At 45.8% G+C, this 72089-nt stretch overlaps 1 long non-coding RNA gene across 1 annotated transcript; it reads left to right on the forward strand.

The window, feature by feature from the left end:
• The first annotated feature begins 2982 nt into the window (after positions 1-2982).
• LOC142590336 (uncharacterized) lies at positions 2983-45457 on the forward strand. Its single transcript, XR_012830077.1, has 4 exons — positions 2983-3171; positions 26569-26689; positions 36378-36495; positions 45215-45457. It is a non-coding gene; the product is annotated as an uncharacterized LOC142590336 (long non-coding RNA).
• Positions 45458-72089: the final 26632 nt, after the last annotated feature.

The raw sequence follows: 72089 nt of genomic DNA on the forward strand, positions 1-72089 counted from the left end.
TTCGTCTTCGTCGATGAAAAGGTCTATGCGACGGAATAAAACAACCCTACAAACTATATGAAGTATTTTTGAAACCAGAAGTAAGAACGACCTTCGGATGTTCAAAAACGTCCGAATTAGATTTAATAACGACAATTCAACGTGTTAGACGTGACTGCTACGAATAAGTTTTCAGGGCTCACGGGAAATTCACGTTTTTAGTTGAATGCCAATACACGACATAATAAATTAAACTCCCCAAAAGCGTCAATTAAATTTCTTCGTAGTAGATTATCTTACTTTCACGGCGTAAGCATGTTCAATTAAGACGCTATCGTAGCAGGTGAGGCTTCCAATAGTATTGGTCAGGTGTTATGGGAAAAGAAGGACCTACATAAACACCTGTATCCTTACACAGTGTTTACCCCTGCGGTTGATAAACCTGAGATTCAGACTACAGTTTCATCAATGCATGAAATATGTGCAGCAAAGATGACGTCAAAGTGAAGCCTCGAAACGCTGTAACCAAAGTTAAATGTTCCCCTCGCAGATATCTGTAACCGTATTCTTTTCCTTGGCATCTATCCGTAAAAAATGAAACTAGCTCGCGCAACAGTTATCCACAAGGAAGGGCCAGTAAATGAACAAAACAATTTTACACGTATGGCTTTTCTGCCTGTCTTTTCCAGGATAGTGCGGCACGTATTAAATATTTGAATGACTTGCTTTCTAACTGCCAATAAAGTTATAGCTCGGGGTCAATACGGTTTCAGAAAAAAGAACCTTCCGAACATGGAGTACTCTGAATAAAGGAAAAAATACAATATAACCTCGAAAGCAAAATGTTCATGATGAGCACACAGGTTCATCTCAGCTTTTGATGGTGGGCAAGATAACATCTTTATCGCTAAATTCTCTTTTCGTGGAATACATGGTGATGGGTCATCGTTAAAAAATAAGCCGTGTTAGTTCTCGGTAACACTTCACAAGCATAGATGGTGCGACTCTAAACAAATATATCATGAAGTGCCGTGAGGGTTGATTTTAGCAGCTGTTTTATTTTTTGTATGCGTAAACAATATTGTGAATAAAACTACTTATTCTAAGGCCATGTCATATGGAGATGAAACGTGTTTTTCTTTAGTGCAGGACGGCATCTTCTTCTTGAATGAAATGACTCCTTATTGAGTAATTTATGCTCATGAGTGAATAGCAATAAGCTCCCCCTAAATAGAAAGAAAGCACAGTGTCTAATTTTTTAAACAAATGGGGCTAAATCACCTACAGGGCTTGATTGAAATTTTAGCTATTCAGCAGTCGTCATCGCAAAAGTTCGTAGAGGTCATAGCTTAAATATATATATATATATATATATATATATATATATATATATATATATATATATATATATATATATATATATATATATATATATATATATATATATATATATATATATATATATCACCGCACAGAGGCAATCTGAATGTGGAATATTTTGGGGCCATAGATATTTGAGATAGGTTGCCATATCTTCTCCCACAGAATTTGAATTTACTTCGGGCTAATACAGTACTGATCGACGTACTGTTCCTTCGTGTTGTCGACAGCAGACACAGCAGATGAACTGTCTAAACACTGTGATATCCAAGGCGTAGTGTTCTGTCATTTTCCTGTTTTTTTTCTGTAATATCACTCATCAATAAAACACAACTTGTTGAAAACTATATCTGCACCATTTCTTTACATTGTTTGGTTCGGTTTGCTTGCTCAGGCGGCACTGTTCCGGTGTTTGCGACAAGTGAGAAGTATCTTATCCTTATCTCAGCATCGTTGCAATTGACGCACGCGACGCACTTTGTTTCAAGTTCCAATGGGTGGTTATTTCGAAATTTTCCGTCATTTATTGCCGTCGTCTTGTAAAAAAAATGTCCATCACGAGATATGCAGAGTACTACAGTGTGTGTGGCACCCTAATCTTCCGCATTCACGTATTTGTTGCCCAACTGCGTTCAAAGGACGTTCAGAAGCTCTCCTGACCTGCTGAATGAAAGAATTGAATTAGCATGCATAAGGTGTGCAGCAAATATACCTGTCACCGTTTCACAATTGGAATCTTGTAAGGATTTCCGAACTCCCTCATGAGAGATTCATACCCTGACGTTGCATTAGCGGTGAATAACAGAGCATCAAAATTGCGAATCACGGAACTAACTCTACCGCCGCGGTCACTAGGCTGCTATGGTGTTGCGCTGCTGAGCATGAGGTCGCGGGATGAAATCCCGGCTGCGGCTTCCACATTTTGAAGGGGCAAAATGCAAAAACGCCCGTGGCCCACACGTTGAAGACGCGTTAAAGATCCCCAGGTTTTTTTTTCAGAATTATATCCGAGTCCCTCAATACGGAGTGCCTTATAATCAAATCGTGGTTTTAGCACGCAAAAAACCAGAATTCAATTCGAACTAACTCCTTACTGGGCGAATCTGTGCCCACAAGAACACGTTACACTCAAAGTACAACGATAGCAGGCAGCACAGTCAGCGCTCGTCGAACTCTGATAAGCGGATCAAGCACGTCGGCTTTTATACATGACTCATTCAAGGTTCGAGCGTCAACGCTGGTGCCCGCATGCCTTCCAGAAAGTACCACACAATTCGAATGTACTACGCATTCGGTTATATTACACAAATTTTGGTGACAGCAGCCAATGGACACAAAAATCGCAAGCATTCGAGAAACATGCAGGCGTGTCCTGCGCCGAGTGCTACTGTGTAACATTTGGTAGCTATTGAAACGTGTTCACCAGAGAAAGATGAAGTACACGTGTCAATATTTTGCGTGCACCGTCATCGACATAGGCATACAGGCTAAAAATTCTTTTATTTCTTGCGAATGGTTGACGTCAATCACTTCAGTGACATTCCAGCTCAGAAGCTTATGCTATATGTGCGGCTGGTTTCTTTGAAAAGGGCAGCGCAAAAGAATGTTGGGAACAGCAAGCCGTTCTTTCGGCGTTTATCACCGACCATGACTGCGTCGCTCGCACTAAACTTTGGTCAAGGCTTTAAAAAGTATATAAACACCACCTAATCCAACCTTCCGAGCTCACTACGGTTTCTGCAAGCGCAACGAACACTAATACGGTACGCGCGCTAGAAGGCCTGACTGGTAATTGTTTTTCAAGTCACAGAGGTGCGTATTTTCCAGAGATGTATTATATATACATTACGGTAATTCACTCATAGTTCTTGCTTCACTTTTGCCAATGGGTCTGAAGCCATTGAGTTTCGTGTATTTGGTGCGCTATAACGTTTTGTGGTGCGATGTAATCACATTATTTTCCACGCAATCACTCGTGAATGGGTCAATTGCTCTAAGCTTATTCATGCCGTGCTCCGACATGGAATATCAGTTTTTCGAAGTTTGCAGTCGCCTAGAGATAAAGTCTTATTATTATTCGCCACGCTTTTCCGTTGTGGTTGGTGACAAAATAGCCAACTTCACAATTTCTTGCGTATCATGTGTCAGGCAGTCATTGCTAGGCACATTCTTTAACGAGTGCACTCATAAGAAAGCTGTGACTGTGATCCTCAGTTGCTTTCAGTGGATGTGCTCGAACTTACTGGAGACAAGAAAGAATAATACATATGAACGATAGCGACTGTTTAAGTACTAAATTGCGGCGATATGCCTTTATAATATTTTGGGGGAACTTTGCCGTTAGCAAAAAACTAATCGCAAAATTGTTTTGAAAAAGGAAAGCCGCGGTTTGAGTACAGATCTCCGCTCAACATTTTATTCCGGATGTTACTCAACCCAATTTTCTTCTATTGCACATTATCCTATCGTGAACTGGGTTCATTGTGACCTGCTGGTTGCACACATTGACTGCTTCGAGAGGTTCACAATAAGTAAGGAGCTTTTCTTTAAGTGCTAGGCTATTTCTAACTAAGTGACCAGAGGCCTAAAGCCTACCGTTCGACTTTGCCAGTTAAGGTGATCATTTATTTGATAAAATATACCTCTGATTTCAACTAGGTTATGAATTGCAGACCGCACGTTGACGGTATATGAACCAACCTCAATACTTTGTGGTATTAAGTGAATAGTAGTGCAGTAAAGTATAACATCGCGTGTGACCCTCTAATGAAAGGGTATTAGTCTTTACTTCTGGTGAAGAATCAGTGCACTTAGAGTGCTCATAGACATAAAAACCCACTTGATCACGGGCGATGCTTTTGCACCGTCACTGTGAAAAGCCTCCTCTAGCGCAGGAATATTATTACGGGGAGGAAAAGACGTCGATTTAAAGGTTATATACAGAAGGACGCTTTTTGCTGCCTGCTGCTGCACTACTTCTTTGTTTGCCTCAAGACAATGATTTATGCATACTAAAGACATAGATAGCACAACTGCGGGCGCAGTGCGCGTTTCGAAAAGCCCATCACCAGAGTGAATAGCGCTAACCAGGGGCGCTATAGATAACGTACAGCTATTCCAAGCTATTCGAATTCTGCAATCAGCCCTCCGCTATTGGCCAAAACATTTTTGGACCAACCCCACTTCACCTCTGCCACGCGACGTTACAAAACCGTGAAAACTAACTGCGTCAATGTGGCTCGTACGCGGTAAAGATGCATTAATATGCCGAACAAAACTGAATTTTTTCTAAATAGCCGCAGGTTTCCCCGTTCCGAAAGAAATAAAAGATGGCTGACCCCGATCGCCCAGGCACTGGCTACTCGCAAATGCCGGAGACTATGGGCACTTTCGGCACGTTTACGACCTTGCTCTGCCAACTCTTCCTTGCTGGGGATCAGATTTAGCGGCATTGTTCAGCTTCCGTTGCACGCCGCCGTTTTCTTTTTTTTTTTTTTGACCAGCCACCGCAACCAAATTAAGGGAAACCGGAACAATCGCACGCGCCGGCACCACTCTCTTCAACTGGTTATCTATTTTCTGTGCGCTGGCTCGGCCCCATTAAGACTCTCTCCACGTGAACGTGCTCCTCGCCTCCTGGTAGTCAATTACAAAAAGAACAACTCAATGTAGGCAATGGTATGCGTTTTGAAAGCAAAGTGACCGCCTCTAAGCTAAGAGAACGTCTGACTGGGCTGTGAATGCAACGCTGCGAGTCACCGCCCTATGCTGGCGTTGGTGGTCACGCAATTGGGACGTCAGGAGATTGGAATGAAACATATTGGACTAGTTTTACGTTATAGGGCCCCAGATTCGGCTATGAACGGCAAATTTGGCTTTTTGATTGTGGGTTCGTTCCTGAGCGCGAATGACGCGTAACCGCGCAGTGCAACATCTCACCTAAAATCACTTAGTTGAGCTATTGTTGAATATTTGAAAACAACAAACAGGATATTCAGTAGTCGTTTTATTATTTTACAAAACGAAAGGAAAAGACGCTGCCGGCCGCGACATTGCTATCTGAGGTTTTGCGCACACAAGCAGCGGCCGGTAAAAATAAAAAGGAGTGGGAGACAATGACAGGGGTAGAACTGAGGATGGCGAGCAAGTACAAGGAAGAGCTATGCGCACTGTACCATGGGCGAGGGACCGTTGCAAACATCTGCAACAACACACTTCATACACAAAGCTACAGGCGCAGTTCTGAATTGTACTACGTACGAGCGACTGACCGCAACATCGGCAATAACACTCTGCATATACAAAGATGCGCGCGTGCACTGTTCGCTCGCGAACTACGCAGCCGCACTGCGACTACGCGCTTTCATCGCTCGCACCGCCTACGACACAACAGCACGTAAATAACAGCTGGAACGCATTACTGGCAAGTTTCCCTTCTAGTCAGTACCTAATTCCTTTGCCACGTTTCTTGGCGGCCGACGCGAGTCGCAAGGCGAAACGTGGTAGAAGAGGAGGAACTTGGCGCTACTTGGCAAAAGCCGATCTAGGGACTTGACCAGGAATAAGACCGAGCGTCGCCTCTTTCTCTCTCTCTATCTTCGTTGCTGACAGCGCCTCGTAGCATGACCCCCGGCAGCGACCCCCGGCAGTCTTGGTGCTTGGTGGGTCCAAGTGATGTGGCTTTATTCTTCTGACGTGGACGATGCTAGGGGCAGATCACGGCATGGTGACATCGAGAGGTTCGATTTCATATCTGTTGTTGGTTACTTTGCGCAAGACACGATACGTGCAAGAATATGGTGAAATCGACTTCTCACAAACACCAACACTTCGTGATGGTGTCCAGAGGAGGACCATGTCACCAGGGTTGAAATAGGCATCGCGGTGGCGGGCGTCATAGACAAGTCGTTGCTTTTGGTGCGAAGCGTTGAGACGCCAGCGGGCAATTTCATGCGCATTTCCAGCTCTCGAGGTGACACCACGTGTATATTCTGACGTCGAGGGAAGAGTAGTGGGAAGGCGCGTGTCGAAAGGAAGTACGGGGTCTCGACCGTATGAAAGGAAAAATGGAGAGACCTGCGGAGTCATGTGGGGACATGTTGTAGGCAAATGTTACAAAAGGGCGGGCGGCGTCCCAGTCTTTATGGTCAGCGAACACGTACCCCACGAAACAAAGAAGCAGCTATTTGATGTTTAAAAGAAGTCTTGAACGGGTAATAAGAAAGTATAATAGCTGTCTTAGTCAAGACATTTCGTAGCTGTGGAAGTATGGAAGTACGTCAGTAAGCCCTGCTAACGTTACGCTAAAAGTTGGCTAATAGCTTGACAAGAGCAACTAAACACCTTTATCAGGCGTTCCCTCAAATTTTATGGCCGCTATTACAGTAAAACTAGTTTTTCCCAAAGTTACAATGTATTTTAAACAAGGCACGAATATCAGAAAAAAGAAGTTTATATTATCGGATAGAGTGATTCACATGTATTTTTCCCAGATATGAACTATGCGAATAGTGTAGTGCCGCCTGGTTGGTCAATTAGTGCATTTTACTTAGACCAATCTATTGAATGCCGCCTATCAGAATTATTTTGCAAGTAAAAGAAGATCTGTATTGTATGCTGATATTAGGCCGATGTGCACCCCTTGACTGAAACAAGAATGATATCTTTGTATGAAACACGTCATTGCTGACAAAACTTCACCCTGCTCGGTCTCCACCGAGCTGGAACTGTTTCTAGCGGGGAAACATTTCATTTTTCGTCAGGGATGCTGTGGTTCAGGCAAAAATTACGTCCTGGTTTCAGCTACAGGCAGCAGGATAGCATGACACCAGTATACGAAGCAACGCATTGCTACAATGAATTCTTAAGAAATAAAGGGCAGTTCTACACCAAGAAAAATACTACTGCGCACCACTCTATCCAGTAATACAATTCTCTTTCCTGATATGTATGCCTCATTGAAGAGTAAATTGTAACTTACTTTGTGGGTACCCGTTGTAATGTATCGCCATATGCTCGCATAGCATCCCGCAGAAAGAATGGCCACTTCTACGGCACACCAGCCATTAGTGAATTCTTTGCATGTTACCGGAACTTAAACATAACTCATATTATGCCGTTATATTTTTTATACATTGCAAGTACAGTTTTTCATGCAATTCATAAACCATGATTACAACCGAAAATGCAGAAATCCATCTACTTGACACTATGTGACATAGTCAAACCTTGCTACCTAATAAATTAGAAAAGATGCAGAAAGTGCAATTACCAATTGAAAAATAGCATCAAAGGTGATCATGCATGAATCTTGAAGATGATGGCCGCCGCTGCTAGAGCAAGCCAGCCTTTGTAGGAGAGCACTGGCTGCCCACAAAAGCTTCCTGTCACAGGCCACGCATGAATTTTATTGTGTCTCAACACGGCAGTTCTTGCACACACAGGCTAGCAACTTCTGCACAGAAGAGGGAAAGAAGGTGAGGTAGGAAATGATAATGTGCAAATTGGAACAACAATACGTGTCAAGCAAGCAGCTTGCCTCATATTACAAATAAATTAAGTATTCCTTTCTCTTAAATTACGAGGCTCATAAGGTATGTATATGATGATGTTTAAAATTAGTAGTATATTTTCTGGCATATAGTCATTAAATTGCAAGGAAAAGTCAGAGTCAACCTTCCAAATAATATATGGTGTTTTGCGGCTAAAAAGGCTAAAACCAAAATCAAGTTTGGCATTTTCCGCTGTCTAGCTGTTGCCCCTTTTTCTTTTCAAATTTATACATGACAGTGCTGTGTAAGCAGGTAGCATACAAAGAAAAACTGGTGATAAAGTAGTATCCCAAAGCAACACTTTTGGGGCTGGATCAGTCCCTTTTGTTGATACATATTCATGTGAGCCTAATTGGCTTGGGTAATATCGCACTCCAATGAGGCATCATTTGGATGATACGTTATACAAAATTTAAAGTATATCATGATGCGATAAAAACGATTACATGGCACCACGGTTTTGGAAGTGTTAACGGGCTGCTTGTGCAAGAAAGTCAAAAGTGATTTGTAGTGGTAGCAAATACATCAGTGCATCTATAGCCTGTAGTCATTCTGAGCATCTACAATGACTCGCAGTTGAAAAGCCACTGCACACAAAAAGATGTATTAATGTAATGGTACCTGATGAATAATTACCCACCTTGTGAAAAGTCAAATGTCGCACCCTAATAGGCCAGGGCAAATATATTGCTGGATTCTGATAACACCTCCAATTATATTATTGAAATTGATGACGAAAACAGCACAGGCACAATTATAGTTATGACGAAATTTTAAAGCCACATATGCAAACTGCTGGTACCCTCAGCATCATGCCTGTTCTACACGCACATGTCACAGCACAATCTCTATCTCAGCCACAGGCTCCTCCACACATGATTCTGCAATCTCGTCCCCATAAGCTTACAAAAGAGTCTGCACAAGCTACCTGATGTGATTCATTAGGCAGGCGCCACTCGAGTGCTGACGTTGGTAGAGCCAAATTGAAGTTTGTTCTAGTAATGACGCCTCGGCCTATGTTTTATCAATTGTAACGTCAAGGCGTACCTTTTGCAACACACACAAAGAAATCTGAAATTTAGCTGCTTCGTGATGCTGTACAGTTAATTCCTGTAAACGCCATACGTGGGTCCGTGCCGTAGATATTGCAATACCGGGCCCGCCCGCGGCGGAGGTGAAGCAGGTGTTAAGCGCTCGCCATACGTGGGTCCGTGCCGAAGATATTGCAATACCGGGCCCGCCCGCGGCGGAGGTGAAGCAGGTGTTAAGCGCTCGCCATACGTGGGTCCGTGCCGAAGATATTGCAATACCGGGCCCGCCCGCGGCGGAGGTGAAGCAGGTGTTAAGCGCTCGCCATACGTGGGTCCGTGCCGAAGATATTGCAATACCGGGCCCGCCCGCGGCGGAGGTGAAGCAGGTGTTAAGCGCTCGCCATACGTGGGTCCGTACCGAAGAAATTGCAATACCGGGCCCGCCCGCGGCGGAGGTGAAGCAGGTGTTAAGCGCTCGCCATACGTGGGTCCGTAGCGAAGATATTGCAATACCGGGCCCGTCCGCGGCGGAGGTGAAGCAGGTGTTAAGCGCTCGCCATACGTGGGTCCGTACCGAAGATATTGCAATACCGGGCCCGCCCGCGGCGGAGGTGAAGCAGGTGTTAAGCGCTCGCCATACGTGGGTCCGTGCCGAAGATATTGCAATACCGGGCCCGCCCGCGGCGGAGGTGAAGCAGGTGTTAAGCGCTCGCCATACGTGGGTCCGTGCCGAAGATATTGCAATACCGGGCCCGCCCGCGGCGGAGGTGAAGCAGGTGTTAAGCGCTCGCCATACGTGGGTCCGTGCCGAAGATATTGCAATACCGGGCCCGCCCGCGGCGGAGGTGAAGCAGGTGTTAAGCGCTCGCCATACGTGGGTCCGTGCCGAAGATATTGCAATACCGGGCCCGCCCGCGGCGGAGGTGAAGCAGGTGTTAAGCGCTCGCCATACGTGGGTCCGTGCCGAAGATATTGCAATACCGGGCCCGCCCGCGGCGGAGGTGAAGCAGGTGTTAAGCGCTCGCCATACGTGGGTCCGTACCGAAGATATTGCAATACCGGGCCCGCCCGCGGCGGAGGTGAAGCAGGTGTTAAGCGCTCGCCATACGTGGGTCCGTACCGAAGATATTGCAATACCGGGCCCGTCCGCGGCGGAGGTGAAGCAGGTGTTAAGCGCTCGCCATACGTGGGTCCGTACCGAAGTTATTGCAATACCGGGCCCGCCCGCGGCGGAGGTGAAGCAGGTGTTAAGCGCTCGCCATACGTGGGTCCGTACCGAAGATATTGCAATACCGGGCCCGCCCGCGGCGGAGGTGAAGCAGGTGTTAAGCGCTCGCCATACGTGGGTCCGTGCCGAAGATATTGCAATACCGGGCCCGCCCGCGGCGGAGGTGAAGCAGGTGTTAAGCGCTCGCCATACGTGGGTCCGTGCCGAAGATATTGCAATACCGGGCCCGCCCGCGGCGGAGGTGAAGCAGGTGTTAAGCGCTCGCCATACGTGGGTCCGTACCGAAGATATTGCAATACCGGGCCCGTCCGCGGCGGAGGTGAAGCAGGTGTTAAGCGCTCGCCATACGTGGGTCCGTACCGAAGATATTGCAATACCGGGCCCGTCCGCGGCGGAGGTGAAGCAGGTGTTAAGCGCTCGCCATACGTGGGTCCGTACCGAAGATATTGCAATACCGGGCCCGTCCGCAGCGGAGGTGAAGCAGGTGTTAAGCGCTCGCCATACGTGGGTCCGTACCGAAGATGTTGCAATACCGGGCCCGCCCGCGCTGAAGGTGAACCAGGTGTTAAGCGCTCGCCATACGTGGGTCCGTGCCGAAGTTATTGCAATACCGGGCCCGTCCACGGCGGAGGTGAAGCAGGCGTTAAGCACTCCCCATAGGTGGGCCCATCGCAAAGATTCCGAAGGACGCGCTATATGTTCCCGAGTCCACAGGCGTATGTGCCATTGATCTTGGACCCTTTCTACACTGTCACCAGGATCGGCCCACATGATGATTTTTTCTGTTAATGGACGCCGAAAACACTACGGAAGTTAGTCATACACTGTGTTCGCTGTAAAATGCAGCAACATGTGGACTGCCGAGTACAATGATTTGTCGGCGCTTTAGGAATGTGGGTGAGGGGTGGAGGCGTGGGCGGATAGGGGGGGGGTAAATCGCTTAATTTCGGGGGGGGGGCGCCCCCCGCCCCCCTGGGTACGTGCCTGCCAGACAGTAACAGCTGCAGGGCACCGATTATTTGTCGCAGCATGGTTTTGATGACAGAGTCCGATGGTGACATCTGAGTGCACTGAAAGGCCCTTGTGTGCGGCAGCAAGCATGGCCATACATTCGATTCCGGGCTTGCGCGGCTGGCTTGAAGCAATAGTTTGGAGAGATCTATTGATGCCGATTGAACTACCTTCTACTCGACTTGGGGAAATGGAGCCAGGGAGCTCTCATTTAGACCTACAGCTCGTCCGCGCCAACGGCGCGTACCTCTCCCACTTGTGGCGTATCACGGCCTCTGGTCGACCTAGGTCGGTATGCATGGTAAGAAGTGCAGTGGGAAAATTTGTTCTATATTGAAGGCGTTGCATTGACACATAGCTTCTCAAAGCACTAGCTAATATTGAAAAGGAAGGAATACACTGGCGCGCTTTCGTCTAATGTGAAGAGAGAGCGCACGCGCTAAGCGTCTTGAAATGATACGGTGCACGAGGGAAGGAATGATGAGGACGGTATGCTCAAGCGGCAAAATTGCATCTGTGGCCTAGTAGATAGAGCTTCGTCCTGTTAGGCCGGGGAATTAGGGTTCAAGTCCCGGGATCGCGCACGCACATCTCTGAAGCGAGCCTTTTTCTTTTTTTGACTACTTCCACAGTTCTTGATGTAGAAAGCCGACTAGGAGTCTCACCAAATAGACCTAGTTGAAGGTGTTGCGCCACATTAAAAAAAAAGTCGGCTAGGCTTTATCAAGGACGCAGCCTCAGTGTCCCGCGTAAAAGGGTTTGTGAGTGCTACGGCACTAGGGTAGCGGTCACAAAATACTCGTCAAATTTATTCGTAAATACAAAGGATAATGCAGATCCCTCGTACTGGGGTAATCGAAGTTATGTGAAGGCATTTTGCAGGTTATAGCATCGACCCTGGGGCGGCGCGTCTCGGCCGGCTCATTGACTCTCGATGAATTCTAGCAGACGCTCAGTGTGGAGCTCGGACATGCTGAGGTGCAGAAAGAAAGTGGGCTTTCCTATCTGCTCGATGATTTCGAGCACATTCCCATTTCCTGTGCGCCCAGTAGCACCACAGTAGTACGCCATCCTCGACATGCTCGAGTAACCCTCTGATGAACGCAATGTCCTAGTTGGCACACTTCTAATGAAGATGCGGTTTTCCAAGAGTTTCTTTGTGAGCTTTAGGAGCCCGTTAGCGTGCGTCTTGTGTTAAATTTGCTTTCGAATCGGTGTTCCTACAGAGGCAACCACCATCTGGTGTTATGCAGCTGACATGCCCGGACCTTCTTATGCAAACCACCTTGCTCGACGCAGGCGATGCGCGAGAATATGATGCGACAGTCGGATGACGGAGCTCGAACAACGCCGATGCCGCGACCGTGCCGGAAACGCGCAAACATGAGCATATACCTAGCGGCTCACGCTGGTAGGCGCGACCAGCCCGTGGCATAGGAGGCTAGATAGATACACTCAAAGTTTCCGACATTCGCAAAAAATGCTTCCATGTTTAAATGAAACCTTCCATGTTTAAATTATACCACGTGTCTAAAGCTACGCCGGATGTACGCGCGAACAACCTAGTTTGTCGCCATAAAGGTACGGCGGAATGGCGGATACATGAGGAAAACGCTTTTTCACAAACGCATTCCACCAAACTTAGCACTACCTTCGGAATGCAGCTGTTAAAATACGTACAGAACAGCTTATCATAGAAGCTTTTCTTCCCGTCATCACATGTCCGAGCTAGGAGCCTGCACAAAAAATGAGGAGTAGTACGCACCGTAGCGCATTTCGACGGCAATCTCTGCTAGCGCGATGGCGGCCACGCTATGCTATCGGCAGGGGTGTTTCAAGCGGTTGTAGACGTTAAACACATTGTAGAATAAGAGGCTAGAGTACACCGTACGTGAACTGCGCGTGGATCGGACGCCGACACGCCAAAGTAAACAAACGTAGACTCTAACAAGCAAAGACACCAACAATTTTGAGGTGTTTGCTAATGTGACAACTGGTAAAGCAACGTGGCGTTGACGTAACGCGTCTCGTATCCTTGCATCTCGCACCACAAAGCAGTGGGAAGGCGTGTCCGCCGGGCATTGATCCGACGGGCACGGGTAATCGCTGAAGACGTCTAAGGAGCCCCGGATTGGGGCCTCCTCCCTATTTCCTCTTACATATAAATAAACATGTTTTCCTCATATTGCGCGCCAGGCAGATGCCCAGCTAGGGTTTGATTCCCTGTGGAAACGCACATTTTTCTGTTTTTTTCTTTCTTTCTTTACTTATTGCAACAGCATCCCTGCTATGGCGGGAACATTATCGCCACTTAGATGCAAAAATGGGCACTGACAGCAAGGAATGCGCCCTGACGGCCGCTGGACGGCCAGGTCTAATGCGCCGTCGGTTCCTAACGTATAAGGAGGTTTATTGTGCTTTGACGTAATAGTTCGGGTGAAAGCCGCAAGGTAGAGAAAAGTAATTATTAAAGGCAAAATGACACATTCACCCAAACGTAGCTAAGCGCTACAAAGGATTACCATACGGGTTCCTCGAAAAAAAAGCTTCGCAGTAGAAGAAAAATTCGTCGTGTTCCGGGGCTCGAACCCGGGACCTCCGCGTTTCCGGGTCAGTCGCTCTACCATCTGAGCTAACCAGGCTTTTTTTTCTTTATTACGTGGAAAAGAAAACTGAAGGTGTGTTACAAAGTGGACACAACTACAGGCTTAAAACTCAGGCAAACACAAACATGCATCCAACAAGTGCGTCCAGTCTGGCGGAGGTTCCTGCGCAGCGTACACACTTCTTACATGAGCAGCACTTTCGCGAAAGGAGGACTTTGTAGATCGTGGGCTTCCGGCATGGCGATCACACAGGCTACTAATCCATAGGCTATATAAACCAAGTACTGTGAACATGCCATAGGGAGGACCACCCGTAACCTTAAACGGTAGAAACCTAATTGTATATGGAGTCATGTCAACGTCCTTTTTAAGCGTCCGTTGGAGAACGTCCCAAAAAATACAGCGTCCCTACAGTCTATGAAGCAGTGATCGATGGTTTCGGCACATGGACAGAGCCGACAGTTTGTTGACCACGGCACAAAGGAACCCCTCGAATTCAACAAAGTTTTAACAGGGAGTGTTTCCGAACGTAATTTAAAGAAAAATGTTTTTACTCCAGGAGCTACACACATTTTTCGGACGCGTTTAAGTACTTCCTGATAAGGTCGGCGCAAATAAGGTGCACGATACAATGGATCTGGGAAAATAGAGTCCACCAGTGCCGCAGAAATTGCTTTTCGACTCGCAGTGAACACGTACTCCCAGGCTGAATCTAACTTTCAAGAAAAGAAATGTGTCAACAGCCTCCTTGAGAAAGCCCCAGGGAGCCTGTGGGACATCTTTGGCATTTGATGACACTGCTATATTAGGAACATAATGAACTAAACGGAGTTGCAACATTTCACGCAAAAATGGATGGTCATTGTCTCGAAAGCAAAACAGGCGTGAAACAATTTTCCTGATGAAGAGGTGGACTAATCCTAGCCCACCACGTTCAAGGGGGAGGAACAGATTGTCGCGCCACATCGATGCACAACTCGAACTCCGAATAGTTGCAAATACGCGACGCACTGCCTGAAGGCGAAGTCGTGAGCAGTGCAGTACTTTCAGCACATACATAAGACGGGAACCTAAGAAAACGTTACACACTTCACTACGACAGAACATTGACAAATTCCGCCCTCGCCATGCATTCACTTTACGTTGAATTTTGACAATTTCTCCCGACCAATGAGCGTTGCTATTTCTATACTGTGAGAGAGGCACACCTAAATAACGCAGGTCTTCTTTCCATTGAATGCCTGCGTAATGCGATGGCATTGTGGCCCATAATCCAAACCAAAAACCTGAACTTTTTTCAAAGTGAACGCTTGCAGCAGAAGCCGCGCAAAATTCTTCTGTAATTGCAAGAGCTGTCCTTACATTCTTTTTATCTGCACAAAAAAAGGCCACGTCGTCTGCATACGCAAGAACCCGAACCTCATTAGTCAGTAATTTAAACCCTTGGAAATTTTGTTCTTTAAGAATGCTCATACAAAGTGGTTCTAAATACAAGCGGAACAGAAGCGGTGACAAAGGGCATCCTTGTCGTACTGATGATGCAAGCCTAATCGAATCGGAGACAGAGACATTCACTATCAGCCTCGTTGAACCATTAGCATAACATATCCTGACACCTCTAAGGAGCAGGGATCCGATATTTATATGCTCTAGTACAGTAAACAGGAATGAGTGATTCACCCTGTCGAACGCCTCAGCCAGATCTAGCTGTACCATTGCCACCTGTCCAATCCCCTCAGCCACACACTATAGCACCGGTCTCGCAACGTGAATGTTCGTACGAATGGAGCGGCCCCTGATGTCACATGTTTGATGATCACCGACCACAGATCTTATTACAACTTGCAAACGGTTAGCTAATACCTTAGCAAAAATTCTATAATCAACATAGCATAAGGAGATAGGTCGATATCCGTCAACTTTTTGCAATTTTGTCGCATCATCGCTTTTGGCTATAAGGACGGTGTGTCCTTCGTACATTGTGGCGGTTAGGTACCCTACTTCCAAGGCCTCACGGTACACCTGAAGTAGTAATGGCGATAAGAGGGAACAAAAACACAGATAAAATTCGGCAGTAGGGCCATCCGGGCCGGGCGTCATGCCCTTCACTAACGAATCGATGCATGCAGTTACCTCACTAATATCAATGTTTTCATTTGTATAATCGTAATCATCCTGATTTAACTGGGGCAGCAACGATACAATTCTTTTGGCAGCATCTGTATCCAATGGCTTATGGTCTCGAAATAGTTTTTGATAATGCTCGAAAAACGCTTTAGTTATTAGAGTAGGCTCATTAACAATGATTCCACCATACTCTATATTTAGTATTTGTTTCGACAGCGCGTGTCGGCGCTAATCACCAAGGGCCCTACTGCAAGGCTGTTCTTCCAGGAAACGCTGCTCTCGCGCACGCACTCGTGCACATGTGTATTTTTCTGGGTTCAAAGTTTGTAACTGTGCCTTGAACTTATAAATATCATCAATATATTGACCCGGATGTAGGCATTCAAGCTCATGCAATTCACTCAGAAGTCTATACAATGCTTAGTGATTATTCTTTTTTTTTCAAAGGCCAATATTGATGATTCTTCGATAGCTGTCATTTTAACTTCCTGTTTGAATAATTCCCACACAGCAAAGAGTGGCAAGTCCTTCCGGCTTGACACATGAGCTATAAGCTCAGTAACACGATTTAAGAAACACTCACGCGAAATTAATTGGTTATTAAACTTGCACAGCTCCCAGCACATACGCCGACTTTGATACCGACGGCTGCCAAACGATTCTGAGACTAGGCAATGGTCACTAAAGAATATAGGGTGAACAGCGTAACCATAAATAAGAGGTAGAGCGCTAAGAGAAACGTAAATTCGATCAAGCCTTGCATGTGAGGTACCCTGGAAATGCGTATATCGACATCCCGCCTTTTCATTTTCCCTAATATATACAAGCTGATAATCACATAATAGGCGTTGCAACGCATCACTGCTTGGATCATGTCTCAGCTTCACTGGCGTACGATCTTGCGCGTTCCATACACAAATAAACTCACTAAAGAGTGCCAACGCATGATCAGTACAGAAATTATGTTCTAGAGATAAGAAGAAACACTCGCGTTCACGTAACTTGTTCGGAGCGTAAACACACACAAATCTAAAGTTCATACCACTGATATCAATCTCGCAAGAGATTAGGTGCCCTTCCGCATCTGTAAACAAATGTAGCAAATCACCTGGTAAATGTTTTATAACAAATAAGATACAGCGTGCGGAAACGCCTACTGCATGGCTGACACAAACATTATAGTCAAAAAGGAATGGAGATAGAGCTACTTCTGTGTTTTCGTCCGATTCAATCTTTGTTTCTTGGATAGCAGCAATATCTACTTTTCTATTGCGTAACAAATGAAGACGCTGTACTTGCCGTCGCTTACTTCGTAAGCCACGGACATTTAAAGTACCAAAATGGAAGGGAAGAGCGCCAACCATGATTACCGATGTAGGTGTAGCGTCTAAACGCTTCTCCAGAGGTGCACCACTCCCTTCTTGATGAGGTGATGCATTATGAACCTTTTGGTGCACGCTAACACAAGGAACATCTGCAGGAGTAGGTGTTCCCTGGAGCGGTTTGTCAACTTTGACACTTTGGGAACGCGAGCCTCCTTTCCCGAGGGGGATGGATTGTCAGATGGCGCTGGACGCTTCTTAGCGGCCTCACACATCGGTCCAGATTCCACTGACGGTGGGCGATCTTGAACTGGTGGCGATTCTGCCCATGACACAGTTGGTTCGTCGTCAGGCGCCTTAGTCTCATCCTCGCTCGCAGGCTTCTGGCTGAGGCTAATGTCAGCCGATGACGGCTTAGTCTGTTCTTGTCGGTGAGTCTCAGGAAGTGTTTCTCCAGTTGCATCCACAACCTCGCTCACGTCCATTAGATGATCAGTGATAGTATCATCCTCAGCTGGTCTATTTCCACGAAGCTTGTCAGCGTAGTTTCCGACGCATGCATCTGCAGGGTGACCGTAGCGGTGACAGTTACTGCAGCGTGGAATTCTACATTGTCGCCGGATATGCCCAACTCTGTCGCACCGGAGGCAAAGTGGTGGTCGGCCAGGTGCCAAGATAAGCCACTGGTGGCCGTATATGCTCAAAAGATGTGGCAGATTGCTGGCAGAAACTCCATCTTTCAATGGGAACGCTACGTCTCGATTAGTCATTCGCCAGCCCTCCATGCCGTCACACCGCCCCATTTCTCTCGTGATGGACTGCACTGTGCCATATGGCTCTAGTGCTTCCACAATCCATCTCTGTTCGAGGTGTGGGGGAAGCCAAAGATGCTTCATCTTGATATTCTTGCACTCTGGGTCTATGACGAGGCACTTGAGGCCCTTCACCTACAACTCGCCTTTATAGACAAGTTGCTGTTGAGTTGCGTCACTTGAGTGAGTGAGTGAATAAACTTTTATTCGGTCCAGCAAAACGCGATGAAACGCTCACCCGGCTAATCCCACGACGGGACTGCCAGATCTAGTCTGCCGGCCCGATCGCGGGCGCGCTGGACGGCCAGGATTTGCTCCTCAAAGACGGGACTTCGCAGGAGCGCGTCCCACTCTTCCTTGGTGAATTTCGCGCCCAGCGACCCGCACTCCCAGAGCATATCAGGCAAAGTAGCAACCTCAGCACAGGCCACGCAAGAACAATTCGGATAAATCTCGGGATATATGCTATTAAGGGACGCCGGATTTGGGCAGGAGTTCGTTTGCAGGAGTTTGAGTGTGACCGCCTGCGGCCTGCTTAGCTTGGAGTGAGGCGGCGGGAAAACCCCTCTCTCTCTCTCTCTCTCTCTCTCTCTCTCTCTCTCTATATATATATATATATATATATATATATATATATATATATATATATATATATATATATATATAAAAGAATTTAGTGATTTCGTTGTGCATTATAGGAGCGTCTCTGTGTCCGGGGGAGAGTCGCCCGATCCGAGAGCAGCACGGTCGGTAAAGCCACGCGCCGCCTCGTCGGCGGACTCGTTGAGGTTCAGAGGAATCCCCCCAATCGCTCCGACGTGTGCAGGGAACCAAAGGATCGAGTGTATGGAGGTGTTGCCATGTTTGGCGCTTTTCAGGATTTGACCTACCTGCCGGGCTACCCGGCCTTTCTGGAATGCCCTGACGGCGGTTTTCGAATCGCTATACACCCTGTCTCTCCGACCATCTTGCACGGCGAGTGCATTGGCGACTTGCTCGGCCACTTCTGGGTTCGTCGTCCGGACGGAAGCACAGTTGATGACTTTGCCCCGCGTGTCCGCGACGGAAACCGCAAAAACCTTGCTGTCTCGCTATGCAGCTGCATCCACGAAGTTTGCTTCGACCTTGTCCTCGTGTATTAGCTTCACTATGTTCAATACTCTTGCCTTGCGACGACCTGCGTTGTGAACGGGATGATCGTTGCGGGGCAGAAGAGGTACCATGATCTTCTCCCTTATTTCTCTGGAAATTTGGGTGTTTTCAGCCAAGTTCTTGGTGGGTGCGAGTCCGATCTCTTCGAGGATACGCCTGCCGGCCGGCGTGGTGGACAGCCGCGTTACCTGGGCCCGTTCCTGAGCCTCGGCTATCTCCTCCATGGTGTTGTGCATGCCGAGCCGAAGGAGGTCCTCGGTATGCGTTCTGACGGGCAGCCTGAGGGCTCTCTTGACAAGTTTTCTAATGAGGGCATTAAGCTTTTCCCGCTCGGCTCTGAGCCGAGCGTCGCTTTGGCGTAGTGAGTTTTTGCACTTTATGGCCTCGGGTGGCCGATAGGCGAAGTGAGCGCAGCTTGAAATCTTATTGACTAATAGCGGAGGCCTCATAACAAAAAAGCGTAGATTCAAAAATAATTGTTTTTCATTTGCTCGGTCTAATCATGCACAATTTCTGTGTAGTGTAGCATAATGTGGGGAGCTTTGCCGTCTTTTCTGCGTGACGGAGAGGCGAAGTTGGGCTGGCCCGAAAGGATGACGAGTGAGGTACCACTTTCCTTCAGTACAATTACTCTCTGCGGAAAAGGGAGCCATCCTGGCACCCTAGTGGCACGATAACGTCGGAGGTTCCTAGTACTACTTGAGTTTGCAGACGTGGACCATTTACAGGCCGCAGCGATAATGATCTGAAGAGGATTCCAACTGCTCGGTGAGGTAGCTGATGGGGGACGTTTGCTTAAGTACGCAATATGCACCGTCATATTAAGAAAGCAGCTTGATGGAGAGGCCAAGATTAGCCGACGAGACTCGCAGCTAGGACCCACAGAAGCCAGTGAAGCGATATAAACAAAGTAAATGTAGCTCTTAGGAATCGTTGAGTAGCCTCCTTGAGAACATCGTTCCATTACCGATATGACAAGAAAAATTAGCAACGCGACTTCACTCTTTCACAGCGGAGCCTAACAAGTGCTTCTCGCGTTTCTGCTGCGTTATTTGGCAGCTTTATTTCAACACATTTCAGCGGCTTACTTGCAAGCTAAGAGTAAAAGAGCTAAAATAATATTGTATATAGCTGCCTACGCCTTTTCGCGTAAAACAACGCATAAATAATGGCAACAGATGCTCACTTAGTAGACATTGATTTACTCTATTCTGGCAATATAACTAGTTGTGGACGCCTTTCTCACGAAAGAATGCAACATTGAGGCAAAAACAAAACAGCTGCAACAAAGCCAACCAGGGCAGTCAAACGGGCTTGTCGTCTTAAAGGGCCTAGATGAGCAACTTCGATTTTGAGACATTATCTACCACTTGTCGACAACGTGCTTAGCAGTGTCGTGGACTTTTGGGATTCGTTCGAAAAAAGCAAACGGTTCATCGTACTTTTCTGTGTGCTGCGGTATAACTCACACTTCCGAGCAGGAGGAATATCTGGCATGGAGAGTGACCATTAATGCTGAACAGTTTCGAGAACGTTAAACGGACCCTCCGACAAGGTCATTACTGTGCCTGTTCGCAGCTACCATAACCATCATTTATTTCGTCTTCTCCAGTACTGCCATCGCCTTCCTAACTTTTTGTAAGCCTTAGCTCTCTCAAGGCTGATTGTCACTATTTTTATTTTTATGCAGAAGTAATTTTCTGGCTGCCCTCCCACCTACGGAAGCATGCGTTTAGCTAGTTTGACGAAAGCTGCGAGATTTTTCTTGTATCAGAATTTCAAAGTCGTACGAAAAATGCTCCAAGAACAGCAATCATAAAGAGCCGCTTAAGGAGCGCGGAATTTGTTGTTACTCTGTGTGTGCCGCAATATAACTGTTCAGGGAGATATACGGCGAGTGCAGGGAACTATTATAGCCAGGATGCTAGGTAGGTTAGCCAATTCATATCTCCATAGTGTCAAAGAAATTGTTCTTTTTAGTGATCTTTTCCGGCACAATCAAACACAACAGCAGTTATAGAAGCAAGATACTGTGCGTCAAGAGGGTGAATACCTTGATATGTGGCTAGACCTTTACAAGATTAATTATGAGTAATAGAAAGTGAGAGCCAGAGATGCAAACACGGGCAGAGCTGGCGACCTGTATGCTTTGCCAAAGCTAGCCTCTGAAGTTCAGAATTTGTCTAAAAACCTGCATTAGCTTATAGATGCATTGGACCGTTAGAAGTTAATTTTGCAGAAGTTAGACCGGGTCATAGCGATATCCATACCCTAGTATTATGATTCTGTCCCGTGTCCCCCAGTGTTTAAGAACACTTCTGTTGGAGTCTCGTGCCGTTTTCAAGAAACTGAGGAGTTACTGGAGTGCAACATTACAGCCTTCTAGCTTTAGTGTAGCAAGATGTGGCTCTTCAATATCACATGAACGGTGAAATGTGACGCTAGGAAGATAAGTTACGCATCAACAGTGTTAAAATAATGGGCATTGTGAAAGGGGAACGTGCTAAGACAGCTAAAATGGCGTGAAATTATTTACGCTTGGGTGACAGATCCCATGTTTATTGGACAATATTTCGTTACAATCGGTAAAATATCATATTTATCATATTTTTATATAAAAAGCTACATTCTAGGAAAGTATATTATCGATTCGGGGCAATCAGATTGTTTCAAAACTAAAAAATTGATTATGCCACAACTGAAGGCTGCCGTTTACAGTTCAAGCCAACAACCAACCGGTCGTGGAAAGGAAGATGGCCGGTCAAAAAATGGCTGGAACCTAGTAGAAGGGCGCGCAGAAATAGTGAAAAAGTCAAGGCACAAGGCTCAAAAGAAATGTTGACAAAGTTGCGTAGTTATGTGCCGCTGGGACGACATGCCTTGGAATATTAAACCATGCAATGCACGGATTTCGTAGTGGTGCCGCTAGATGGAGCGGGGTGCGGAGAGGTATCCGTACAGGAAAAACATTGATTTACAGCGGAGGAAAATAACTAGGAAGCTTACCAGCCAGTATGCGGCCTGTAGGGTGGGCAACACAGCAACAAAGAACGTCAAGCGGAAAGTCAGAGAGGCTGAAATAATCTCATGGGTGGCAGCAATGCAAAAGAAACCTGCCCTGGTATAACTACTTAAGAGGAAAAAACGAAATCACGAAATAAACAATTTACCATAACTCAAAGGGAAGCTCATTACTTTTCGAAGCGAGATCAGGATCCCTTAAACAGGCACCTATAAAGCGAGATCTTAAAAGGAAGAAGAAGCATGTGCTGGCTTCGGTAAAGGTAAGGAAACCATTGAGCATCTTTTATAAGAATGTGAAGACATCTGCCCAGTGGTCGATTTAGGCACCACTGGCCTCCTTGAAGCCCTTGGGTTTAGCGAGAGCAGGGGAAAAGTAAAGATGTCCGCAATAGGGATTAGCAAGAGGCCATTGGAAGATTGGTTGAAGAAAAGTGGGGAAAGGACAAAAAAACGGAGACGTACAGAAGCAAAGTTCGCAATAGGGGATCAGAAAATTTGGTTGTGGGACTTCATAGTGATTTTTTTTCTTTTTTTTAAACCTAGGTAGGACGTTAAGCAGTATAATAGCAAGAGCCTAGTGGTGCAACCCACCGCCCCGTTCTAAAGGGGACGCTCATAACATCCATCCGTCCATCCATCCGTGAAACCCGAGATGCTCTTTTGCATACACGTTTTGGTATTAACAATGCGATGTCGCTACTTTGCTTCAGTACTCATTGCATTAATGTCGACATACATCGTAAGACTGTTACCGCGAAAACATTATATATATATATATTATATAAATATATACATATATACATATATATATCGTAACGTGTGCAGAAATTCAAACGATGGCATTTCACTACTAATTTGAGTCCAGCGCTTCAAGAAGACGAAATATCTTTATTCAAAGGCAGTTTTGCGGAAGTGCCACACACCAAAGCACTTTGGGTGCAAAATTTCAATTACTTCTCTCCTCTTTTATCCGATTAACGAATTTAGTGGCCGACAAGTCACTTTCACAATAACGCTGCTAAGTGAACTGCCCCTAATCAATATGTAACTATGACTGTTCCCGCTAGTTATGCATCAACGGGGACTATGTACCTGTATGTTCAGAAGAACTGGTGGTCGTGACAGGCTGTGAAAACATCAGAGATTGGCACCGCAAGGAATAATGCTGACCGAGGGCCTGCACGTGGTCACCGTCAAGACGCATACTACTCAGATGGTTAACGCAAACTTCTACTACCAGAAAATGAAAGAACAATAATACGTACACTCGTGAATGGTCTCATATGACGACGCACGCTGGGTAGATGCTTAAGTAGGACATTGAGTATTCATTCATCACCATCCAGATAAAGTAATACAGTGTATAAATAATCAGCAGCACTAACGTTGGACTCGCGCTTTCAATTAAAAAAATTCAAGGTCATTCCGCCGTGCGAAAGTGAGTGACCATGCCAGCAGCAAACATTGCCGTAAGGAAATTAGTGGTTATAATGGTAAAGATTTTATTGTAGCCCTTATTGCCACTTAGTAGCGAAGGTCACCATGGCATTGTGGTCGCTATGATATACACTGATCGTCATATTCTCAACGCCGGCACATGCTTTGATAATGTCAAATCGAAGCACGCACGTCGATGGATAGTCAGTTGGGCCAGATTGGTGCGGCATCGCAAGCGATGTCTGCCGCAGGAAAAGCGCAAACACTCTTTTTTCGGTCCAAACACATCCACATTGAAATCACCAACATCGACCACAGGGGTAGCATAATCGCAACTAACCCACGCAAAGTGAGTAGCCATGAACCATACAGGCCGATGAGCCATTGCATTTTTTGCTTGCTTACGCGGGTATGAGCCATTGATGATGTAAGTTTTCGACATGGTGTACTGTATGTTGTATGCGTGTTTAGAAAGAATGTAAGCACTGTTGGCTTCACTTTGCTGAGTGCTTGCACCATCTGCCTTGCGGGGCTTTGAACCATTGCACTTTTTGTTTGCTTACGGGGGTATGAGTGTTAAGGGGGCACGAGCCATTGATCATGATAGTTTTTGTGTGCGAACACGAAAATTGTATGCTACCCTGGCTATATACAATTCCGCTGTAAAATGCTGCGTTAGTGGTAAAAAATATTTCACCCGGAAAGCGAGAACAGCACTTTTCTTCCTTCACTCAGAACATTGTCTGCTATCGGGAAGCAGAAGCCTGAACACACTTAATTCCGATGCGATCAGGTGTTAAAGGATGAGAGCGCCTACGAAGAGGCGCGGTAAATGGTCTGTACATTCGTCGTGCAGATATAAAACTCCTTTAATGGATAGCATTATGAGCCCGATTACTCAAAAATCAGGCGTTGTCGGCGGCGGCGTGACTGAAAGATGGTATCGAAAATTACCGACAGCGCGAAGAGTAAGAACACGTCAAAAATACTCGCATTGACGTCAAATTTGTCAGGCAGCTTACTGTAAACAAATTGAATTATAGACCTCAGAAAGAAAATTAGCTAAAGTTCGGCCTGGGGAGGGATCGAACCCGGACCTCCGGGGTGCTTGAGTAGCACGCTTCCCCATGGCCCCATGGTTATGGTTGACTAAAGTTTTGCCTAGTGCATACATCATTCACGTCACTGCCTCCATCACTCCCTCCCAAGTGTCACTTGCTCTTCGGATTTCATCGGCGCCGTGTCTACTGCAATGCACTCTTGACGCTACATCATCAGTATATAAAATGATGTGTGCCTAGTGCGTGCGTCATTGCGCACGTAACGTCGTTGGCTCACGCGTGCCATTTACTCTTCGAGTTTCATCGGCGCTTAGTCTCCTGCGATACACTCCAAAGCGTGTACCTCAGCGGCAACCGTGAAACGTGGTCGCCCACGGAAGCACGCTTCAGAAGACGAAGCAAGGGAACACGAAAGAAGGCGACATAGTCAAGATAGATCTACCTATGTATATATCGATACTGATTGATTGATTGAAAACTTTATTATGCCACCGAACTGGGGCGCCCGCCTCTTAACCTACACGCCGGTAGGGGGTGGGGGGACGAAGCAGTTCCCGCGCGTTGAGGACGGTGAGTCTTCACGGCCAGCGGCCAGGTGGATTGCTCGACGCTGGTCGTCTTCAGCCTCGCTCTGGAGCAAGGCCTGCCAGGCTTCTCTACGGTCATTGTTTTTATTGGCCCCTGGGGAGCCAGCACACTCCCATATTAAATGGTTTAGCGTACCTTTCTCCTTAGAAATATTGCAGAGGGCATCGTTATATTTATAGTCGTGATAAAATTCATCGCTCTGCCGCAGAATGGTCCAGATGTTTCCAGCCTGTGGCCAACGCATGCGCGAACAAAGACACCGATTCTACAGATATAACTTCAATGCATGTCGAAAACATCAATTGAAAACATTTCACGGTAGCTAATATAACGCTTTTCCATTACCACACGTAAGCAATCTTAAGTGTCCTTGCTGAATTTTTGGGGAAACCTTGTCGACCTGATATTATTTGCGCTCACCGTACGCACACACACACAAGAACATCTCTTCTTAATACACATCTACATTTCCAGTAGCATCACTGTGACACAGTGCTTCAGGAAAACAAAAAGCGTAAAGCTACTGCATTTAAACAATCAAAGCTTAACATCCTTAATACGCCTTAATATTATTTCTCATGGTTTTCATTTTCAGCAAGGCTTACCCTTGTTTCAAAGACGCATATACAAAATTTTGTACCACGGAGCAAAGTAAACACCTGCGAATGTAAAGCGCGACTGCTCGGTGACCCATACAGCTCCGCTTATACGCGAAGAAGTTAGGACACACGTTATCCGTTACGTTGTGTCATCTGCATTTTAAAAAAATCCTTAACGCAATAAATATAAAGTACGAAGCTAACTCAAACTCGATGGGGAGCTCTTTTTGCATCTACAGCACTTTATGTCTTCGGAGGAAAGTTTCTCCCACCTAGATCACACTGCCTTATTACAGAATCTGCAAAAGGGCACCAACTACATCACTCGGTGTCAGGTTCGGCCACACGTTAATTTGGCTAGATAAGTTTTAAAAACTAACTCTTACAAGCCACGAGGGGGCCACACACAAAACATTGCACTACTCAAATGCCTTTTTCTAAATATATTTCAGTTCTTCATCAGCAACTGCATTAACATAAAGAACGCTTCACCTTTACGTATCTGCAGTGGCTGATTTAAAAAAAGCCATTGGGGTGCTATATCTTTGGCGTTGCCCTCACAGGGCTCAAAAGGCTTTGTTCTTATGCAGACACACTTTCACGTTTTCTAATTCTCGGACGCTCTTTTAGTGACTTGCCCAAATGGAACTTACTTTTCAGACACAGGTAAACAGGAAAAAGAACACAAGCATGATTGCACTTCTGCTGGTAGTTTCTATTTTATCAGGCATATCGAGCACCTTGTCCACCTTCAACACTAGGGGTGCAACTTTTTCAAAACGTGAGTAAAGCAACAAAAGCTTGTACAATAATATGATGTTAATAACATATCTGTTGTATCATCTGTAGTATTGTGTATTTCCAGGTAAACGCTAATCTCTTACTTCTTGCTGTAAACTTTATCTGTGAAAGTGGCTGATTATTATTATGACGCTGCTTAATACTGAACTGGACTGGAAAACTTTATTATGGTCCTGCAAGACGCACTTATCGCGTAGCGGGCCTCTCCCACGTAGGGACCAATAGGGAATACCTGGCGCCCGCTTCGGGGGCTTGCTAGGCAGCGTACTGCTGGTCGACTAGCAGTGAACTTCTAAGGGACACCTCCAACAGGCCCAAAGTAGAGTCGGGAAGAGCGTTTCTACACTCCCGGAGCATGTGTACAAGCGTACACATGCTCCACAAATATGCCGCATATATATATATATATATATATATATATATATATATATATATATATATATATATATATATATATATATATATATATATAAAGTGGGTGATAAAACAACTTGCCGCAGGTAGGTACCGCTTTCATCCACTTTAATTTCCATTAATTTCTCGTTTCTTCATTCCATTTAATAAGCACAAGTAATTTTCCTATGTTGTCCTCGTTGTCAGTGTTTGTTGGCTTCTCATGATATGGCTACTAAAAATCGGGCCCCTTGGTTAACCCCCTTTCTTCTCGTTTATTACATAACGAGGGTCTCGAATCCGGCAACATTGATGCCTTCAGGTAGCATATGTGGGTTTATTGACCAGTTGCCTTCACCCAAAAAGATCACGTTCTCGTGACGCCTGCGGCAACAAGGACGTTCCACGTCTGCCGCCAAGGTCTGTGAGTGGTGGCGCTGGCTAACACTCCCAGGGTTCTACTAGTACACATAAATACCCAAGAAAGTGGATGGTACCCAAGTGGATACCCAAGAAAGCACAATTGGTAGAGCATCGCAGGCGAAATGCGAAGGTTGTGGGTTCGGTTCCCACCTGCGGCAAGTTGTTTTTCATCCACTTTATTTTCATTAATTTATCGTTTCTTCATTCCATTTATTAAGCACAAGTGATTTTCCCTATGTTGTCCTTGGTGTCAATGCTTGTTGGCTTCTTATGATATGAGTCTAATATATATATATATGTTGTCGCGGTACAACGCGCACAGAACACAGGGAGACGTTCTTCACGAACAACAAGACAATCTGTTCATAAACAAACAGAGCAGAGACACGTCTTCTTTGTCATCATCCAATCTCATTCTAACCCACTAGGCGGAGTCCGTTAGTGCTCCCATCGTCGTCGTCGTCGTCTGCATAGAATACATGCGTCATTTGTCCCTCCCTATACGAGAGCATCATTCGCGATGCTAGAGAAGGAATGTCAATTGCAAAAGTTAAGGCCGCTAGCATAGTTATTCGCTAACATACGGCTTCATGCGGACAACGTGCACAAGTTCAGGACGGTGTGTGCGGCGCCGCGTACAGTTGGGATTATCGGGAACGACCTCGTAGGTGACATCACTGAGTCGCCGCAATACCCGATACGGTCCGAAGAATCGCTTTAACAGTTTCTCGGAGAGGCCTCGTTTCCGTATGGGTGTCCAAACTCACACTCTGTCACCGACTTCATAGGTAACTATTCTACGGTGAATATCATAGCGGCCTGCGTCGTAGTCTTGCTGCTGGCAGATCCGCAGGCGCGCGAGCTGCCGAGCTTCTTCTGCGCTTTGCGTAAACACATAGGCGTCCGTATCAGTGTCGTCAAAGTCGTGTGGAAGCATCGCATCCAGCATCGTTCGTATATGTCCGTGAACAAGGGTGAACGGAGCCATGCGCGTTGTCTCTTGTTTCGCCGCGTTATATGCAAATGTCATATACGGTAAGATGTCGTCCCAATTTTTATGTTCGACATCCACGTACATTGATAGCATGTCTTCAATGGTTTTGTTTTGGCGCTCTGTTAACCCGTTGGTTTTTGGATGGTAGGCGGTTGACTTTCGATGGGCCGTTCCACTTAGTAGCAAGACCTGATTTAAAGTGCAGCCGTAAATGCGGTTCCTCGGTCTGTTATTACGATGGTTGGCGCGCCGTGTCGCAACACCGCATATTCAATAAAAAAGCGAGCTACCTCGGCTGCTGTGCTGCTTTGGATTGCGTTTGTTTCTGCGGAACGTGTGAGATAGTCGGCTGCGACAATAAAAAAGCGATTGCCTGCAGTAGAAGTTGGAAGTGAGCATAAAATATCCATTCCGATTTGATCAAATGGCCTTCGAGGGACCAGGATGGGTTGTAGGAGGCCGGCTGGTTTCGTCGGTAGCGACTTGCGCCTCTGGCAGTCGAGACAAGTGCGAACGCGATGATTCACGGTGGTGGTAAGTCTCGGCCAGTAGTACCTTTGCTGCACTCTGGCTAATGTTCGCGTGTAGCCTAAGTGACCAGAAGTCACCTCATTGTGGCAAGCTTGAAGTACTTCCGTACGAGGAGCTGCAGGAATGACAAGCAGATAGGGGGACCCGGTCGAAGAAAAGTTTTTTTTTTGTAAAGGACCTTGGCCCGTAAACAAAACGACAACAGTCCTCTTGCGAAAACTCTAGGTGGTTTCGCAATCTTCCCTCCAAGTAATTGACTAGTTCAAGCAACACAGGGTCGTTCCGTTGTTGTTGCTCGATGGCGGATGTGTCCATAACACAAAGAAATGCTGAGTCTTCTTCTTCGGGCGGAGGAGGTGACTCTATCGGCGATCGAGACAAGCAGTCAGCATCCGTATGTCGTTTCCCCGACTTGTACGTGACAGTCATGTCAAACTCTTGCAGCCTTAGGCTCTAACGCGCCAGTCGTCCAGAAGGATCTTTAAGGTTTCTCAACCAACATAGTGAATAGTGGTCGCTAATAACTGTGAAGTGGCGGCCATACAAATATGCGCGAAATTTCATAACAGCCCATACTACGGCGAGACATTCCTTCTCAGTTGTGGAGTAATTGGCCTCTGTGCGTGAGAGTGTTCTGTTTGCATAGGCAAGCACTCTTTCTGTGTCGTCTTGCCGCTGGACAAGAACAGCTCCTAAGCCAACATTGCCGGCCTCAGTGTGGAGCAATGTAGGAGCGGTCTCATCAAAGTGAGCAAGCACTGGAGGTGTCTGAAGACATTGCCGCAAGTCGTTGAATGCACCTTCCACTTCGTCGCCCCGTACAAAGGCAACGTCGTCTCTCGTCAGGCGAGTTAACGGCGACGCAATGCGCGCAAACTCTGCAATAAGCCGCCAGTAATAGGCACAGAGGCCGAGGAAGCGCCTGACAGTCTTTTTATCGGATGGTACGGGAAACTGTGCGACGGCTGCAATTTTTTCAGGATCCGGCCGGACACCTGCGTGTCTGACGACGTGACTGAGAAACTGCAGTTCCGCGAAGCCAAAGTGGCACTTCTGCGGCTTCAGGGTGAGGCCTGCGGACCGTATGGACTGCAGAACCGCTTCAAGCCGTTCGAGGTGTTCTTCAAACGTTGCAGAGAAGATGATGACGTCGTCGAGATACACTAAGCAAGTTTTCCACTTCAGACGCGAAAGTACGGTATCCATGAGGCGTTGGAACGTAGCAGGGGCAGAACACAAGCCGAAAGGCAAGACTTTCAATTCGTACAGGCCGTCTGGCGTCACGAAAGCAGTTTTTTCATGGTCTCACGGGTCGACTTCGATTCGCAAATATCCGCTTTTTAAGTCCATTGAAGAGAAGTAACGTGCCTGTCGAAGCCTGTCGAGTGAATCATCTATACGGGTATGCGGGTATACGTCTTTCTTTGTCACCTTATTTAGCTTTCGGTAGTCCACACAGAAACGCAAGCTGCCGTCTTTTTTCTTGACCAGAACTACAGGAGATGCCCAGGGACTAGCTGATGGTTGGATCACGTCATCTTCAAGCATTTTTGTCACTTGTTGTATGGCTTCACGTTCTCTGAGAGCCACGCGATATGGATTTTGGTGAATTGGTCTTGCCGTATCCTCCGTAATTATTTGGCGCTTTGTTAGAGGCGTCCGACCGACGCTGGACGTCGACGCAAAGCAGTCGTTGAACTTGACCAATAGCGTAAGAAGGCGCTCTCGTTCGTGCTGCGACAAAGCAGTGCTAACGTCATGTACAGGAACTGGGTCTTGCGTAGGCGCTTCTTCGAGTAGTGAACAGCAGCCACGAACATCCGCAACGGCGTCAAAATAAGCCACAGCGGTGCCCTTGGGAAGGTGCCGTCGCTCTGTGCTAAAATTTGTTAGCAACAGGTTTGTGCGCCCGTCGGTGACATTCACGATTCCTCGTGCGACCGAAATACCGTGAGTAAACAACAACGTGGTTATTTTGTCGGCAACTCCTTCGCAACAATACGGTATTTCACATGCTACCGAAACAAGGGCACACAATCGAGGGGGGATGACGACGTCGTCTTTTGTTAGACGAAAGGAGTTGTGTTACGGCGATAAGCAATGGACTAAACCGGAGCAGTTAATAAACGTCACCATGCGGTCCGGGATGTTAATTACGGTGCCACATTCTTTTAGTAAGTCCATTCCAATAATCAAATCTTTGCAGCATACAGGAAGGACGATGAAAGCGGCCACGAAAGAAGAATCGCCGATGTTAACTCTAGCAGTACATCTTCCAGTAGGCATCAGTAATTGGCCACCTGCCGTCCTTATGTGAGGTACCGTCCATGGCGTCTTTACTTTCTTCACGCGGAGGACGAATTCCTGACTCATAGAGAAGTCGGCACCAGTGTCGACTAACGCTGTCACCGGCTGCCCATCCACGAAAACATCAATGCCGGCGCTCACAATTTCTTCAGTGTTTATCGGCTTCACGTCGTTCTGCAGCGAGAATGTTGGGGGCATTTTAGTGTCTTGCGGCGGGCCTGTAACCTCTCCCCCCGAGGTCGTCACCTTCAGTTTCCCCGACGGGGGCTGGGCGACCTTCGTCATCGGAGCTCCGCAAAAGTACGTCCAGTAGATGAAACCATCTGGCGTGGAGGGGTTGGAGAGCGCGACCGATGGCCGAAATCGGACCGATCATTGGGCACGGATTCGTCATTCGGGTGCGCTATTGGGGGTCCCTGAAAAGCAGCGTCGTCGCGGCGTAGCATGGCGTCGTCATTTGGACGTCGACCATAGGACCAAGGATAAAGAGGTCGAAATGATGTGTCACGATGCCAGCAATGACGCGAAATATGGCCGATGCCTCCACAGTAAAAACAGAGTGGGCGTCTATCGACAGTGCGCCATACGTCGGTTCTCCGAGGTTGCGGCCGTCCCATAGCGTCGTTTTGCGGCGGTTACCAAGACGCGGCGAACGACGGCTGGCGGTATGACTGAAGCGGCATAACGGCTGCGCGCTTCGAAGCCTCCTCTTGTGGCGGCGACCAAGGAGCGGCTGTCAGAGATTGGTGGTACGGCGATGTGGTTGCAACTGGTGGTGGACATCGGACAGCGGCGGCGTAACTCAGGGGTCACTGGTGGTCTTGAAGATCGGTTACCGGGAACGCCTGCCGGATTTCGTCACGCACCACTTTGGCGATTGACGCGACGAGTGTATCTAGTGTTGGTGTCATGATTTTTTGTATTTCTTCTCTGATGAGCTCTCTGACCAACTCACCCAAGGAGTTCTGATACTCGGCAGTCACTGCGGCGGCATTGATTGTAGTGCTGGTGGACAGTCAATCGTACTGCCTGCATCTTTGATGAAGGACCCGTAGCCTCTTTGATAAACTCAGCGACAGTGACTGGCGGATTGCGCACAAGCCCCGCGAACAACTGCTCTTTTGCACCTCACATGAGGTAGCGCAACTTCCTATCTTTGGTCACGTTCGGGTCGGCTCTACGAAAGAGACAGGCCATGTCCTCGGCGAACATTGTGACCGACTCATTAGGTTGTTACACGCGTAGCTCCATCATTTGCTGGGCGCGGTCGCGTCGGTCGGCCCTCGCAAGTTTCCGTGATCCTCTGCCGAAAGTCATGCCAGCTCGTGAGGCTACCCTCGCGGTTCTCGAACCAAGTACGGCCACAGTCGTCAAGGGCGAAATAGACTTGAGAGAGCTTTTGCTGCTCAGTCCACTGATTAATCTGTGCGACGCGTTCATACTTGTCCAGCCAGTCTTCAATGTCTTCGAAGACTGCACCGCGATAGCGATCGGGAACCAGCGGATGCAGAACGGTTACCTGTTGTGGATTGGGAAACCGACTGGTTTGAGGTGCTTGTGGTGGACTGGTTTCAGCCATATCGAGATGTGTGCAGCTCCTGGAGAGAGGTGGTTGAAAAGCGGAGAACTCCGAGGCAAGACCTAGCAGTCGACGACTAAAGCCATGCACGGGTAAATGGTGACAGTGCGTCCGGGCTAGATGAACGACTCCCAGAAGGACTCCGATACATACATGCACACATACATACCTATACCACGTGACCGACTTGCCACACTTCACGTACATACACTCTCTTCAACTCTGACACTTCTAGTGCTCACGCATCAGAAGACGAGATCGATACTCCCCCGCTCTGTGCGGGGAGCCTGAATGCAGTTTGTGCATGTTCGAGTCTTTAGAGTGCACGCGGTTTCGGTCTACTTAACTTGCCAGGAGAGAAGGATTAAAATTGACTCAAATACTCGGGCACCGGTACCTAAGCAAGTGAGCACACTCATATACGTTCACCAGTTGGAACAGGGGCTTTCCGGTTTTTTACATAGTAAGTAATGTCTTCTTGGTCCAAGCGAATGTTTGAAGCACACTTGGCGTTGTTTTCGGGTTTCTTGAATGAACGATCATCCCGCGGATGCCAGCCATCACAGCGTGTCTTACCAGATAGGGGGATTCTAATGGGCATCCTCTATCCGGTGGATTTGGCTTACTGATGCTATGATCCGCTGGTGGCTGTGTTTGCGCTTTTTGTTAGTCCTGTATACAGTCCGCGAACCTCTTCTGTGGATTATTTCTTTTCATGCTATGGACACTGTTAAATTGCCGTTTGATGTTGTGGAACAATATCTGCCTCACAACAAGCTTCAGTCCGAGCCCCACTGAATATGCAGATGGTGAAGCAGCAAGCGCCAGACAGATTCTCTCTGTCGTCCATCCTAGGCATATTTCCCGTTTAGCACTCGCCTCCTTAACCACAACTACCAAGCAGCCCTAAAAACTCTCTCTAAATTTTGTCACGCTGCCGAACATTTTATTAGTGCATGCTCCACCTTTCTTTCACACAATACAAACGCCTATGTGGTAAATAATACTAGGATATTCATGTCAGAACACACGAGCCTAATTCTCGGCTTAGAGGCGCAGGAACGGCATACTAAGATAAAACGTTCAATTCGTTTGTTCTCCGAAACCCACATGATAGTCTTGTCGTGCTCGTGCGCACGCGACGAACTGCGGATTACTCTTATGCTGACTAACTCCGCACGCCTCCTTAACCTGCAGACTCCGGACAGTGCAGGGTCACCCGCGTATACGGGACGTGAAATGGACACAGCGGTGAGGCAATGTCAAGCCTATGGTACATGGCAAAGCGGATCTTCTGACGTAGACGACTACAAGTTAAGTGTGATGTGAAGTCTCTGGGCAGGCTGGCTTTACATGAACGAGACTGACGACCTCCAAACGACCATACTGAAGAATCGTTGCTGGATACCCTCTTCATTGAAGGACGCCAAACGGCCTATGTTAGGCCGGCGTCAAAGGCGCTTTGAGGGCATCCCGTCAAAGAGACTGAAGTGGCAGACGTGATGGCCGATTTCGCAAAAATGTTATGGTCTGAAATGCGAGAAGGGACTGGGCGTACAACCTTGGCACAGTACTAGAGGCACCGAGGAGAGCGTTATGGCTGGGGTGGTGCGTCTTTGGAATAAAAGTCACCAGGAAGCCCCAGTTCAGCACCGAAAAAAATGTCGCCCACCGAGCGACCCAGTTCATTGCGATAGGCCGATCGCCGACCGAGCAGTACCTGTATAAATGGTCAAACCGGTGTTCGCAGTTGAGGAGTGCCGTAAGGGCAGTCTTCAACTGGCAATATGGCTGTTAGACCATCCCTTTGGCACCGGGGTGATTTAGTATAATTTAGAGGCTACATCGCCAGTTAAAGTGAAAAACTTCGGCAGCATTTTACACTCTTGCGACTCGTGAAGGCGAAAGCTTGCTGCCTATATCCTGGTGCGCCGTCCGGCATCATCGCGTTGCTTCTTTCGCAGTTCAGATTTCTCGGCTCGTTTTTCGCGCGTAGCTGCGGCTTCGCGCAGACGTATAGCGGGGTCAAACTCACGCCAACGACGTTTATCCACGACTTCACGTTGGGTCATTTCAGAAGGGGATTGAAACGTATGCTGTTCTGTGTGTTGTATGGTTGGTCTTAATAAATGTATACGCTGTTCGCTTCACTTTGCCGAGCGCTTGTCTCGTTGTTTACGGGGGTCTGAACCATTGACAAAGTCCCATGATTTTTTTTTACCACTCGATTAGACACCGCGGTTCTGGAAGCTGTGTGCGTGATTCGAATGGATGTATGTACTGCACGCTTCAATTATCTGAGTGCTTGTAGCCTATTAGATTTATTGCTTCCTTAGGTGGGTATGAGCCATTGCTCAAAACATTTCCAATATAGCGCGTATTTTTTAGGCCATCAGGGGTATCAGCCACTTAGGGCTTTCGCCTTAATAGCATCAACCACCTCTTCAGCAAAATCTGACAGCGCCGGTGAGACTAGGTGGTAGTATCGCGTGGTCTCCGAGGAGACTTGGTGAAAATGGAACTTCGCATCCACCTCAGCGACCCGCACCTCTAAGGTGTGTTGGCAATAGAGCGGCACGCTTAATTGGACCATTGTCACGTCCGGTTTACTCGTTCTGGACGTAGTTACAACGTTTTCAGCTGTTGAAAGGTCAAACGGGCTGATATCTGCTTCTGGATCACCATTGTAGACACTGCACAGAATAAAAACAACCAAAAAATTAGGGTACAGAAATTTTCATTTGATCACTAATTGACTCACACACTCAAAACGTTACCTGTATATTTTCCCTGACATTTCGCATCTTTCCTTAAAATATTAAAGATGTAAGCAATTTCTCGTTTCTCAGAAAACCGCGAAAACTGACATAGCACCCTTTTGAGCGGTTCTAGCCGCAATAAAAGCTTTACAGTAAAATTCATTACATTATGACTATTCCCGTCATTCCATTGAGTCTTTCCATGAGCGTGAATGGTTGCTAATATGTCATGTGGAGAGCCAGAAAGAAAGTTTTTTTAATGCAAAGCAGATAATTCTGCCGGCGTCTGCAAAGTCGCGCACATGCCACTTTGCACGGGCGAGTAATGACAGAATGAGAGGGTCTAACAGTGGAGGGAAGAAAAGAAAAAGATGTGAAAAAAAGTATACTTAGTATTTACGTCTGAAATAGTATCCGCTGTGCTACATCTACATCCAGAATCAAGGCTACGTGAAAATTAATATTGTGGCATACGTACTTCGCCTAGTCTTTAACAGCAACGCAGCGGTTGTTGACCCGTTATCACCGTGATTCTATGGCACTGCGTATATGCATTGCGATTTTTTGCTCTGTGGTTTCTGATTATATAGCCACTTCCTTGCAGGACTGTCTGAGCTCTCAGGAAGAGCACAGACTTGCGAAACTTGCCTTTCTAAGGAAGTTTTTCCTTTTCCTCCCATAGCGTGTCAAGTATGTAAATATCATTTACACCAATTCCCTTCAGGATACGCTGCAAACCTGGAAGAACCATGCGAACGAATGTTATGTCTGGCCAACGAAAGTAAAATAATTGTTTTGGGGTGAGTCCGTGGTTCGTTCTAGAGCACTAGCGTACACGGCGTAATTACGAAGCGTAATGCATAATTAAAATGAAATATACTTCTCCTGCAAGTTCCAATTGTTTTTTTACTGCCGACAGAAGCGATATCAAACAAAAACTGCGCTGCAATTGCCTACTATCGTATCCACTTACAACTACATTCTTCGCTTAAGTCACCTGTTTTCTTCTTTCTTTCCATTATGAAAGTTACCTTTAGTCCGTCTGAGGGCAAATGTGCAGGCGCAGGCCAGCTAAACATAGTGCGGAATCATCCAAGACAGAGGGGAACGAATTTATACGCGTAGGAGTAGACGTAGGACTAGACACATGTTAATAAATACGAACAGTACATTAGACAGGTTTGCCGCGCTAATGTCGCTGACCTCAGTTCAGGCTTCGTAGCACTTACGGTTCCATCCGTAGCAGTGGATTACGAGCCGTGGTGGTGCGACAGCTGTGGCTGGGGCGCAGCTCAGTCACAAGTTTGCTGCTGCAAAGAGGGGAGCCAGGACGCAGCCCGGCCTCGGCAGGTGAGCAACGGCGATGAATGCCGCAGCGCAGCCTGTTGAGCTCGGGAGCGACAGGAGCAGGGACGAAGCCCGGTGCTGTGGGATCCGACAGATAGCACAGTCTCCGAGGACAGCGCTGGAAGGCAGGGTCAAGCCTAGTCCCGCTCCTGCAGGGTCACGACCGGTGACGTCGGCACGTGGCCCACCGTAGTGCCCAGCGAGAGTCCCCCGTACTGTAAAGCTCAGATCAGCCCGTCGGTACCGCTGCGTCGAGTTCATCTGGCGTGACCGGCGCATCAATCGCGCGCACGCTCCCGCTCTGTCCTACAGGCACCATTTCTTCATTGATAAAGGGACGTCCTTAAACCAAAACTAGCGACTTCTGCTTTTCCGAACCTTCATCACCCGCCGTAGTAGCTTAGTGTTGGGCTGCTGAGCACGAGGTCGCGGAATCGAATCCCGGCCACGGCGGCCGTATTTCGATGGGGGCGAAATGCGAAAACACCCGTGTGCTTAGATTTAGGTGCACGTTAAAGAACCCCAGGTGGTCAAAATTTCCGGAGTCCTCCACTACGGCGTGCCTCATAATCAGAAAGTGGTTTTGGCTCGTAAAACCCCAAATATTATTATTATTAGTAGCTCAGCAGTCATAGTTCTGCGGCTGCCCACGAGATCGTGGGTTAATCCCCAACCACGGATGCAAAAACGCTGTTTGGTAAAGATGTCCGGTAAAGAACGCCAGGTGACCGAACTTTATCTGGAGCATTGTACTACTGCATCTCTTCTACAGCGCGCGTTGCTTTGGCGAGTGAAACGTCACAATATGTTTGCTCTTCAACATATATGCCGTCATGTTTCGCGTCTGTATTTGTTCCTTGCACAAACCTTCTATACAACTGAAAGCAGAATTAGTTGTTTCGGTACCAGATATGATTTACTGAAATAGATCTCACAATTTCTCCCAATGGCAAAGTATTGATTCCGAGAGCAAATTAGTAAACAGCTATGCGAAGTAAGGATAGTAGCTTTATCGGCCGCATAAACTTATAGGCATTCCACATGAACTTATAGACATTCGCTTACTAAGTTAACAAGCATGTCATCGCGCACAGGCAAACATGAACACTTCACATTGGGTGACTACGGAGTCAGCGTAAACAAGCGCGGCAGAAGCAGCGACCGAAGTGCCCCTCTTGCTGTCTATAGGTTCAACGCAAACAGCGACGATAAACAGCACAAGAAAGATATGAGCAGTCTGCACCTCGCTTTCAAGATAGGGTGCGTAAGGACCCTGAATAAAACTAAAAGGCAGCGACATGCTTTTATGTTGCCGCTGCCGCTGCTGCGAAGAGTATACGAAGAGGCAGGAGCGAAAATTGGCCGAGCGTCGTCACGTGGTATTCTTCGCACCCTTTTCTCCATTTTTTCCGTCATTACAATTACGGACGTGCTGTCCGTAATTGTAATGACGGTGTCATAACACGTGACCTCCGAATCAGGTGATACGATGTATCCCTGTCTGGTACAGGTGGAAGGGGTAAAACACCTATGTAGGTAACGGCAAGGTGAGGGAGGCCAATATGCTCTGTGCAACATAGCGCGATCAGAGCACTATCTGGAGGGTCAATTGCAAAGGTAGAGTGAGTTGTACAACACCAGCGGAACAGTCTGTGAAGGCGGAATGTGCTACCAGAAAGTCAAGTCCCAGAAATAGGTGGTGAGGGCAGTGTTCTAGAACACCGAATAAAACAGAAGTACGAGGTCTGGCGACACTCACACAAGCCGGACACATATTACGGCCGGTGTTCCACCGTCGCAGACTCGAACGACAGCCGACGGGGCAAGAGTGAGGACTTGAGGTGACTGGGAAGCTTAGCATTAGTCATAGACACGTGCCCGCTGGTTACAATCGGAGCCGTAACAAGTACACCATCCACGTTCACTTTGAAGAGGTTCCAATGTATGGACAGGATCAGAAGAGGATTTTGGCGTCGGGTCTTTAAAGAATGATCACTCCAGATGCTGCACCCATTAGTTTTCCGAAAGTGTGCGCCGGGAAGAGCTAGGGGACGGTGATAGACTAGATGGAGGCGATCGGGGTGGAGCAACGATGTGGCGAAGGAGATCGGCTAGATTGGGTAGGTACAGAAGTGTCGCCAGGAATTAGTAGCGTTTCTGGTGGGAGGGGAGAAGCAGCACGAGGTGGATGGTGGCATGGGAAATATGGCCAACAGGTCGAATTCCACGAAGAGCGGCGGCGACGTGAAATATGGCCGAAACGACCACACGTGCAGCATATTGGCCTGTCATGTGATGTGCGCCATTCGGCCAAGTTGCGATACCGCGGAGGAGCATTCAGATTTCGATTGCGTGTTATGGAGTGTAGTCAGGCCGATTAATTGAGCAGACGTAGATAAAGCTAGCGTTGACTAATTCCTGGCACAGGACGGTGTTGATCAGTGAGACGGTTACCTGGCAATTTTCCGAGCCAAGGGTCGGGTTTGTGAAGAAGTTGCAGCTTCTATGTCACGCCAGGTGATGTGCACGAAGTCAGAAGATCGACAGGAAGTAGGCACACTGCGGAGGCCTTCGCAGGTGGATTTAGCAGTAGTGGTGGGAAGTCAGGAAAATGGATGGGCAATGCGGTGGCTCTTGGCTTCATCAAATTGCCAGCATTCGGTAATGATGTCTTGCACAGTGGAAGAATTCTTAAAAGCAAGGAGGTGAAAGCCATTATCTGCTATGGCCTTAATGACATGCGCGACTTTATCAGCTGTGGACATCCTCGGATCCACTTTGCGGCACAGAGCGAGGCCATCCTGGATGTACTTACGGTAGGATTCGGTGCACGCCTGGACTCGCGAAGAGAGGTGTTTTGGGGTGGCACACTGAAATGCAATAGGCTTCCCGAAGAAATCCTTGAGCTTTTTTAAAAATACCACAGTTCTTCCTCATAGGTCTAAAACCAGGTGCCTGTCATTTCCGCAAGGTAAAATTCCAAATTAGCTAGCGTGATGGTTTGGTCCCAATCGTTGCTTTCACTCATCCGCTCATACAGTTGAAGCCAGTTTTCAACATCAGTGTTGTCGGTAACGCAAAAGGTTTGTGGATCGCGCACTTGCGCCAGTTCCCCAAGCATCATCGCCTGGAACTGACATTGCCGATGCAGCCAAGGAGCACTCGCTGCCTAAATAAGTCTTGTCCTTGAGCCCACAACCTCCACCAAAATGTTAGGAGGAAAAGAGAACTATGAAACACATTTACATGATCTTTACAATAACTTTAGCGGCTCACAAGACGGCAGTTAGCTCGTGAAGTTAAGAGTGTCGCTTTCTTCGGACTAGCCTCAAACGTCTTCTTCACCAGCCTGTCACAATAGGCTGATTCGTACTAAGGCGCATAGGGGGACTAGCCAAGAAGTGGGTGGCACAATTATTTTTATTTTTTTATTTCAAAGTACCTTACAGGCCCCAAGGGGAGCATTGAGTAAGGGGGGCGTCATTGAACAAATGACAAGAGAAAACAGATATATGAGCGCTAAAAAATGTGAGAGTTAAAAATGTTTGTAATGATCACATGCTTCCAAAACAGTGTTAAAAAACGCTAAATCAATACAAAGAGTTATCGGGAAAGGAATGGAAAGTACATTTCACCCTAACATAAAAGGCGATGTAACACTTGCGCAAAATAACGTACATAGCGCGAGTACATAAAGCAAACAAAATTGAAACCACAATAACAAGAAAAAGAAAGTCACGTATTATATGACATGACATATGTACAGATGAAGATACTTGTTATGATGAAGACTGTAGGTTCAGTAGTTGTCGAAATTTATCATTGCTCATTTGAGCGACAGTGCTAATAGGAAGCGAATTCCATAACCGAATCGCTCGTGGTAAAGCCGAGAAGTTAAATGCGTTAGTGTTGCCATAAATGCGAGTGAGACTTACATCATTATAAAGTCGTCGTGATGTGCAAGACGCGCATTCCAGTTGCAAGTTTGGTGGCTTGATTTGGTGAACATATCTATGGAGCAAGGACAGGAGTGCTATGTCACGTCGGCTACTCAGTGATTGAAGGGAAAGGTCGAGTTTTATTTGAGTAATGCTTGACTGGTAGCTGTAATTTCGGGAAATAAATCGACTAGCTCGGTTTTGGATGGCTTCTATCATGTGGATTAGGTATTCATGTTAGGGAGACCATATAGGGGACGCGAACTCGAGCTGAGGGCGTACAAATGATACGAATGCTAATTTACGGATGTTAGAAGGGCTATTACGCAAGCTGCGGCGAATATACCCAAGAGATTTGGAAGCATTTGCGCATATGGTTGCAATGTGAAAGCCCCAGGAAAGGCTCGGTGTAAGATTTAGGCCTAGATATTTATATGCTGATGCCTGAGATATTATATTTGAGTTCATATAATGGGAAAACCTATGAGTTGATGTTTTTCGCGTGAATGTCATTAGTTGGCATTTAGATGAGTTAAGTTTCATTTGCCAGTCTTCACACCATTTGGTAACGAGATGAAGGTCCTCTTGAAGAATGTGATGGTCATCAAGGCTGCGAATTGGTCGATATAATATACAATCATCGGCGAAAACACGCATGCAGGATGAGATGTTATTGGGCAGATCATTGATGTAAATAAGAAAAAGCAAGGGTCCTAGTACGCTACCCTGCGGTACACCGGAACTGACATATGCAAGGGGTGACGTAAAATTATTAACGACTGTAAATTGCTGACGATTTGTTAGGAAGTTACGAATCCAGGAGAGCGTTAAGCAGTCTAATTTGAGAACGGATAACTTGGAAATTAAACGGCAGTGAGCCACACGGTCGAAGGCTTTGGAGAAGTCGAGAAAAAAGCAATCTGTTTGAAGATTATGGTCCATGTTAAAATGCAAGTCTGTAGTGAATTCTAGTAACTGCGTCTCACATGACAAAGCTTTCCTAAACCCATGTTGGTTAATAAAGAAAAAATTATTTGATTCCAAATGATGATATATGTGAGATGCAATGATATGTTCAAGCATTTTGCAGCAAATACTTGTCAATGATATCGGCCGATAGTTTTCTGGGGAATTCTTGCTACCATTTTTGTGGACTGGTATCACTTTTGCAATTTTCCAGTCTAAGGGAAGCTGGCCTGATGACAACGACTGGCGGAAAATATTGCATAAAAATTTGCTAGATAACGTGACTGTATTCTTTAAAATTTTTGAGTTAATATTATCGACACCCGAAGAAGTAGTCAACTTAAGGTTATTTATGAGACCTGTGATACCATCCTCTGTTATATCGATGGATTGCATGTACTGGTAATCTAGATCAGTGACTTCCGGCAGATTAGAATGGTCTTCTACTGTGAATATGGATGAAAAAAATTCATTAAAGACGACTGGTCATTCCTTGTCACTGATTGGAGCTTGATTCCCATCACTTAGTGAAATGTGATGTGAGCCACTATTGGGTGAAATCACCTGCCAGAATTTTCGGGGGTTGTTTTTAAGTAGTGAAGGTAGATCTTGAGAGAAGTATTTTTCTTTAGCCTCTTTTAAAGGTGAACAGTAAACTTTCAAAAATGAGCTATATTTATCCCATACCACGGGTGAATTTGCACGCTTTGCAGTTGCGTATAGCCTTTTCTTCTTGTTTCTGAGCCGTCGAAGGTGCTTGGTGAACCAAAAGTTCTGTCCATCGCCTGTTATTCTTATTTGGGGGATATACGTTTCCACTAAAGCACACAGCTTTTCTTTAAACAGAAGCCAGTTTTCGTTGACTGACCGAGCAGAAAACGAAGCTAAAAAGGTGCCAGAAAGAAAAGTATCAAGTTCTTTGTTAATATTGCCATAGTCTCCCCTGTTGTAATCACGGATGGTTTTGTTTGAGACGCCTGTATATTTCAAGGGAATGTTAAGAGTAAGTTGTAGTAGCTTGTGATCACTGAAACCGTCTAAGCAAACAACTTCACCAATTGTTTCAGGGGTGTTAGTGAAAACTAAATCTAATATGTTAGTGCCACGGGTGGGCTGGGTAATTATTTGGAATAAATTGAAATATAACATTAAAGAAATGAACTCCATTGATGTATGACAAGAGGATGATAGCTTATTCCAGTCGATCAATGTAAAATTAAAGTCGCCAAAAACATAGACGATATCAGCCTGACAGAGCTCAAGGGCTTTAGAAATACTATTGCGCAGTTCGACAAGAAAGTACTGGTTTGCATCGGGAGGACGATAATAGCATCCTATCAGTAGTTTGTTTCTGTAGGTTAGACATCCAGCCCATACTATCTCAATACTGGAATCTACATTAATAACTTGTGAGGTAACTGTTCTTTTTATACCAAGGAGTACGCCACCACCTCTCTTTTCGGTCCGATCACACCTTAAAATGTTATATGTGCTATCATGTGGAAATATTTCATTATCTGTTATTTCAGAGTGTAGCCATGTTTCAGTTAGAACAAGAATATCTGAGCTGCAGTCATCAAGAAATGAGGCAATATCGTCGCGTTTAGGCAACAGACTTCGGATATTTGTGAAAGATATTGAGAATGATGGTGCGATGACAGGTGGCTTTGACTTCCTGCAGTTCACATCATGCAGTGTGGTTTGCTGCTGTTTAACACAAGGAACAACTGTATTCCGAGTGCTATCAAACATATAAATGGCGTCCCCAATTCGTAGTCGATCGGTTGACAACGTAAATGGCTTTGCTTCAGTTTTCGCAAAAGCAATTAGCTGCTTTCTTGCCTGCCGGGTAGCTGGCGAAAAATCCTCGCGTATTGAAAAACCAGACCCTTTCAGTTTGCGTGCAGAAGACAAGATACGGCCTTTGTCTTTGAAAAACGTCATTTTCGCAATAATAGGCCTCACCCTGCCTTCCGCAAACTTCCCTAATCGGTGCACCCTCTCAAACTGCGCAGTCGTGAATTCCGTACCTAATTTTTCGGAGCAAAATTGTATCACTTTTTTTTCTGAAGCTGCCCAGTTTTCCTTGGCCTCATCTGCTATTCCAAAGAAGAGCAGGTTGGATCGTCGCATACGGTTTTCTGCATTTTCACATCTAGAAGATATTTTATACAGCTGACTGGAAACGTCACGCAATGTTTCCAAACACGTTCCAGAATCCCCAGCTGGTTGAGATGGCACAGATGATTCCAACGCTACTAGCTTCGTATTTAGCACTTTGATTTCGTTTACGGCGGCAGCGCGTTCCTCGTTCGCTCGTATCAAGTCACTGCGCAAAGCCTTCTCATTTTCTGCATGTTTGCGTGCAGTTTCCAAAGCAGCTGCCTGTCCCTTTTCGAAATTTTTACAATCGGCTTGCATAGCAGCCACGGCGTCTTCAAGCTTATTTATTCGTTCCAAGGCAGCAGCGAAGGCGTCTGCCTCAACCTTCGAAATTGGGCCGGGATTCGGCTCGACGTCACCCGCGAGGACAAGTAACAGCATGGCCCAATTCGTCTCAATGCCAGCTATAGCTTTCAGATGAGCGTCGTGTGTTAATGATGATTATATTTTCCATACTTTGAGCACGTACCTACAGGAAAAGACGGACCAAAAAGCGTGTCCGTGTGTTCATTATGATGATAATGATTTCCATACAATGGCGCTTATCGAAAAGGGGGGTTTGACGATGTAGGCGCATCTGGGGCCAACTCCAACCACCTCTTTGAGATGACTACCACGTTTATATGATGATTTTGGTTGCCGTAATATATTAGATATAACGAGGGAACGTCGAAAAAGCGACGGGCGCATCAAAATTAATAAGAAAAGAAGGAACACAAGCTTATAGTGCTTCTATCCAGTCGAAGGGCACACAACAGCTATAAATGTGAAATAAATGTTAGTCACGGTTTATATGATCTCATATTTCAGCTTCGACGTATTGTTCAAGAAATTTTTCCAAATTATGCTGCATGGTGCTCTTCATACTAAGAAAAAATGGTCCATGACCACGACAGTTGTTTGGAAGACATTTTCACCTTAACAGCTGCAGTTTCATTCGTATGGTTTTCTAGCTTGCAATTAGCCTTCAGAGCATGTTGTTTCTTTTATTTACCGCTCAATTAGCACGTTTCCGAGCTAGTAAGACTAGAAGCGTTCGGTTATACGGATTTTTCATTGCATATTGATACCTAAAGTTTTTTGTTACTTTTCTTCCCAAAACCAGTTGCCCACCACCACCTGGATTCCCGATGACTGGATCCGACAACAATTGGCCGAACTGCTGCAAAAATGACACAGAGAAAAATTGCATAGGTTAAAGGCTTCAGTAACTGTACTGATGCCAGAGCAGTCTGCTTTTCTCGCCATTGTTACAACCATACAGAATGATACAAAAATCACCATTTTCAAATAAATGATACGGTCAGTGCGGAAAATTGAAGACTTTAGAATAAATGGATTTACGTACGCCTCAAGATAGTGTTGCATTTCCGTTTATTTACCATGCTTACACGTGTGATAGTGCACAATTCTGGATCTTTACATTGCTCCCTCTTTTTTATATCTTAGTGCCCATCAACCCTCCTTAAACAGATTGCACCTAGACCCTATTATAACATATCTCATTGTTATGCGTAGTGTTTTGATATATTCCAGCGTATGCGATAAGCTGGGTGCGCGAAAGAAATGCGAAAAAAATTACAATGAACACTACGTCGAGAAAAAAATACGTCTTACACCTAGGTGCATGCTTTATACGGTTGCTGGGCTCTTCCCGGCAGATGAGTACTTATAGTAGAATGCCTCTGTCAAAAACGCACCGATTAAGCGCAGTCGAGCAGGCAGAACACTAGGTGGGGCGATGAAATCAAGAAATTTGCGGACGGCAGTTGGAATCGGTTGGCGCAGGACAGGAGTAAATGTAGATCGCAGGAAGAGGCCAGCGTCCTGACGTGGACATAAAATTGGCTGATTCTGATGATCCTGACGATGCTGCTGCCGCTGATGATGATGATCAAAGGATAATTTGCAAGAATTTTCAGTTAAGGTTGTCAGAGCAGTGCCTTCCAATTTTTTCAGTAAGCAGGTAAGTTGAGCGCATCTAGTTTGATAGGACATGACACGTTCAGCAATGCTCAAAATTTGAACTTGCTATCATTGTAGGAGATACGGAGACCATAACAGTCGTTCACATTGTCATGTGTGTGCTTCCTCAGAATGTTGTGCTCCATGGACCCCTTGCACAGTAAAAGGTAGAAACAATGCAGCGTAAATGCGGCAGCACGGCAAAAGTTGTCAATATTCTGGGTAAGTGAGGTGCGCCCATTAATTCTTCCAAACGTGCTCCTTTAGGACCGCGTAGCTTCAGCACCTAATTGACACGCTGTCATTGGACGCGTAAGTATCCTATTAGTCAAAGCATCCGTTCGGAAGAAGGTGCCTATTTAACCGGAATGTTTCCCTATCTGCTTCTTCTCAAACTTTGGAACTATAGCGAACGTGACATGTGACATGGCATGTGACATGGACGTGATCTAGTGGCGAGCACTACAGCAAGGAGCACCCTTCCACGAACGAAGTACCGACAACCAGCGCATAGAGCGTTGTCAGGGTGAAGATTCATCCGCCGTCAATTCGCTCACACAACTCCGCGGTCTCGTTCACTCTGGATCGGGCATTCTTCGTTTCCTGGCACATTGTCTCGCAATGTCTGAATTATCCCCCATTGTTTCGAGCCTCTCTTACGTGGTAGTCGACGCGTTCCACATCGTCTCGGACTTGCCCGTGCCACTATCCGCTATGACTACTTCAAAACGACGGTGCTGCAGCGCAAGTCCATGTCTGGGCGCAGGCGTCGTCAGCAGCGCTTCTTAACAAAGCTCAGCGCGCCCGCCATCCGCCATTCATTGAAGACAGACCACACCTACTTGGATACAACCCAGTGAATGAAGATGTCATCCAAGAGATTCATTATAGACCTGCACAGAGTGAGTGGCACATATCCAATGCTGCAAGTAAACGTCAATGAGCTTATTCGAACGACGGTACCTACCCAGTCCCACATCGTGACCCACGTTGGCATGAAAGAGGTTCATTAGAGAGCAGCGCGTGTGTGCAGTGCCACGTACTCAGTGGCCCAAGTTTGTTCGATGGTTAGTTTCAAACCCTCCACTACCCATTCGACCACGGACTACGCGGTGACCCAGGTAGGCAGGAAAATAGTTAGAAACAAACATACATAGACACAAACATGAATACGAACATAGATAGCTGACCCTCAGATCTTTCCTGAGGTTTGCTGAGAGTGTTAACACGTTAACATGATGTTTTTAAAGCGTTAGCATTCTTGGGGTGCTTCGACGCGATGACGACAATGGTACGACGACGATATAGAATAATGACGACGGAACTACGACGGTGGATTGAAGACAGATGCGTGACCATGACCATATGACAACACATTGACAGCAGTGGAAAGGTGGCGCCGACCTAACAGTGAAGAAATTATGACAGTGCTATGAAGGCAATGAAATGACGACGACGGAATGACGATGGCCGCAAGAGGACGTTCATGGTTATATTACGCTCAGTTTTTCACAGACGATATTAGGTCAAGGACAGGTCGTGGACGGACGTAGCGCAAACTACCAACTGTTTAATACTGTTAAAGAACGCGCTTATATACAAGGAGATATGGCGCGGGAGGGGGATATAAGAAGATATGAGAAGGTGACGATATGTGATCATAGTTCGGGTCAGGCATACATCGTTCACTTGCACCCGTTCGCCCTGGCAAACTCGACCTCAGCTTCGATAAGCGCGATGCACGGAGTGCTTCCGCACATCTCTTTTTCTTTAGCTATCGCAAGCGCCTCCCATATTTCTCGCTCCGTTTTTGTTTGTGGTGCTTTCTAGTAACGGAGAGCATTTGCATTGTTTGCAATGTGCAGCCAAGTTGCTAGGTGCTGTCAGAAGCTGGCACGTGTATTTGTGCTCCCGTAACCTATCATTTAGACAACGTCCAGTTTGCCCAAGGTATACTTTCCCGCAATCTAGTGGGATTTGGTAAATAACTGAAGTAGCACATTCCACGTTCTTTTTCACGTGCTTAGTCTGACAGACCGTAGCACTAGGAGTGGCCTAGTCGATCGCGCTTATCGAAGCTGAGGTCTAGTTTTCCAGGGCGAACGGGCGCAAGTCAACGATGTATGCCTGACACGAACTATGATCACATGTCGTCACCTTGTCATATCTTTTTATATCCCCCCCCGGCGCTTATCTCCTTGTATATAAGTGCGTTCTTTAACAGTATTAAACAGTTGGTAGTTTGCGCTACGTCCGTCCACGTCCTGTTCTTCACTTAATATCGTCTGTGTAAAACTGAGCGCAATATAACCATGAGTGTTCACCGACTAGTCCCCATTATTGGTTTACTAAATGCAAGAGGACGACGGCGTTTTTCCTTTGCAGCCTCGTCCACACTCACACTTTCCTCACGGGTCGCTTTATTTTATGCGATATGCGGTGCTCATTTGCACAATATCCGTCACCATTGGGCCACTTAATTCGCTCTCTATACTTCGTCTGTTTCCTTGTTTACACTTCCCAGTACCGTCCAATCTGGACGCTGTATTTTGAACTATATCCGGTGTTTGACCCACGTCGGGTACTGTCGGCGCCTTAACTGTTATATCAGGTGATAGGTTAAACTATGTGTTTGGTACGGGCTAGCCGGTAATCGCTTATTTGCATTACACCCGGTGTCTGTTTGCACTACGTATGATACCAGCCAATCGTGCGATTCTGTACCCAGCCGCTAGCAAAGATGGCAATGGCACAACGACGTCGACGTATTCCGCAAGATTTAATCGGCAAGACAGCAGTCAGCAGCAGCGTGATAGTCGAAGGAAGAGGCAAAGAAAGTTTTAGAAAAGAACACTTATGCAGATGTAGCGTGCATGTTAGAATGTATGTGGAGCAAATTTTTCGTGAAGCGGTTATGAAGTGCTATAAGTTTGCCATGTCATTCCTGCGTTTTTGGAGTAGAAGAAGCTGCTGCTCAAGTGCTCTCGCGCGCATGTGCTCCACAATGAGACAAATCTTACACGGGCTTGCGTTTCTTCATTTCTTCTTAAATATTTTTATTTTATCCGGCCACTTCTAGGAAACTCCCTCACGGCGGGTACGTACTGCAGTATGGAAATCATGAGCACCATCTATACGCGGACAAATTTCTTCGCCAGTGATCTCTGGTTGATCTGTGCATAGTGCAGGTCACCATTCTTGGTCATTCCACCGTTGTGGGTATGTGCCATAGCATGAGAACAGCAATCAACACGCGGCGATCATGGCAAAGGGTGTTTGCACGAGATGAGCGCACTTGAAGCCATGGCCTAATGATCGTAAATGCACATAAAGCGCATAATGTCAGCCTGCTTGGTATACACTTTTGAGTAGATCTTGAACTTCTCTTTTCAAGTTTATGTTTTGATGGAAGGCGTAACATTGTGTGGCCTTTTCTTTGCATGTACTTCTCGTCGACCTGTCATTGCGTATCATCAACTGTAGCTCATAATGTTGTATATCGTTCCACAACATGCATCATTTCATTCATTGTAATAAATGCCAGTCAAAGTGCTGTGGTCTAATGATGATGGAGGGAGGGGGGGCTGAGGTTTGAATCCCGCCGCGGGACACACTTTATTTCTACAGCGAAGCTGTATATGGCTAGCTGATTCGTCCGGCCGTCTGTCCGTCCGTCCGCTTGTGCGTCGCCTCTTCGCCGGAAACTTCTCCGGTGCAACTACTCTTTCGCACGCACGAAGAAAAGAGAGGAAGAGAGGCGCGTGACTATACAACACTACCTAGATAGCCCAAGGTCTGTTTACACCGATCCATAACGCCACACTACCTGGCCCACAATTTCCTTTGACAAAGCTGGCATGGTGAAGGCGGTGATGTCAAAATCAATGTTCCCTACTCGGCAGAATCCACATTATATTCTATGGCAGTTGAACCAGATGGCATGACGTCATAGATCGGAATGAAAATGTCTTTTACTAACTAGGTGCTGTTCGGCTAGCTGCGACGGTAGGGACGTCGTTGCTTTCGGTCGCAGCCAAGCGCCAGCACAGCGGTTTCTCTCCGGCTCCGAAATGCGTAGGCAACGCATCATACGCACTCCTGAGGAGGAGGCACCTTTTGATCAGCAAAGCCGCGAGCAGAACCGGGAACGATCTCGTCTACGCCGTGCCGATGCTACAGCCCGGGCACAAGAACAGCCTCGTGCAGCCTAGCGCAAGCAGAAACTGATTCCCAATGATCCAGCAGCCTACCAAAGCGTCGTTTAATGAACCGTCGGGATTAACCTAGTGGTAAACACTGGGACCGCCCGTTTGGGCTTTGCTGGTTAACCGTCTCTACGGAATGCTTGGGCGGTCACTTTTTCCTAACCAAATGCGAATCTACTCGGCGGGAAACCGACCAGTGATCAATCGACGACCGACCGACTGACCCAGGCGAAATAATAGAACGGCAGAGAAACAAAACTTTGTTTTAAAATATCTTCGTAATGTTAGTTCAAAAGGCAACGGCTCGACCATGGGGCCTTTTGTAAATAAAGTTGACCTCTGCCTTTCTCTAGCACATTCTTCACAGAACCTAGCAGCTATCGCTGTAGAAGTTCGATTGGTGCCCCTGGTATGCTCGTAAACGTTGAAGAAGCAGCGATTAAAGCACACACGAACACACGTTGCGGTGACATGTTTAATTGCAAGTTTGCAGCTTGTCGTTCACACAGACCTCGATGATCAGCGTTCGCTGATCATCGAGGTCATCGAGAGCAATCCCGGATCAAGCTACAGAACAGGTATTCGGCTTTAACTCGGGAAGAGGACCTTGGTGTTGAAGCAATGAACGACAATCTTATGGGCATCATTAAGGAGTGTGCAATAGAAGTCGGCGGTAACTTCGTTAGACAGGATACAGGTAAGGTATCGCGGGAGGCAAAAGATCTGATTAAAAAACGTCAATGTATGAAAGCCTGTAGCCCTACACCTAGACTAGAATTTGCAGAACTTTCGAAGTTAATCAACAAGCGTAAGATAGCAGATATAAGGAAGTATATTGTGGATATAATGGAGCATGATCTGAGGAACACAGAAAGCCTAAAAGCAGTGAAGAAGAAACAAGAAATATGGAAGAATCAGATCTATGCGTTAAGAGACAAAGGTGGTAATATCATTACTAATATGGATCAGATAGTTCAAGTGACTGAGGAGTTCTATAGAGATTTACTCAGTACCAGTGGCACCCACGACCTTAATGGAAGAGGGAATAGTATAGAGTAATTTGACAGCCCACAAGTAACGTCAGAAGAAGTAAAGAAAGCCTTGGGAGCTATGCAAAGGGGGAAGGCAGCAGGGGAGGACCACGTCACAGCAGATTTGTTGAAGGATGGTGGGCAGATTATTCTAGAAAAACTGGCCACCCTGCATACGCAATGTCTCATGGCCTCGATCGTACCGGAATTTTGGAAGAACGCCAACATAATCTTGATCCATAAGAAAGGGGACGCCAAGGACTTGAAATATTATAGACCAATCAGCTTACTGTACGTTGCCTACAAAGCGTTTACTAAGGTAATCGGAAATAGAATAAGGAACACCTTAGTTTTCTGTCAGGGACCAGGCAGGATTTCGTAAAGGCTACTCAACGATAGACCATATTCACACCATCGATCAGGTGATAAAGAAATGCTCGGAATATAACCAGCCCTTACATATAGCTTTCATTGATTACGAGAAAAGCGTTTGGTTGAGTCGAAACCTCAGCAGTCATGCAGGCATTACGGAATCAGGGTGTAGACGAGCCGTGTGTAAAAATACTGAAACATATCTATACCGGCTCCACAGCCACCGTAGTCATCCATAAAGAAAGCAACAAAATCCCAATAAAGAAGGGCGTAAGGCAGGGAGATACGATCTTTCCAATGCTAAACACAGCGTGTTTACAGGAGGTATTCAGAGATCTGGATTGGGAGAAATTGGGCATAAGAGTTAATAGAGAATGCCTTAGTAACTTGCGATTCGCTGATGATATAGCCTTGCTTAGTAACTCATAGGACCAATTGCAGTGCATGCTCTCTGACCTGGACCGGCAAAGCAGAAGGATGGGTCTAAAAATTAATGTGCAGAAAACTAAAGTAATGTTCAATAGTCTCGGAAGAGAACAGCAGTTTACAATAGGTAGCGAGGCACTGGAAGTGGTAAGGGAATAGATCTACTTCAGGCAGATAGGGACCGTGGATATGGATCTTGAGACTGAAATAATCAGAAGAATAACAATGGGCTGGGGTACGTTTGGCAGGCATTCTCAGATCATGCACTGCAGGTTCCCATTATCCCTCAAGAGAAAAGGGTATAACAGCTGTGTCTTACCAGTACGCACCTACTTGCAGTAACCTGGAGGCTTACGAAAAGGGTTCTACATAAATTGAGGACGACGCAAAGAGCTATGGAAAGAAGAATGATGGGTGTAACATTAAGGGGATACGAAGAGAATAGGTTGGGTGAGGGAACAAATGGGAGTTAATGAAATCTTAATTCCAATCAAGAAAAAGAAATGGGAATGGGCAGGGCATCTAATAAGGCGGGAAGATAACCGATAGTCATTAAGGGTTGCAGACTGGATTCCAAGAGAAGGGAAGCGCTGCAAGGGGCCGGCAGAAATTTAGGTGGTGGGATGAGATTAAGAAGTGTGCAGGGACAACCTGACCACAATTGCCGAATGACTGGGGCAATTGGAGAGTTATGGGAGAGGCCTTTGCCCTGCTGTGGTCGTAGCCTGGCTGATGATAATGATGACAATTTTCACACAGACCATAAAATTTTTCCCAATATTCTATCTACCGGTACACGGGATTCCCCTTCCAGTTTTCCTACAGATTGAATTGCGAGTTTCTATAGTTCTTATTGGAAGTGCAGGCGCCCTGCGCAGCTGCTAATTCTCGATTTCATCGACTAGGGCTTTTCTTACAGTAAACTACTACTACGTTTGTATGTTAACTATCGAATCACTTACTTCATCCTCACACTCTCCTTATTTTGTTTTTTCATGATTTACCTCGCGGGCGTTCGACTGTATGAACAAATATGTACATGGTTTCTTTCCTTAAAAAATGAAGGTCTGTTTTTTATCGCGCAGAAGGCTTGGGGGAGGAGACGCATTTATTTACTCATTATAATGTCCCGCGTGGTTAATCGTGCGACCTTAAATACAATGAGTGTAAAGATGAAGTTGGTGATTCGATATATAATACACGAACATAGTAGTCGCTTACTGTAATAATTGGTTTTTCATGAGCAAGTGCACTTATCTTATGTCGAGTTGTTCTATCCCATATCCTGGCAAATATACGTCTCTACACCTTCAGATAGCGTCTTGCCAGTTGTCACAACTGTAGCAGACGAGCATCCGCTTTGTCCGGCGCTAATGTGTCCGCATTTGCAATATGCATAATAACGCATGGCTCTAAAGCCGACATTCTATCATGGATTCAAACCAACTTGCCCACCAACGCATTTTAACTAAATTAACTAGCAAGGTGTCCCGCGCATACGCGTAAACATGAACACATCTCCTTCGATGAGCGCGGAAACTGTCGAAATGCTGGAGTGAGGAATCGCGGCAGCAGCGGCGATGGAATTGAACTTCGTGCATCTCTCGCTTAAAGATGAACAAAACGTCGAAAACGCTGCGCACACGAAGCTACCGGCACTACTGGCACCCTGCAAACATTGCGGATCGCTTTGAAGATGAGGCCCGCGTGGCCGCGGCCTTTATCCACGTCATAGAATGCTTTCAAGACGCGGTGCCCGCACGGCCGTGCAGTGAGCAGCAACCGCCGGAGAATAACGCGCCCCCTCCCTCGCCTCACCTCCGTGCTCCGCGCGTAACAGGAGAGGGCGCGTTTCCTCGCTCGCACACGTAAGAATGAGCCGCGTTCACCGGGTCACCCTAGCAAGCTTTCACTCGCACATACAAGATTCGTCGCGGAACAACGATTTCATTGCCCTTGGGCTTTATAAGGGACCTCACGGCGACGCCGACCCCAACAGCAGAAATGCGCCAGGACCGTCCATATAATTGATCTTAGAATAAAAAATAACAAGAGAAATACTCTTCTGTCACCTGCGACCCTTCGCATGCTCTATGCTAACATGCATCCCCTCTCCCCTGCATTCATATGGCTGTGTCTTTCCATCTTATTACAGCGAAGTTACATATGGCTAGCCAATTTCTCCGTCCTTCCATCCGTCTGTCGTCTGTACGCAGAAAGCTCCTCCGACGCAACTCCACGCGCACGCGAGAAAAAAAATAGAAAGAGAGATAGCGCCAATTGTGGCGTGCTTGCACTCCGTTGCAGCCGAGCATGCGCTCAGCAGTTTCTCCCCGGCTCCGAAATGAGTATGCCAGGCGTCATATGTACTCCTGAGGAGCAGGCAGCTTTTGATCAGCAACGCCCCGAGTAGAACCGGGAACGAGCTAACCTGAAAAGGAAGAAAGGACATATGTCTAAAGACTTTCGTTCTGTGCCATTATGAGCGTCTCGCGGTACAAAGACAGCATGTATCATTTCATCTTTTCCTGAAAGAAGCAGACGACGCGCATCTTGGGGCGACTTGGGTAAGAAGCTTCCGCATTGGGAAAAGGTGGCTGATACTATACCGGTTTGTTCCAAACACTTCATTCAGGATTACTTCTTTCTTCCCGGCGAGTAGGACATTGCTTTTCTTTATTTATTTTAAATATCTTGTTGGTATTTGTTATCACGGGATGAGCTTTGTTTCAGCAAGCGCATTAAAGAAGTCCTGAACCACCCCTGGATCTTGGTGAAATAGCATAGTCCGCTGGTAGAAAACGCTATTGTGAAAACCTCAGCCCAACTCACGTATATCACCTAGCCTTAGTGGCTACGCGAATGCCAGAAGTACGATGGAACTTAAATACCTAAAAATAAATCACTGTAAAGTGCGCCACATGTAAAAGTTATAAAAAAACGGCAGTCACTAAAGTATCCTTACGTGATTTGAAATAGAAAGCATTGTGACTTTTCTAAGTTGTTAATGTTAAATACTTAAGTACATCAACGCGTTTGCGTTCCGTTCTTCCGTTGCCTTTCTCTGCTTTCATTAATCAAAAGACGTCAACTATTCAAAACTCATAGCCAAGTCACTGCGAGTTCATATTGTGATTACTTCATTACATGTTTCATGGCGCGGCACGTATCGTGACTTCATGCATGAGCATCTCGGAACCAATTTCACGTCCAGTTACCACGCGACCATGATAGGTGACGCGATACACTGCTACGTGCCCTTAACAACTCTACTACAATCCACCATGCTATAATTTGTAACAACCTTAATCCAATTTATTCCATTTTAATCTACCTTCATACACTTTGGTTCACATTAATTCACTTTATTCCACCTTAAGTCAGATTAGTCTAACTTAATTACCCCGCAGGGGCGTCAGCGGCAGCAGGCGTTTGGTGTGTTGCGACACCACGTACCTGAGCACATGAAGGTCGGACCCTCCCACGTGTAGCTGTGTGTGGCTTAGCCGTGCCTTGGGAAAAGGGGATCCTGGGGGTTCAGCCAGTGCCGTGTATTCGGACTTTCCAGGCCTCCCGCCGGAGGCAACAAACCTCTGTTGTGTCTGCTTCACATATACAGGCCCTCCAGACTGGCCCACCAGGAGTAAACTGGCTGTTGCCTTTATTATTAACCTTAATATATGAAATTTGGGGGGATCCTGGGGGTTCAGCCAGTGCCGTGTATTCGGTCTTTCAAGGCCTCCCGCCGGAGGCAACGAACCTCTGTTGTGCCTGCTTCACACATACAGGCCCTCCAGATTGGCCCACCTGGAGTAAACTGGCTGTTGCCTTTATTATTAATATTAACATGTGGTATTTAGGAGATATTGTCGCTTTTAATTTGCGTCGAAAGATTGACGTCGATATAACGGCGAAGGTGTTATGATTACGATTGCGGATCAAGAATGGAACAAAGTTACTGAAGTGGTGACACTAATAAAACGACATCGTGACAAAGACGGCATGACGGGAGCTTGATGACAAAGCTAGAATGGCAACTATGCAACGTCCACGATGGCATTATCGCCTCGTCAAGAAAAAAACCAGCTTTTCTCTCTCGCACCTTTTGGAACCCGTGCCAGCGCACAAACGGATAGCGATTACTGAAATGAGACACTCGTATTGGAACATCGTGCGAAGAACAGTTCCAAGTGTAACAATGGGCCAACGTCGCCATCCACTGAAAAAGAGAGAAAATGGCTTCGGTTTTGTAATGAGTTGGTTACCGGCGTTATATAGTTCGCGATTTGTCTCCTGTGCACATGTCACCGTCAACGCAGTTGAATTATGGGACAAGCTGGCTGCGGGCACGCTAATGTGTGTCGCCAAGAAAGTTTTTAAAAAAGCCAGGTTTGGAAACCCTCCCTGGAAGTCGTTGACGTGCAGACCCTATAACAAGTAAAGAAAGTGCAGTGCGAAAGCTGCAAAGCTTTCTTCGCCTATGATTGTGGGAAAACAGGAACGTCGAACCGGAACCGCAACAAGTGCAACACTGCAAATGACACCACATCGATGTCTTCCTTCTTAACCGAGAAGGAACCCTAGGTTTCATCTAGCGTTAAGGGGAATCTGACGACTGCGTGCGTCAAGTGATGCGCACAAGACATGTAGCCATTTGACGTTGTTTGCGACGACCGCTTCCTAAAAGATGCCGACGAACTGATTGCTATTGATGCCATGTACGAGAGCATACTAGCAAGAACCGTGATTCCGCCTCCTTCGGCCGTGTCTCGCAGACGGCTCGAAGTCGCAAACTGCGACAAGTGGTGATGTCTGAGATCCAGTCAGCGTTAAAGCCAAGTCTCGGCTCGATGACCTTTGACATGTGGGCCGACGCCTGCAAGAAAGTAGCCTATATCCCATCAATGGTTCATTATGCGACCGAAAAATAGAAACTGAGGAGCCTTGTTCTGGTCGCTAGGGACTTCCGTCCAGAGAGGAAAACAGAAGAGAACTTCCGTAAAGAGGTTGTACGACGCAGTGCGAATTTCGGGATTGATGAAGGCATGTTGAGCAAGGTGGTGTTCGGGATAGACAAGGGTGCCAATATAATTAACACGCTGCGTGCGTACGCCAGAATGAACTGCAGTTCTCGGAAGACGTTCGATGGCCGGTACCTCGTTCAGAAGCTGCCCCAAATTTTCGGACAACTTAAAAAGAGAAGGTTATGCTGACTGCTTCCAAACAGTGCGGACTGATGAGCCAGCTGCCATACGGTGTGTGCAGGAGAACTGCGTACGATGGAATTTGTAGCTCCCCATAATCAGCTTCGCTGTAAAAAAGGTCAAGGGAAAAAGTAGGCCCCAGAGTTGTAGCCGGATATATTAACGGCCAGAGCCCGGTACGGAGCTACAGCAGGGTCATCAATAATGGTAGAAAGCTGTACGATTCAGTGAAGTTTCAGCTCAGCACTCGAACCACACAACCCGCTAGTACAGAGGCGCCATACTTTAGCTAACACGGAGTAACAAATTTCACGGCATGGGCTACCGCAGCGCAAGCGAAAATCTTGGCCACCTTATTTCATAAATTGAAGTAGGCTGAAACCGCACAATAGCTGCAATATGGACTCCCGACTTTATGTTACGCAATCACAAAAAATCATTACTGCCAAAGAACGCACAGGCAACAAACGCGTAAGACCAAAAATAGTTTTGCTAAAACGTTGAGAGCAAAGAGCCTTTGTTTCTGCTGAAACAGCCTAAGTTCAAATAGTTGTCGTAAGAGGTTCCCAAACAAATATAGTTTTCACCATTCAAATTAAAGAGGAATCATAATCTAAACCGTCAGTTTCCCTTCTTTTCGTTCATTCATGGCACGGGCCCTGAGTCCGTTAATATCTTCAAGTTGGCTAATAGATGCAATGGAGCAAGGAGAGAAAAAATTGACAGTAACTTTAACATACTCCAAAGAAGGTTACGACAAAATCGTGTACGCTCAACAGACATCCATTAAATTAATTTTCCGTTGTTACTTCTTATTGCTTGATTTCTCCCACCAAAGTTCGTGGGTTCGCGTGCCTTAATTGACGCTACCTATACCCAGGTAGCACACAAAGTCTTGAAAACGTCGTATTAAGGGATTCAACGTCTGAAACGGATTTTTGACCAAAATCGACGTATCAAAGACGTTCCAAACAAGATAGCTTAAAAACGAGGGGTGAATACGTTTTGATAACGTTGGAAGCCAGACAGCTTAAAAACGAGGGGTGAATACGTTTTGCAAACGACTCAAAACGCCACCGCCACGCCACGGCGCGTCAGCCTCTTTAGCGGCTTCTACAATATTCAACAACCCATCAACGCGATCCAACCTTGCGCAAAGTGGCGATACCGTCGTCAAATCATGTGACCAAGGTGGCCACGTGATTCGTGATGCCGGGCAGCCGGGCGAGCCGGGGCATAGTCGCGTCGTCATGGCGTCGTCGCGTCCACGCACTCGCATTGCGCTGTGGTGTGTTTGCGGCTGTTCTGAACGTGCTGCCGCTGCCCTTTGCTATGTAAGTGTTGCAGTGTTTTGCTGTCAAGAAAACGATATTATGTGATCAGTTTGGGTTGTGCGATATGTTTGTGTGGTTTTAATTTGGAAATCAGTAGTGTTTTCAATTGTTGTGTGATCAAGGCGGCCACGTTATTCGTGAAGCCGGGCATAGTTACGTTATTGCACTGGCATGGCACTATGGTCTGTTTGCGACTGTTCTGAATGTGCTGCCGCTGCCCTTTGTCATGTAAGTGTTGCAGTGCTTTGCTGTCAAGAAAACGACATTCTGTGATTAGTTTGGGTTGTGCGATCTGTTTGAGCCGGGCATAATAACGTTATCGCACTTGCATTGCGCTGTGGTATGATAGCGGCTGTTCTGAATGTGCTGCCGCTGCCCTTTGTCATGTAAGTGTTGCAGGGTTTTGCCGTCAAGAAAACGACGTTCTGTGATTAGTTTGGGTTGTGCGATCTGTTTGTGTAGTTTAATTTGGAAATCAGTAGTGTTTTCAATTGGAGGGCGCGGAGTGGAGGGCACTAATCAGCTCTTCAAGTTCATTGTCATGTTATGTGAGGCGCCTTTTCACTGACGCTGTAATTAAGGCGTTAAGGGCAGTATAAGGACGAAAGTTAGAGGGACGAAATCGTGCCTGTGTGTCCCTAGCGTCGGGGTCGGCCGCTATGCGTGATCCTAACAAGAAAGCATTTTGCAGAATACGAAGAAAGGCGGCAAAATTTCTGTCTGTGCGCACCTTGCCGATCTCCGCAATAGAGCCATCATCGTGGTATTTTAGTCTCCCGTTTAGCAAGAGTGTTGCAGACAATGGGAACTGGTTCAAACAGGCTTTTTTTTAATGATTCACTACTAGTGCGGTATCCCAAAAAGTGAGGTCAAGTGCTCGCCCTATTTTCTTCCCTCGCACTACAGCGCACTGACAGAATTTTGCGTGCACCATACCGTGCTTTTATCGTTTGCGCTTCAGGTTCTCGATTGTGTTTTCGCCCCCTTTACCCACGTGATGGGTATTTCATGGTATTACCGGGTACCACATGTGTCCATATATTCTGTCCAATATATGAAACGGCCAAATTCGATTTTATTTGACGCCTCAAATGGTAGTAATGTATTGAGTCCCTTGTAGCTTTGTGCTTGTTATCAATTTTACTATTTGGCGAATGGATACAGCATGTACGCTGCATAACTCGCTTGTGCATACTGCATACGTGAGTCGAGTATGCCCTTGGTATAAAATAACTTGTATGCTTTAGGTAGTACGATTGTTTGCAGTTTGGGACATGTGTCGGAATGTACGCTGTGCGCCCTTCGCGCTTTACGGCGGCCTGCCGAGTTCGTGCGGGTGCCATGTGTGCGCATGGAGTTCGCGAAGCGCTCTCGCAGTTTTATATATATATATATATATATATATATATATATATATATATATATATATATATATATATATATATATATATATATATATATACATGTGTTCTGTTCGCGCGCTTCGCACAACAGGGCATGTCGCAGTTCTTTGTCCTTGTGCAACATATTTTCCTAGCGTACGTCTTTGCATTATTTGATACCGGTTTCACACGGGGCTCTTTTAGCCGCTATCCAGTCCGTTACAAATTGAATTTCTCGGTCGTGATGGCTCCTCTGCGCAAGCTACGAGAGTGAGCCAGTCGCATCGATAATTTCGATCCGGATCGGGCTTGATCGCGATCGAGAGTGGTCGTGTGACACCGGTTTTACACATGGCTCCCACATAGGGAACACTTTAAGTTCAATGCTACTGAGTGAAGAGCAAGTGCATATATATGCCAGTGGTGGTATGTGGGCAAGTCTCTCTGCTGAAGCCAATACTTGTGCATTCAAAACATTTGAATTACCAGCGTAGTGCATCAATGTGTCTACTTCGACAAAATGGAGCACCAGTGCAGATATCTGAACATACCTGTCCAGGGCAGCAATTGTGTCTAGATTGAAACCACTACCAGCATGTGCGGCAGTTCTATTTCCAGCAGCGGGACTGCACAATAATCAGTAGGGTGCTCTCAAGCTGTTTATCTATGAAACTCTGCCTGGACTGTGTGCCAAATATTTTTGGACGTGAAAGTGGGGGTGAATTGGTAAACATCAGTGGAACTGTGCCTGGACTTTGTGGCAAATGTTTTTGGATGTGAAAGTGTGAGTGAACTGGCAAAGAATTTGCTCTGGGCTACATGTGTTAAACGTTTTTCTCATTCAGAGTGCTTTTTTTTACTTTAGGAGACTGGAGATGTGCGCAAAGTGTGACATGTCAGTGTGCTAATTAATGTATTTGCTGGTTTGCAAATTATTCGTTGCAACTTTATTTTTGCCAGAGAGGTACAACTTTGCCTCTTGTAAAGGGCTTTTTAGATAAAACACTTACTATTTATTATGACCATTGCTTCCTTTGTTACACAAATGCAGCTTCCAATGCATTCCATTTTATTTCCATGTTTATGTAAGTTTCTTATGAGGCTTGCATATTCATTTCTCACGTTCTGGAGTGGCAAGATGCAGCATTACTGTCTCATCGTTCGCTGTACTACAGTAGTGTTCACTTGTTACACTGAATCCCCCGTTTAAGTATTCTGTACTAATTTCACTTTATTGCTTTTTTGTTGTATGGTTATTTTTCTCGCCATTGCCTTCTTTGATATATCCCAAAGGCAATATTTCCAATTTTGCATTGTTCCCATTTTTTTTATTTCTGTCACAGGATTGTTTTATGATGGTATGCGGTGGTATTTCTTTTTGTCCTCTTTTCAAGCTTCTAGATGACTGGTAACATTGCTTGGAGGCAGTTACCATCCAATTCATACTCTTGCATTTTTCAGTCTACTTCTTCCATTCGCTCCGATGTCACTTCTGCGTAACTCTAGTCCACCTAATAGCACGCGCACTTTACTATGATAAATTAGACACTTTAGTACACTCCAGGTTTTTCTGTTCATTTTTGTATGTGTACTTGGAATTTTGTTTATGTGCTAGTGAATGTTCACTTTCGAGTTCATTACGAATCCTTTCTGCGACTTTTGTCATTGTTGATGTACTTTTATTTCTATTTGCATTTCTCACACAGTTTGTTCGAACCTTGCATAAGCATTACATTTTAATAAAGTGTTCTTGCTTTGTCACAATGTTCTCATTTCATGTACTCTTGGCATGAAGGGCTTGGTCTGGCCACCTGCCAAGACGTGGCCATTTGTTCTTTGCAGGAGGTCGTTCCCATTGTGGTTGTAAGCATCGTAGCTTACTAAAGGCGGTATTAAGGATTTATTATTCCTAACAGGCTCATTTTCGTGCGACTTGGTAGACGATGCGCCGGCCATGCGGGGAACAGTGCTTGGCACTGCGCCATGGTTCTTACAGTCAACACCGACGCTTCTACTCATCTGGGGCGCGATTGGAGATCGTTGTTCGAAACGCCCGATCAGTTTCACCTCACGCGATTGGCCTAGGCCGTGCCAACGGGTGCGGCTGACGACGTCTGCGCGGCATAGGCCAGTCGCGTGAGGCGAAACTAAACGCGTGTTTTGAACAACGATGTCTGATCGCGCCCGTCACCCGCGAAAATTAGCTTCAGATGATCGTAAACCTTTCAAGACCGCTTCTAGACCAGCTTTTTGATAACGTCCTAAAAACGTTTAGAAATTGGTTACGAATAGTTTTGGCAAAAGGATTACTTGTGTCTTTCCCAATCCTATTTCTAGACCAGCTTTTCGAATACGTCTTGCAGACCTGTTCTAGATTGTCTCAAGAAAGTAATTAAGCCGGACATTAGCAGAGATATCCGACGTTTTCCCGCCGAAGTTCTCTCATTCGTGTCTTCTTTAACCCGTTTTTATCGTCTTGGATAAACGCTACGAAAACGTTACGTATCTCTTTTGTGCTACCTGGGTATTACTTTTGTCATAATTAACTTCGCACTAATTAACATTGCAGTTCGTTGGTTCGACTTCTACAACATGTAGAGGGTTCAACTGGCCTAAATAAATTTATAATAATTGTTTGTCTTAATTAAGTTCGTCTTAACACCAAAGGTAATGTGTTCTACTTTAAAATAAGCTCCAGGGTTTGACTCCCACTGAAGGTAGTTGTTTCGAGTGCCTGAATTAGCTCTATATTAATTAACCTTGCCGTTTTATTTTGGCATCATGAGTGACGTCGGAGCCAGATGTGGAAGAAGATGCCGATGAAGGCGAGAGGAGCGGCGAGCGCGTGTCTCCGCGAGGCGCGCTCACGTGACTTTCTGTACCGCACGCCACGTTTTCCAGACCATCGGCGGTTTGAGTCAACGCTTTGGCCTTGAAAATTGTTAGAGAGTATGCGTTGAACTAGGCCAGCGGTTTAACTTGCCCGCACGAAACTTTGTATTGAATTGGTTACGATAATGTAGAGCCGGCTACTAATGGACGAACCTGGCCCTACAAGGAGGTGCTCAATATTTTATATAACATTGTGTTCCTTATATATATATATATATATATATATATATATATATATATATATATATATATATATATATATATATATATATATATATATTCGTTTTAGAAAGCACAAATATTGCAGCATTTCTGGTTTTTACACCGAGTGCGTTGTGATGTGAGGCCTATTCCTCGCAGTCTTCTATCACAACATTCCTTTAACTCGGGTATACAACAAGCCAGAGTTGTGGCTCATGCGGAATTCTGTTTCAATAATGTCAAAGCTGAAATGCCAGCAGGAAAAAGAACATTCGCCGGAGACACTGAAGATTGCTTACGTGTAGGAATACTAGAGGATTGTAGTCCCTTAGGTGAAATGTCATTTTTCCGCGTCTTCTTTCTTATCACATGCTCTCGACTGCGTTCTAACTGCGCTTCGGTAAGGCCAAACACAACTCGGTCGATTGCCCTCAAGGAGTTCATAACTCGAAGGACCGCTAAGTGGCGTTCGATTGGACCCTAATGCTATTTTATTTATTTTACACAATCACTTTATGCACTCATCACGTGGCACCACCTAATACCCACTGGCTGCGCCATTATGTGCCCGATGGCACATGCATTACACCACACCTTTCGACGTGGCGTGTTCATGCAATGACGCGCACTGAGCACACCTTTAGTCATTCAGAGCCATGGAGCCGCCGAGACGACGGGGAAGCGCGCTCGCATCGCACCCAAGGGCTCGATTCCCACCGAGCCGGAAATTTAGCAAATTTTCTATTCGACGTCGTCTTAAACAATGTGACGTCAATCCAAGCAAATTCAACGTGTTTTTATTCTCTGCTTCTTCGGCTATTTTCGGGATCATCACTCAGTGACGAGGCCGAGCACGGTGTACTTTCGCGAAATGGGGAATACAGTGATTTCGAAGTAATAAACGTAAACTGCATGCAGCTTAAGTTGCCACTGCGGTTTACGTAGAGATGCCTTCAATGTAGTACAGGAAGATCTTCGAAGTTTTATGACCGTTTGTCTATGTTTGGCGGAACGCGCGTAATCGCAAGAAAATTTCACACTTCTACAGAACTTCATGATCAATGCTACTAGGAACTATTACAGCGCGCAGATGAAGTAAATGTCAGAGAAGGAACGTGTCAGCAATTATTGACGTCAACTGTTCGCCACAAATGGGCAAAATAATTTTATGTGTGTGCTAGTGACGATGTCCAGAATATGAAAAGCTCATTAAAGCGTTCAAACACCCCTTGAACATTCCACTCGTGCGACGTCAACAGATAGGTTTGCTGCGCACTTCATGCATTATTCTTTGCATCTCTTGGTTGAAAACTGTAGAAATGCTTACTGCGCACATCGTGTAGACATTCTTTTCTGCAGAAAGTACATAATTGGAGGAGTTGACCCATCCCCATTCCTTGTTTCACTCTTGCATACATCATTGTCAATGTCCTTGTTTGCAAAGTTGTGACGATAAATTTGTAATGAAACCTAAATAACAGTGTATTGAAATAAAAACCAAAGCCCTTCGGGTCTGTCAACTGCAATGATTTGCAGACAAACATCAGAAAATTTGCACTCTCCGCAGATATGACAGCAGTGCTGGCTGACCAGTCTAAGCAACCCAAACGCTATAAAAAAGTAGCGCAATACCAGGTATTCTACATCGTATTACATTTATTGGTGATATAGCAGAAAATACAGGACAACGATCGAACGGTGCACTCGGGATCTCATATATCGTCTCGGCAATTCATCAGGTATCATTGTTGAAAGCCTATGAATAACTTTTTCTCGCTAACATAAGGTGCCGCTAATGTAAGATGTGGGTAGGCTTTCAATGAAAATTCTGGAGGTAATGCTGGTGGCGCAGTTAGAGATATCTGCTTTCTTTAATGTATTTGCATTCTTAGGGTACTTGATGCTCTGTTCGGGTACTAGCTAGATAACTTTGAACGTTTCAATCTAACAGTTTTTTCTCTCATATGGTTCATTGAATAATCCCTGGACGAATTAGTAGCGCATTGGGCTGCACGGCTGAGAGATATGCGTTCGTCGGACAAACCGTCGGACCTGCTTGAGTCATTGACTATGGGTCATTGTGTCCATATGTGCTGCTCTGCAGCGAACCTCTTTTACAACGGCATCGCGGGACTGGGTAGGTACCGTTGCTCCTTGAAACCTTTTTGACGCGCCCGTAGGTGTGTATCGCTATTCAAAGAACGTCTTTGACGCAAACTTGGGTCTCTTGTGATGTTCCACTGAAGATATGGCACTCTAAGATGACGAAAAAGAACCCTTAAGTGTTTTGTGATGCTACAAATGTATCTACGTCACAGGGGTTCCTCAAGTACAGCAACCGGATGCTTAAGTAGAATGGGCCACAGATGCTTTGGGCATGGGCTGTTTGTCAATGAACGTGTTTCACGCAAACGCTTTACCGAGCTGCTCCATAAGTACGCCGGGTATATGCCGCTCTTGAATGACCATCTCGCCACCTCTGGTCACTGAGTATGTGCCACTAGTTCTGCGACAAGCGAGGGAACAACTCTTGGCGTTCGCAGACGCAGGCGCGCCAGGCTTAGAGATAAAAGTGAACTACAACTTTTTCTAAAGAAACCCAACAGTGAATATGGAAAGTTTATGAAACCTTTACTGAGCCAACGCCGGCAAAAAAGGAAAATATACTATGAAATCCGTGGCGTTACAGCGCCGTGCCAGCGTAAGAATTTCGGCGTGAAATAAAAAAAAATTAACTTTCAACTTCAATTGCTTACCTACTAATTACCCTATTAACGCAAATCAACGAAATTAAAATTTTCATTCTGACCCGTTAAAGTACATGGGGAGAATGTTGCTTAAAAAGAGTCATGAAAGAAACTCAGAATTCTTATGTAAACGAACATTTCTTGTAATGTGCTGCTGCTGCGTGCGTGCTCAATATTTTGCTTTTGTTGAAGAGGTCCCTATATATTTAGCCACAGCTAAAACTTAACACAGAATTCGTATTATAGTGCTGAAGCCGTGAGCCACGACATTGTCCCAGTGGCCATGGCTGCAGCAGCACGGCGTGCAATCTGGATGGTCGTGCCAAGCATGTATTAAGTGTACGTGCTTCCAAAAGTACGATCTCGGTATTGTTTGTGGATACGTTTATCGACGTATTGCTTCATGCAGCTGACTAAATAGGCTAAATATTTATGCAACTATATTTCTCTTGCTGCTTATTTTTGTTCGTAGACATTATTCACGCATTATCTTGTTCTATACAAAGCAACTCCTAACATGTCCTGTTTTCTCGTGTCAATCGCTTGGCTGCAAATTAATTTGTAGTTTTGCTTAGCACAGTATATTTCTCGATTTCTTTTGCTTTTATTTGTTTGAAACTGTTTCCTATGCTGCAGTATTTATTTTCATATTTTTCTTTCTGTTTATGTTACACGCATAGGCAGTGGTGGTCCATATAAGAATTCGAAGTGCAGTGTGCCATATATGCCACAGATCTAAGCATGCACCGTGCATACCATTGTTCTTGCACACCATATCTGCCTTGTTCCTAGAATAACTGTCACTGGCAAAACCAAATTTGATGAGCTCGAATTTCCTGAAATGAAATAGCAAATGCAGTATTCATTGTGCTGAAGTTATTTCGAATAAGCTGCCTTCAGGTAAGTTTGCTGTGTTTTCTCTCCCTTCCTTTATAATTTTTGCAAGCTACCGCCATTCATGCAGGCAGGCATTGTAGCAGTTGTGGGTCTGTGTCTACTCCAACAATATCGAACCTAATTTGCACACGCTACAGGATGCCAACAGATACCCATCACTGTTATAGTACATTTCTGAGAACCAGTCGAGTCCACTAGGTGAAGGTTCTAGTGCCGGTTGGGGATTGCCGATCAGTTCATGTAACTTTTCAGGACAAAATTTACGCAGATAAGGAAGGGAGACCACACAACATGACCTCGAATAACAAATGACTGTTTAAGTTGATCGAACGATTAAAAAACTTACACAGATATGCGTTTGTATTATGCATAAGTTAATTTGAGAAGGAAGGCAGAAGTCGTTATACAAAGGCATAAGATCACGATAAACGGTGCTTACATAATAAGAGTATATAAATAGGCTCAGACTAATTTCGATCCCTTGTCATCCAGAAAGGGCGCATTTCTTCATGCATTGATAATGGGGGCTGGCTGCATGTCTTATTGTTAATGTGGTATGCCTGACTGATTTCTCTTCCCAATTTTAAACGGTGGGTGAAGAGAAATAAGCGTTCTTAATCCGGCCTGAAGCCCAATTCTGTCAATGAATGGCCAAGTTGGACGAGTACATTGTTCTTTTGAGTGGAATATGTTGATCTCATAGGTACAGATTTAGACACTGGCCAGTCTGCCCTATGTACCACATCTGAAAGGAATACAGTACACTGCCTCTGACACACACGGGAAAAATTTGGTGCTATCTTTGACAGAGCAAGCCTCGCTCTCGTTCTGGCCTCTCTCACTTCAAATGTGAACTGTTCTGTATAACCTGCATACTTGAATTTTTGCTAGAAATATATATATAGGCACCTAGGCAGTGGAGGCTTGCTTAGTTAAAGATACCCAAAATTTGTCTCGTGTCTGTCAGGGGTCGTGTTGTATTTTCTTTTGAACATGTGTATATTTAGTCAAATATACATGTGGCATGCAGACTGGTCGGTGCCTCAGCAGGCGTCTGAGAGCACCATAATTCACTCAAGGGACCAGTGTGCTCGTCCCACTTGACCGCGCATTGACACGAGGAGCTGTGGGCCAGATTCAGATTGTTCGTCTGTTTTGTTCAGTCATGGCGGCCAATTGATGCAACAAAATTTTTTCAGAATACCAAATCTGTAAAGGGGGCACGTTTCAGCCAAAATTCATTATGATTGCATGACAAAGAGGAACGCTCTCTAATGACATGGAATAGCAATCACCATGTTTATTTATTCAATTTTTATGCAAGTATTCATTATAATGCTTTTAGAGATTTGTTTTTCAACTTGTGCCTTCCTTCTGAAAGGAGCGCTCTGGTGTAAACGATTAGAAAGCACCAGACATGGCGTGGTGTATTTCTTGATTGGAATATATCCCGTCATACCTGAGGCGAACACACGCATGACATAGTAGGCTTGTAATGTACGCGAGCTATGCCGGTAGGTGATGGAAATATTCTATAACGACTGGCACTTGGATGTATCGGGGATGCATTGGGTTGCCCGTACACGAGCCCTCCTATGCTTATTTCCACGCCGAATCATCGGATAGTGAGATTTTCGAATTCATGCTAGCTATCGACACACACTGCTGCCATTTCTCGAGTGCAAACCGAATCAGCTGAACTTGTTCACAGCATGTACACACGCCACAGCTGACCCACGTTGTATGTTTGTACATACAAGACCGATTCCCGCATATTGTAGTTGCCATTCTACCCAAGGGCCACACAGTCGTTCCTCAAGACATTTGTGTGAATCAACGTCACAAAAAATTATTGCAGAACTAGCTATACCATCTCCTAACCGTTCTGCAGCACGTCATACAGTCTGTATTTCTATGGTTGATTGCCAAGCTTTGGTAATTTTCTGTCATGACGCTCACCTCAAGAAAAGCACCTGCTCAATGATAAGTAGCGATATGAAATTAAATGAAAATATCACATCTGTAACAGAGAGATACTATGTTTTATTTTCATTTAGCCTCCTTCACTGAAGGAAGCATTTATATTCCGAATAAGTGTTTTTGTTACCTTTCTTTCGTTGAGTAATGTTTCACATGCAGCATATGTACGGGCCCACGTACATGTAAAATGGAGAGCACCTATGCTGCCATATATATATATATATATATATATATATATATATATATATATATATATATATATATATATATATATATATATATATATATATACAGGCTGCATATATAACGCACCAAAGACGGTCAGGCACAGGTAAAATCTTTAAAAAAGATCTGACTGCCATTGGACACATCATGCATTTGGTCACACGCGGCGGGAAATTTTGCTGTAGGAATGTATGAAACCTAGCAAACTAATGCATGAGCTCATTAGAGGTTCATTAGGAACACACGAAAGAGCCACAAGAAAACTGCTCTGGCGCGCACATTAGGAAGACCTTTCATGCTCACAAGAAATACACTCATGAAGTATTCAACAGAAAGACGGTGTCCAATATGTTTTAGAATGACATTAGGAATATATCAGAAAATTCCAAAGAGACAAATGAGAATTTCAAATAGCTGTGGTGTCAAAACTCATGAGACATTCATGTGAACCGGATCTCATATTTTCTTAAGGGTAACCGCAGCCGATATACGGGCTGTACGCTCAAGTTAACATGACCTTTGGCGACGTCCCACTCTATAGCCTTCATCGGCGGTGATATAGGAAACGGTATTGAAGTATTCAAATTGTGAAGAAGTATACCGAGTGTTTCACTTAATTTGAGCCAAACTTTAACTATGCAAATGCTACGTAGCTTTAGAGAAACAAGATAATGTTGTTTGCGATCGCTTGGAGATACTCAGATATTTTTTTGCGTTCCCGCAGATTAGATAATTAGTCTTAATTATTAAACTTCTCAATTAGTGTATTTAGATGTAAAGTCTCAATGAGAAAATTGTAGAGCAACATGAGAAACTCCCGATACAGCTTGCTGTTACTCAACACGTGCTGCACAGAAATGTTGCCCGAGGGTGAAAGCCCGCGTATACACACAATGCGCCGCGAGCGGCCAGTCGTGCAGCAATATATATATATATATATATATATATATATATATATATATATATGTGTGTGTGTGTGTGTGTGTGTGTGTGTGTGTGTGTGTGTGTGTGTGTGTGTGTGTGTGTGTGTGTGTGTGTGTGTGTGTAAAGAAACTACTTGTAGACAGGAATTAGACAAAAATAAATGTACAGCTTGTCAACTTTTCTCTATAGACATTCTATAAATCGGGAGTAGACAAAAACAATCATCTTATCCACTCTCGTCTGTAGACAACTTATAGACAAAGAATCAATAAGGATAAATGGAGAATGTATCAAATTTTGCCTACAGCTAATCTACAGGGTGGAAGCAGAAGAAAGAAACAAGCATCATATCGACATTTTTCTATAAACCAACTATAGAATGTGAGTCGACAAATATAAATAGAAACCTAATCAACTTTTGTTTATAGACGACCTATAAACTGGGAGTAGACAAAAGCAAACACATCATCGACTATCGTCTATAGCGAGTCTGTTCACAAAGAAAAGAAAAAACAGAGACTGTATCGACTTTTGTCTAAGATGGTCTATATACGGGAAATGGGCAAAAAGAAAAAAACACCCTGTCTACTTTTTTTCTATAGACCGTCTATAGAATGCGAGTATTTAAAAAGAAATAGAAACGTTATCAATTCTCTTTTATAGACAGCCTTTAGATATTGTATCACCAAAAGACCAAATCTATCGGAAGACGAAGTCGTCTATAAGAGGTCTATAGACTTTCTATAGACAGTCTAAACTCGAGAGGAATCACCTCAGAAATGTAGTGTTTTGATTGATTCCAACGCAGCTCTACATTGCTTGTTTTCTACCTTGCGTAGTGGACCCGACGAAAAAGACTTTCTAGAAACACGAAAGCTGCTTCATCGCCTCGTTGAAGAAGGACGCGACATAAAATTTCAGTAGCTCCAGAGACAGGGTGTGGTGTAACGGCCAACAATCATGCCAAAGAGGCTGCTTGATCTGCTCATGAATATGGCGTGCAGGAGCCAATGCCGCTGCCAAGAAAACATGCAGCATCAAAACATCGACTGTTGCAAGTGATGCCACACAATCGTTGTGGAACACATCTAGTTTCCAGCACACAGGCCCGCATCGATGGGACCACTGTCTTTGACTTCGTCCTGCACCTGGGCCATACCGAGCCGAGGTAACGGCACTTTCCTGACTGTGGATTGGCGTAGCTTTTACAAAATCCTTTGCTTTCAGCACCAAAGCAAATATAGTGCAGCTTGTGACCACTGCGGCCACGAGGAAACTATCGAACACGTTCTTTGCCGTCGTACAGCGCACAAAGGCAGTCGCTCGAGCCGTTCTTGTGCGTCTTAACGACCGGCCGCTTTAGGAACAAGCCGTCCTGGAATGCCGGCCACACAACCAGTTGGCTAAGGCATTCTTGAAATCTTTCGCGGAACGCGCGTCGTGTTCAAGTAGCAACACGTGTGCCACGTCGGCTCCGGGCGAAATCTTTTCGTGAGAACCCCACGCCCTAGTGCCACAGCTCATGTGCCAAGCACTTCCTAAAGGTGAGCCCTGTTCAGCCGTTACTTCCATTATTCGATCCCAATCTGTTTTCATACTGTCGCCCAGTCAAAATATCGGCCCCTCGCCGGCCGCCCCGCTGGGACTTGCCTCGCTAGAATCTAGGCCTATCAACGACAGTGCACACATCACCGACAGCCATGGAGGTGCAAGCGCAGGGTGAAGCCCTCGACCTGACGGCGCTCAGACCTGAAAGCCCTGAAAATCAGGCTGTACCCCTTCATGCAGCCCATCTTCCAGTTAAGCCATAGGCTTATTTACGAGGGGTAGGGGGAGGGGGGGGTTACCCCACACTTTGAAAGCGCGCACTTTAGGCTGCCTGCTGGAGAGTCCAACAAAACTACACCTCAAGCTAAATTTTCTTTCTTAGTAGAGTGGCCACGCAAGTAATGCTTTCCCTTACTACGTATCCCCTGCATGGGCCACAACGATTCTCTTTTGTGCCTCCTCGGGATGGGCTGCACCGGACGGCGCGCGGTATTCGCCATGCGCGCTCGCGTTGCGGAGGAGGCCTGGCTCAGGGCAGTTCCCGACCTAACAAATGTTAGGTTGTGCTACTTGCAACATGCCCTGTTCTTTCTTTTTTTCTTTGGAGCGACCTCTATAGCTGTATTTGAAAACAGTCAGCTGGCTAT

The sequence above is a fragment of the Dermacentor variabilis genome, chromosome 8 (assembly GCF_050947875.1).
Source record: "Dermacentor variabilis isolate Ectoservices chromosome 8, ASM5094787v1, whole genome shotgun sequence".
Taxonomy (NCBI): Eukaryota; Metazoa; Arthropoda; class Arachnida; order Ixodida; family Ixodidae; genus Dermacentor; species Dermacentor variabilis.